Below are 70,290 nucleotides of genomic sequence, written 5' to 3' on the forward strand. Positions count from 1 at the left end.
GGAACGTATTTGTCGTCCTAAAGGTGGCACTTCCCCCAAGGCAGGGACGTGCCAGCTGCCAGACAGACCTGTTCCGGCTTCCCCATCGCAGCGGCTTGGCAGGCACTGACCTGGAAGGGTCCTGGAGCAGCCCCAGCGTGGACACGATGTGCTCCAGAGTTCCAGGGCCCCCTTAGTCTGGGCGATGGCAGGAAGCAACAGAGGCCAGGACAATAGATACACGTGAGACAGACAACGAGCATGGGACAGACAGAAGACGCGCATAGGACAGAAGATTGAGTGTACTGAGCATTCGAGGTCTGGTGGGGGACGTGGGCGTCGCGTCTGCCTGTCACGCGGTGTGGCCTGGGCTGGGTGCCAAAGCATCAGGTTCATTCCTGGGGTTTCTACAGGTTACCGTGTATTGAGCTCCGGGCGCGCCGTTAGGCACTGTGCCTGCCTGATCTCATCCGAGCCCCAGAACAGCCTGTGAGGAAGGCACTCTAGTCTCCAGCCAGTAAACTGAGGCCAGGTCACTTTCCAGAGGCACACGCAAGCACCAGAGCAGGTTTTGAAGCCGGCTCCGCCCGCCTCCAAAGCCCATTTTGCAGACGAAGAAACCAAGGTCAGGAGAGGCCAAAGCCACCCAGCTAGTAAATATCAGAGCTGTCAGGCTCTGAGTCCGGGCTCCTTGACTGAGAGTCTGTGAACTTGGGTGGGAAAGAAATACACCTTGATGTCGCCTCACCTCTCAAGGAAATGTAACACGTCCCTCCCGCGTGAACGTACGCCCCACCCCACGGTTATCCTAGCGCGCCTGTGACTCTGTCGCCAAGCCAAATCACAGATCTTTCCATGCCATGCCGCCATGGTGGCAGATATCTTGAAACATCGTCTGTGTTCATCCCTACTTTGACATTACAGGAGTCACCAGGCTGGATGTTAGGGGTTGTAATTAACGCACTAGTAAAGAAGCATCCGTTGCAATAGCCCAATTTAAAAATTTTTGATAACTTTTTTCTCAAATATAATTGGCTTGTTTTGCAACCAGACATATTTTATGCAGTTAAAAACATTGTTCTGAAAAGACTGCACGGTGTTTATCAGTCACTGAGGTCATGGTACAGGAACGATGAAGGCCCCGTGCTCCCCAGGCTGTGCCCGAACCCCGACTCGCCTTTCTCGCAGGTACTCAGCCCTAACGTGCCACCCTTCCCTCTCCCAAGCAAAGCCCAGTAGCCAGCCTGGACTAGCCTGGGGGCTCGGCACATCGCGGGGGGATGTGCCCCCCTCCTTATCTGACTCGCCCCTCCCCCAGATCCCTCGGCCCCTGAAGAGTTAAAATGCCAAGTTCTCTGGAGAAGCCACTCTTCCCTTTTACAACCAAGTCAGGTTTGTGCTGATTTCCAGGCACCAATTACGGGCCAGCTCTCTTGGACCAATTAAAATGTGCAGGTGCAATAGTGTCGACATCAACAGTCTGGGGTTATCTCGGCAGATATTTTTGCATGAAATATTTATAAGAGACTCTGGGAATTTTAACCCCTTCTGTGGCTATGCTTCCCCTTCCTGGCAGGGTCCTCGCTGGTGGTGTGGGAGCTAGCAAAGAGTGAAGGCAGAGAGGCGTGCAGAATCTTGCAGAGGAGGGGGCTGGAGGGCTGGGCAAGCTCAGGAGTGGGTCAGGGGGAGCAGGTCCGCGTTTTTCTTTCTTTCTTTTTTTTTTTTTTTAAAGAATCTATGAAATTAGACTAATTAAGAGTCTGGTGTTCTGGAAAGAGCCCGTGTGGGTTGCAGAAGTCCCATGGCCATCGTGGGGATTAAATGGCAGCGTGAGTGGGAGAGGCTTTGGAAAGGGTTGCTGCCTGTGGAGAGGGTTGGGGGTTTTGCAAGGGGGTCTGGCTGCAGAAACAGATAACTTAGGCTCTCTGGCTACCAGACGTGGGGTGTGGATCAGCCCGACAGCCCCAGCATCTGGCACCGTGCCTGGTACAAAGTGAGCACGCGTGAAGTGTTTGTGGAATGAATGTATGCACGGACATGAGCACTTTCTAGCTTTGCGACTAGCTGTTCATGTCAGCGTCAGGCTCATCACCTGTAACTGTGGCTCCTGGCCTCAGCCTCGCAGATGCCAGACAGACCTCTGGATCCCTGGGTAAGGGGCTACCCCCTTCCCTTCCAGAATCCCCGAGGTACCTCTGTGCGACGATGATTGCATTCCGTCTCTCTGGCCCTCCCCTTCGAGAATCTTGCCCTCACCCCAGGCTCACCGGGTGCGTTTGGGAGGTGGAGTTCTCGCCAGCTTATGTATTTAGTCACCCATTTGCCCAGTGCTTCGCTACTGGAAGCCAGCTCCGCCCCCCTTGCCCCCTCTTCTTTCCAGAAAGTTACTTTCAGAGTTTGCAAAGGGGGCTGGAAACGTGTTACAGCTTGAGGAAGGTCCAACACACAATTTAAAACCAACAGCAAGAACACTGCAGCGATAATATTAAAGAACACCGTGGGAAAGATCCACCCATAAAGCAGCCTTCATGTGGGTCGGTTCCCTTCCACGGGTGGGGTGGGGGTGGGTAGACTATTAAAGAGGTGTAGCCAGAATGAGCGCACCATTTTGCTGTCTGCTTTGTTCCCTCATTATCCGACCCTAAGCATTTTCCTTGTTGCCGCGCACTAAACAATGCTGCATCCACCAGCAGAATTTGAGACCGTCCCGAAAAAGCGATTGTTACAGAGACCAGATTGTTTCTTGGAATGCAGTGATGAGGCAGCATCCTTTCTCATTCTGTGGCTTGTAAAAATGGCACACGGGCTCTCAGGCTCCAGATGGTCCCTCGAGCTTCTGAGGACAGAGGAAGGTACAGATCGGCTCGAAATGGGCTGGGCCAGGTGATTTGGGTGCCGGGTGTGCCCTGCCCCCGATCCAAGCAAAGGGCCTATGCCCAGGTCTTCCTCCGGCTAATGTCGGGGTTGCTGCCGTCTCTGCTGCTGATCCCGGGGCCATCCCTCTCCTAGAACCTAAGGGCCCGGAGGCGGGAGGCGGTTCCCAGGACCCTGCCTTCTTCCTCTTGTGCTGTGGTTCGCATGAAAGGTGGAGACGGCGGTGCGTGATCTTTGCAGCAGGAAACAGCGTCAGGTGAAGCGCTTGGCGACCCTCGCACGCGAGTCAGGATCCCAGGCCCCTCACTGACCAGCTTGCTTCCGTGCTCTTGACCTTGACTTAACGCGTAACGTCATCCCATTTGATCTCCGCGACGTGCCTCGAGCCGGCGGAATCAGCCTCGTCATCCCTGCTTTTGAAGTCCAAGAAACTGAGGCCCGTGTTAAGTAGCTGCTTCGGATACAATATAGAGAAACCGGATTCGGACCCCGGCCTCGACCACCTGCTGTCTGACCTTGGGAGGTTTTGCAGCCTCTCTGAGTTTCCACGTCCTCACGGAACCAGGACCCTGCAAACGCTTCATAAATTCCAGCCATTCATCCCTCCCCGCGTGCTGCGAGCAAGTAAGTGCTTAGCCAAGGGGCTGCCCGGACTCTGGCGGGAGTAGCTCGGCCTGAGTCACTCGGGAGCAACTTGTCCGAGGTGGGCCCACCACAGGGGGGCGGTCAGGGTGAGCCTCCGAGGTTTCTTCCCTCACCCTGCATTTCTTTCTGCCTTTCTCCAAACCAGCCCCACCGTGGCTCTGAAGAACGAGCCCAGCTTCCTGCCTCGTGCCTTCTGGTTACCAGCCTCCCAGCCTCAGTAGATTCCCCACCCAAAACAAGCTCACAGCCGCAGGTCTGCCCTCAGCCCTTCGTTGCTGACAGCCAGACTAGAGGCAGGGAGGCCGCTTAGGAGCCCTTGATGGGAAGTTCTCCAGGAGAGGGTGATGAAGGCGGGAGAGGGTGATGGGACCGGGTGACCGGGCCAGGAGAGGGTGATGGCAGTGTGATGGAGCGCAGACTGAGAGCGGTAAAGGAACAGAGTCCAGAACTCTCCAGCAGATTGGAGCCGGGAAATGGGGATGAGAGAGGAGCCTCTAAGGGTCCCTTAAAGCTCAGTCTTGGCTCGTGGAGGACCAGGTTTGGGTGGAGATGTTGAATTTGATTTCTGCAGAGAAGAGCAGAAGAGACAGGTGGGGATCCAATTTCCAGAGCCTCCTCTGCCAGGTGGTGCCTGGAGGTGGAGAGGCTGGGGGTTGGGGAGGAGACAGGCTGGGTCCGGAGAACACTGCGGGGGTCCTCTGTTCTCTCCTGTAGCCGCCAGGTCGCTGCAGCTCCTCGGGCTGGCGCGGATGGGACGGCACAACCCTCAGTGACCGTGCAGTCAAGGCCTCTTGCCTCACAGCCTCCTTTGGCCAGAGATCTCCTTAGCCTCGTTACCCATCCTGACCTTCAGCTCATCAAAGGCAGACGATTTGGGTTTCGGAAACTGCTCATTCGCTTTTCTGCAAAAGCAGCAAAATGCTGCAAAGGCAGCAAAGCTTTAAGAGGCCCGTCCAGATGTGGGCTCAAGCAATCAACCCCCTAATCAGGACTGAGCATGTCAGAAGGAGGCAGCAGCTCTTGGGGCCTGAGCGCCAGGCCCACGGGCCAGGCCTGTTCCTCTTGATAGGATGTTCAAGGCAGGAATCTTGAGGACTCTTAACCCTTCTGGCTGACCTGGGGTTGGCAGCATCAGCCCTAGGGATGTGACTTTCCTTCCAGCAGGAAGACAGAGTTTGCTGTTGGGGCAGGGGGTCAGGGGATCAGGGGGAATAAAAGTGTCCTGGAAAACTACTGAGCTAGGAGCTCTGAGTTGCTGTGTTCTTCTCGAACCTCTCGCCCGCTGAACCTTCACGGCATCGTTCGCTGCTCTGCAGAATTCACACAGCAAATATTTTTTAAGTGACTCCAGGTGACAGGTGTACCTTAGGTGTTGGGCACGCGGCAGGTGAGAGAATCCTGTCCGCCTGGAAATTTATTTCAATGCAGAAAAAAAACAGGCATAACACTGCCTGCCTTTCTTACCTAGAAGCCCCCTGAGATCTTGTCCAACTGCCTCATTTTGCAGAGAAGCACATCCAGAGGGCGAAGGGACTCGCTGAGGGTCACACAGCAAGAACCCCCAGCCCCGGCATCTAGGGTGCCACCCAGCAGGGCTCCCATTACCCCCGGCTGCTCATAGGAGTTAAAGTAGGTCGCCTCTGCGTCATGGTTGTTAATCTTGTAATTGGAGGAAAGAGGTAGGTTTGGAAGCCCGGCCATGACTGCTGGCTGCCTCCTTTACCCAAGAGCCTGACAAGGGGCTGTTGGGGTCCCTGGCCCCTCCCATCACTGACAGTGGGGGCCAGGTGGGGCCTGGAGGTGATAGAAAACATGGGGATGGGGACACCGCCCTCGAACTATGCAGACTCTACCAGGAGGTAAAGACGGGGACTTAAAGGGAGACCCAGCCTTCCGGAGCCGCCTCTCTAGGCTGAGGCTGAGCCCGGGTGTCTTCCAGGCCCTGGTGGGAACATCCCAGGCCAGCTGCCGGACGGCCTCACTTACAACCCTGGGAGCTGATCTCGGAGGCTCTGCAGAGACCATTAGCAGCACTTTTTTCCTGCTATTGCATTTTTACAGCCCCCAGCTCCTCTGGATAGCATTTTCCCTGTTAAATCAGATGTTTTGGGGGGGGGGGAATAAGAAGAGAAAAAAAAGGAATCATAATCCTAACCATAAATCCTAAGTCACGTTACTGTAAGCGGAGGGCTTCATGGGATCTATGGATCAGAGGGAGTGTGTGGGAAAGCTCGGGAAAGCTCGCTATAATGAGGCAGCAAGGGAGGCCAGGTCATCCCAGGGGGTGTCCTCCACCAGCCAGATATTTCACACAGCCTGGCTTCCCGATGACTTCAACCTCAGGGACGGGCAGCACATTTATCAGGAGGCTGGGGGCGGGCGGGGGAGGGAGCCAATAGGGAAAAGGGAATCTCCAGCAGAGAATGACATAGGTGGCCCCAAACCCTGGTTGATGATTCTGGAAGAGGCGAAGTACCATCCAGGACACCCCTACCTTTCCCACCCTGCCCGGGTTTCCAGAAGGTTCAGAGTCCTTTTCCAGGATGCCACCAAGGGCCTGTTGGTACCAAGAAGGCGTGTGTTCCCTGGCCTATCACTCTTGCTTAGGAGTCAGAATCCTTTATGGATGAGAGAACTCACGTGGGCAGGTGCGGGGGGTTGCTCCCAGCACCTCTGTGATCCAACCAGCTTTCCTCTGAGCATAAACAAACCAACTGCAGGAGGACTTGGAGAAACTCAAAGAGGGGAGTTTAAAAGAAGGCTCTGGATAAACGTAAAATATAAAGCATGCTTGCACTTGGGAGAGGCTTGGCTCTGAGGGAGGGGCGAACAGGATAGTTAAAGGTTTATGAGCAAATGTTTATGTGGCGGTTCTTACTACTCAGATGTCAGGAAGAGGAAAGGAGCACAGAGAGGTTCAGAGATTTGCCCTAGGCCACACAGCAACCCCAGGTCCAAAGGCTCCTCATTCAGGCTTGGGATCATTTGTCCTAATGGCTCAGCCAACGGGAAGCATTGAGCACTGCTAGGGACCAGGCCCTGATGGCGGGGGGAGAGGGGGGGATATAGAGAATGAAGCCCTCAGAAGTTCATGAGACAGCAAGGGAGAAAGGCACAGTAACAATTATGATGCGGGTAAAGAGATCCATGGTTAATTTCAGATTTATTGCCATGGTTCATTCCCCCGAGAGATTTGAGGCAACAGCGAAGTGCTATATATCAGAAGCAGGAACAAAGACTCTGGGGGCAATAGTGGGAGAGATGGTCTCTGTGTGTGCAGGGGGGGGGGCAGGGGGAGGGGTAGTAGAGGGGGGATGAAGGAAACCCTGTCTTTAATCGTGCTTCAGCCTGATCTTGAAACACGGGGGTTCACCTGGAACAGAGAACTCGGAAGGGTGCTCCAGGTAGAGGGAAAAGTCTATGCAAAGGCCCAGAGGTAGGAAAAAGCAGGGTACATGCCTGACTGTGAATGCTCAAGTGCAGAGGAGTGAGGAGGCCAGCTGGGGGAAGTCAGCAGGGTCCAGGCTGGAAAGGGCTTCGACGCCACAGGCAGTGAGGAGGCACAGACAGATCCAAGGAGGGAGAAGTGTCAAAGTGAGGTGGGCGTTCTGGAAAGATCCCTCCCACTGTGGTGACGCTGATGAAGGCAGGAGGCCGGCCAGGGGGCTGGAAATGAGGAAGTGTTTGGCACTTCTGGGACAGAGGTCGGAGGGAGGGAAGGTTTGATACAGACGTTTTGAGGATGGAAGGGATTGACCGGGCCTTTAGGGGGTGAGGAAGGCAGGGTTCCCGACTGCTTCTGAGGTTCCAGCTTAGAGAGAACCCAGCTGAGCGGCCACAGCGTCCGTTTTTGAGCGTCCTGACTTCCGGCCTGGTCCACTCTCTCGTTAGGAAACCCAGCAGATGTAGCTTCTGATCCCAATCCCTCCTCTATCAGCCTTGCCGCCTCAGAAAAGGCCCTTCCCCTCTCTGGGCTTCTAGGCTCCAGTTTCCTTATCTGGAAATGGGATAACCAGAGGCAGGGCTGTGTGTTTCAGGTGGGTCCCAGCAGGAAACAGACTGATCGCTCACATTGGATGACTTAAAAGAGAGTTTGATAAAGGGACCGTCTACAGAGATCTGGGTGGGATGTAGGGAAATCTCAAGGGACAGTGCTATGCCCCAGGTGACAGTGGTCCCCGCTACCACCCCCAGGCCGGTGTGGGGAAGGCTGCCTGGCAGGAGCCGTGAATGCCGGCCGCCCCTTCATTGCCATCCTGAGCCCTGGGCCTGGGGCCTTGGGCAGTGTGTGCCCTGGGGACGGCGTGTGTGACAGTCCGCCTATGCAAAGGTCAGCATGGATTCACACCCCTGACCCCAGCCGTCTCGGATGGAGAGGCCAAGGCAAGCTGCTGATACAAAATCAAATTTATCCCAAGTTCACCAGCAGGGCCTCAGATGATCTTTTTCCCTTTCTGCGCCCCATCCCTCTGCACCTCTCATTTTCTTTCCGCCACCTCTTTCCCTCTCCCCCCACCTTTCTCCTCTTCCTCCTCCTTCCTCCTCTCTCCTGTCTCTGTCCTGGCCCAGACCCCCACTTTCAACCGCCCTCAACACCTAACACTTTCAAAGAACTACTCCCCAGTCAGAATGCCCTCTCTTTTGACTTAACGTTTCCGGAGAAGGAGGGAGGGGAGGGAGGTGTGGAGTTAGTTGTTTAGTTAGTTGGGGCCCCAGCCACCCTGGGAACTGAGTCTAATGAACAGGGGCTCTCAGGGGCTCCCGCGGGTGGACAGGCTTCGCATTCCGTGAATGCCCGGGGTTCCTGGCCATCGGGAGCAATTGGCCCACCTGCCCGGCAGCCGGGACCGTCCAGGGAGGTGGTGGTCAGTCCTGAGGGTGACCGGCTGCTCTGGGTGTGTGCTGAGGGACAGGGGGTCGGCCAGAGCATCGGCACTATTTCGGGTGACCGGTGAGGGACCAGGAAAGACAGGAACCAACGAGATGGGATTGGCGTGTGCTAGGCACTGGGCAAAGGGCTTTCACCTGCATGAATTCTCACCTTGGCCAGCCACGGCACTCACCATTATAGATCAGGAAAGCGATACAGGGGGGCCAGCTGAGAGCTCGTGTCTGTAGAGGGTCCTGTGAGGAGCAGGAAGCAAGTAGAGTGCAGGCCAGTAACCCTATGGGTTGGGTGCCTACCGCGCGCCAGGCACGGGGCTGTTCTCAGGAGGACTGTTGTCGTCTCGTACGATTCCAGAAGGGAGTGGATGTGGCTGGTGGTCACAAACCTGGGATGTCAGGGCTGGATGGCAGGCATCTTCTAGAAGCCCAAACGCTCCGTTGAACAGATGGGCCACTGAGTCCCGGAGGGAGGAGGTGGCTTCCCCAAGCGCATGGGGAGTCTTCACCTTCTACCTCACTGCAGTATTTCTCCAGGACGTGTGTCCTGCTTCCAGTCTCCCCTGTGTCGAAGTTGATTTTTATTCCCCTCCTCAAACAATTAAGCTTTAATATACCAAAAACCTAAGGTTGAAAAAGAAGATTCCTCTCTGTGACACAAGCCATCAGCTACCTTCTGGGGTTTCCACACTTCCTTCTTCTCGAAAGGGCTCAGGTTGGAAGTTGCAGAGGACCCAGCCATCAGGGGTGCTGGCCAAAGCCGCCACCCCGGAGCAGGCGATGGGGAGCGAGAAATGCTCCAGGAAGGGAGGGGAAGGGTGCTGAGGTTGTCTACAAGGGGTCGGGCAGGCATTGAGAGTTCTCTCTGGGGGTGTTGGTTTGGTGCTGACAGCACTGGAACATTCCTTTCCTCGCTGCTCCCTGAGGCACATCCCTGCACTGGTGGAATAAAGATTCCACGCCCGCCCCCGCCCCCCCCCCCGGGACAATGGGTGCTCGAATCAACTGTAGTGCATGTAAATTCTTCCCAGAGAAGATCTCTAAGGGGTCCAGGAGCCTCGGCAATGCAATGGAATGTTTGGATGTTTTTTAATTGTTCTGGAAGTAGGATCCATAGAGTTCATTGGATTATTTATTTATGTCGAGGTATTTATTTACATGTTTTTTAAATTTATTTTTGAGGGAGCTCACGGGGGGTGGGGAGGGGCAGAGAGAGAGAGAGGGAGACACAGAATCCGAAACAGACTCCAGGCTCCAAGCCGTCAGCTCTAGAGCCCGACGCGGGGCTCGAACCCACAGACCGCGAGATCATGACCTGAGCCGAAGTCGGACGCTTAACCGACTGAGTCACCCAGGCGCCTCTAGATTTATTTTGAAATGGCAAAAAAGAAGGTGGATTTATTTGTATGCTTATTTTGTTATGAAATGTACATAAAGAAGAGTTGGGAAGTGTATTGCGTAACGTAAAGGATGATGAAACAAACACGGACCAATCATCCAGCTCGAGAAACAGGACACATTGTCACCGTCTCAGACACCCCCGGGGGCCCCTCCCAGATCGCATCTCTCTCCTTCCCCCTCACGACGACTACTCTCTTGAGTTCTTAAAAATTTAGGGGCGCCTGGGTGGCGCAGTCGGTTAAGCGTCCGACTTCAGCCAGGTCATGATCTCGCGGTCCGTGAGTTCGAGCCCCGCGTCGGGCTCTGGGCTGACGGCTCAGAGCCTGGAGCCTGTTTCCGATTCTGTGTCTCCCTCTCTCTCTGCCCGTCCCCTGTTCATGCTCTGTCTCTCTCTGTCCCAAAAATAAAAAAAAAAATAAAATAAACGTTGAAAAAAAAAATTTATCATCCCCTTGCTTTCTTTATAGTTTTCCCACCTATGAACCCATTCCTAAATGACGTATTGTTTGGGCTATGCCCATTTTTTGAACTTTTAAACTGCAAAAGTTTATACTATACAAGGATTTATACTAGAAATATTCAGACTTGCTTTTCGAGCGCCACATTCCGTTGTTTCTGAGACCCATCCCTGTCGATGTGTGAACCTGAGGTCCGTTCCTTTTCTCTGCTCCATAGTCTGCCTTTAAGTAGCTCAACCACAGCTCGGCAGGCCCTGGACATTCGGGGTGTTTCCAGGATCTGAGACTCACAGACGGCGTTCTGTAGACATTCTCTTATACGTGTGTAAGGGTCTCTCTGGGGAAAACAACCAACAGGGTTGGGTTGGGTCGGACGGCTGGGTCACGGGTATGTGCATATCAGCTTTAGCCAAACCATCTCAAGAGTGTTCCCACCAATTTACATGCCCATCGGCCGTGAAGGAGAGTTCCAGTCTCCCTGCACCCCGCAGGTGCTGATGTTGTCAGGCATTTTTGGTTTTGTCAATCTGGCGAGTGTTTGGGGTGGGGGAGGGGTTGGTAATGTTATTTAATTTGCATTTCTTTAGCGTTTCATAAGACTGAGCACTTTTTATACATTCCTTGGCCACTGGGTTTCCTCCCTGTAGAGGACAGCTCCGATCTATCACCCACTTTTCTACTGAGTTGTAGGTTTTGTTATTGATTGATCCGTATAAGGTTTTTTGTTTGTTTCGCTTTTATATTCTAGACGTCAATCCTTTGCCGTTATATGAATTGCAAATACCTTCTCACACCATGGTTTTTCTTTTGATTTGCGTTACCGTGTTTCCAAAGGGTCTATGACCCCAGAAAAGATTGATAACCACTTACATTAAGGCTCCGTAAACAGGAGGGATGTGAGCTAGAAAACCTCATACTTTTGTTAAGCCCAGTGGCATTACAGTGAATTGAACTGGAAATCAAAAATGTTGCGTTACGGGCACCTGGGAGGCTCAGTCGGTTGGGTGTCCCACTTCGGCTCAGGTCACGATCTCGCGGTTCGTGGGTTCGAGCCCCGCATCGGGCTCTGTGCTGACAGCTCAGAGCCTGGAGCCTGCTTCGGATTCTGTGTCTCCCTCTCTCTCTGCCCCTCCCCTACTCACGTTCTGTCCCTCTCTCTCAAAAATAAATAAACGTTAAAAAAAAGTGTCATGGGGGCGCCTGGGTGGCTCAGTCGGTTAAGCGTCCGACTTCAGCTCAGGTCACGATCTCGCGGTCCGTGAGTTCGAGCCCCGCATCGGGCTCTGGGCTGATGGCTCAGAGCCTGGAGCCTGGTTCCGATTCTGTGTCTCCCTCTCTCTCTGCCCCTCCCCCATTCATGCTCTGTCTCTGTCTGTCTCAAAAATAAATAAACGTTAAAAAAAATTAAAAAAAAAAGAAAAGAAAAAAAAGTGTCACCTTAAAAGTCAAGATTCTAGCTTCTTTTGAAATACCAGACTAGCCGGGCCTGTGGCTCCTGCGTGGTGGGGGCCGCGAGTGGACACAGGGCCGGTGCTGTCCGTCACCCGAGTCCCTACGGCTTCCCAGACGCCGAGGGTCCACTGCCACTTATCACCCTCGGGCGGCTTGGAGATTCCCTTCCACTGGCCTTTTCCAGTTGCGTATGTCATTTGTGGGCCTTCTCATGTGGTCAGCTCGCTGTCCCTCTGCACCCATCACCCGACACTACTCCATCTACTCCTGTGGCTGTCATTTCTGCTGTCACGTGGATGCGTCCGGTAGGACCACGACTTAGAACTGATCTCCGTCCTGAGTCCTGAGCAAGAGGAAATTTCACCTCATCTACAGAGCTGGTTTGATCAAGGCCTTTCCATAAGGACCTGGCTCCTTAAGGAGCGCGGAGAGGGAAGAAGGGCCCCAGAATCAGGTGCCATCGTCTGTTTGGGAGGACTGGTGGTGACCAATCAGACCGAGCCCATCACCTTGATCCCCAGAAGAAGAAGAGAGGGCTATGGCACAGATACCTGGTTTCCTGTTTATCTGGGGACACCTCGATTCATATCGCATTTATATCCATTAGCGTGCTGAGCCTCGAAGGCCCAGACTCTGGGTGTCTGAGATAGAATGAAGTTATACAACCTGCTCCAGCTGGCTTTACACCCAATCTGGGAGGTTCGACAGGCCTGCAGCCAAGGGGCTCTTGAGCGCGGCTCATTTCTTGCACACTTACTCTGTACCAGCTGCTGTGCTGGGAGCTTTATGTGCAGCCTTATCGTCGCATCGACACAATTCCGCGTGGTGTAGGAACCCAGTCCTCATTTTCAGATGCAGAGATGGAAACCGTCAGGTGACCTAGCATCACGGAATACCGTAGGGGTTCCCCACTCAGGCGTTGGGAGTTCGACCTGTCTGGGTCCCAGCCCTGGCCCCGTTGTCTGGGTGTTCCCGGACAAATTACTGTTCCGGAGCCTCGACTTGCCCGCCAATCAAATGGGAATAATAACACACTTACGGCTCAAGGTTTGTGTGAGAATCCGCTGAACAGTGTCGTGGAACATTTGGCACGGGACTCCCACAGAACAGGGATGAGAAGGAGCTGGGGTGCAAAGTCTAGTTCTCGCATCCCTGCCTTTCACCGTACCTTCTGCGAAAGCCCCCGCTCTTCCGTTCGCCACAGTCACAAAATGCCCGTTTCCTGCCCTGAACTGCCGACCCCTCCTCCCCACCCTTCTTCAGAGTCCTACTGTCCTGTCTAGGACACACAGACAGCTGTGGCTCGGCGGGCCCTGTGTCCATTCTGTGGGGCTGTGGGCTGTGGGAGGTTCTTTTGGGGGAGCGGGGGGTGGATTTTTCTCCTGGGGTTAGTCCCTGCCCATCCTCACTGGGGAAAAACCGGGCGGGGCAGAAACATTCCAATTTCTCTTGGCATTTTCCGTTACTGTTTTCCTTCTCTCTCTGAGTGGCTATCCCATCAACCCCAGGCCATCAGTGAAGACGTGGATGGCCGCGTTCCCACGACCAGTCGGAGCGTATAGGACCTGAGCTACAGGCCTGCGGCATGACGTGGAACTTGCTGTGTCGTCCTGGGCAGATCTAGAAACTGGTCGTAGCAAAGCCCTTTCTGGCCTTTCCCAGTTTGCTCTGAAGTCTGACCGGCCCACTGAGGTTGGCCGCGTTGATTTCAGCCCCCTGAGCCTCCCTCTTGAGTTGCATCTTCTACAGAAGCCTTCGCCGCCTCCCCAGAACAGTGTGGGAATGAAGAGTGGGCCTTAGGGGTCAGGCCGCCTGGGCTTGAACCCTAGTTCTGCCCCTCACTGGCTGTGTGTCCTGGGGAAAGTTACTGAACTTCTCTGTGTTTACGTCCTTATCTTAGGACGTCCTTATCTCAGGACGGAGCCCTGTGCAGGGCGGGCATTCTGCCTTGGCTGTCACTCTCGTCGGAGTCAGGCTTGTGCAGAAAGCCTAGGCTTTCCCTGGGTCCTTCCGCTAGCTTGCCCTGTGACTCTAGGTGTCTCTTGTAATCTCGCCAAGCCTGGTCTGGGTTGCCTCCCGGGAGAGTGGTTGCAGGACCCGCTTCGGGGGCGTGAGATCCGTGTGTCTCACAGGCCTCGTGCTCAGAAGGGCCTCCCGCTTGGCTATTCTCCGCTATTGCCCTCCTGAAATGCTCAATAACTTTTAAGCCTTTAGCACCAGGTCCTGCAAATCATGGCTTGCGTTTCTCTCTCCTGTCTTGTGCCTCACCTTGGCTGGACTGGGCAGCGAGGCCCGTGGCTGGTCCGACAGGGGCCACCATGCTGGCTGTCGCTCCCCAGCCGTGGCTGATTCGCCAGGCTCTGGGCCTCCACGGGCACAAGGGCCACTGTCCCCCGCCAGGTGACGTGTGAGCTGTTTTCAGTGGAAACTTTTTAGCTTGGGATTCTGACCTCGGAGTGGGTTGATTTAGGCTATCTGCCGCCGTGGAACTGACCATAAATTTTCTGTGTATTAGGTGATTTCAAGGAAAAAAAATCAATTTTAATAGCAGCTATCAAAACTGTAGAAACCCACAACTGCCATCATGGTGCTGCTTTACATCTGGGTTTGCAGGACAGGAAGGCAGAGAGCCAGAGGGCCCCCAGGGCCCTGCTGGGGCAGGGGTGGGGGCGCGAGGGGGAGGGGTGGGGGGAGGGGACCCATCAGACTGGACCAAAGCCTCCTTGATAGCGGCTCTCCAGACGTAACATTTTGTGTTACCGCTGGTTAATCTTTAAGCCGGAATGTATTCTTTATTCAATGATAATTATGAATTGTTTCATAGCTAATTCATTCTCATGATTGAAACCCCAAAACCACTAAAGGATAGAGGGAGAAAAGTCTCCCTCCTGCCCTCCTTCCTGGAGGCAGCCCATGTTCTCCCGGCTCTTGTGTGCTTCCGAGAGAGTTTATTTGTATTCGAGAAAAAAAAAATTATGTATTTATACTCCTATATTTCACCCATTTTAATACAAATGGTCACATACAATGTCCACGGTCTGCACCTTGCTTTTTCGTGATGTAACTTGGAGACAGTTCTTCATTCACTCAAGCTGAGTTTCTTTGTTCTTTTATATGGCTGCACGGTGGTCTGTTTAAAGAGCCCTGCCCTTATTTAACCGGTCTCCCTGGTTATGATGGATGGCAGGCTGTTTCCATTCTTTAGAGCTGTGTGTCTTGAACAAATTCTGTTCCCCCCTCAGCTCACCGCTGACACCTGTTTAAGGGGCAAATGGCGCCGTTCCCTTCGTCGAGCCTTCCTTACACACCGCCTGTTACAACTCCAGCCGATTTCCAGATGCGCTCCCTGGAGACACAGGCCCTCCTCTGTACCCTTCCTTTCCCTCTCCCAGCAACCTCCAGGAGTCCACGCTGAACCTCCATGTTCTACCCTCACCTCTCAGACACCCCTCTTTCCCTCCCCACCGCCACCTCCCGAGACCCAGGCTTCACTGTGTTGGGCTTGGACCATTGCAGTACCTCTCCCTCCCGCTGATGGAAACCGCATCAGGTCACTCTCCCCCCCTTCCATGGGCGGATGCCCAGGAGATAAACCCCCAGCCCCCCCCACCTCCTGCCGTCGTCTCCCATGCGTTATCCCACAACCACACTCCGAGCTCTTTCCGGTCTCCGATTATATGCACGTACTGTGCCTTCTGCCTACGACACCATACCCACGTCAGTACTTTCCTTCACCTTCCCGACGCCGACTCCCTTGAAATCTCAGCTTCCAGGGCGCTCTTCCCCAGAGAGGCCTGCTCTGAGGTCCCACCGACAAGCAGTCGTCCACGCAAGGTGGCCGGCACGGCACCCTGTTCATTTCCTCACCTCATCCGTCCCTGTACGTAATGATACATTTGCGGTGTGTGCGTTTGGTTAGGGTCTGGTCCCCCCGCTATCATGTGATCTGTCTGCGGGCAGGGATGTGTGTCTTGTTCACAACTTTGTCTCTTGTCCTTAGTGTGGGACCTCAGCAGTGTTCGTCAAATGAATGCATGGTTCTGAGCCCTCTGTCTTTGCCAGCCCTGCACTCAACATTGGACCCCCCAAGTTTCCTAAACCAGAGGGGTGTGCACCTTCCTGGTAATATGACCCGATGAGGAAGGGCTAACTCTGCCACAGAGGAAGCCTGGAGGGATGAGGACCATTCCACGGGTGAGGGAGAAGGGAAAGGGCTTTCAGGCAGAGGGTATAGCCTGAGCAAAGGTGCAGAGACATTAACGCTCACAGCCCGTCCGGGGAGAGGGTGTCTCCCAGCAGGGACACAGGTATGTGGTGAGAGGGGACAAGGCAAGCTAGGAAATTTCCCTGAAGTCCTGCCGTGGTGGGTCAAGGAGTTTGAATATTTTTGTTGTTTTTTATTTCTTTGCATCCTTAGCCCTTCTCTTGTGCTGGACAATACGGTGGGCGTGTAACGAAAAATCCCGGATGTAAACTGGTAACCCACGGTGTTACCTCTGTTTTACAAAAGGGGAGACCAATGGTCCCAGATTCCAAAGCGACTCGCCTTGCACCTGCTTACTCTCCTCGGTCGTATTTATTGGAAGCTCCTTGTATTCGTGAGGGGAACCCACGTTGCCGTAACAAAGAGACTTTCATTCCCCGCCGCCCCCCCCCGCCCCCACCTCACCGCCCAAATCCGGTAACGTAAAGAACAAAGACCTTACCTTTGGGTGAGTGGTTCCTGTCACTCAGTCGTTTGGTGACTCAGGTTCTTCCCATCTCGTTTCTCCACCATTCCCTCGGGTGTTGTAAACATCTACGGGGTGAAGCTGGGTCTCAGCCATGTCCTGTTTGTAGACGGAAGGGAGGTGACAAGAGATCGAGGAGGAAACGTGCCTGCTGTCTTAGAGGCTCCGTCTCAGATGGAGCACGCACCACTTTTGCGACATAAAATGCAAGGCAAGAACTCGGCCAACTGCAAAAAAGGCCAGGAAGTGTAGTCTAGCTGGGTGGCTGGGTGCCCACCTACAATCCCACTACTCGGGAGGAAGACGACAATGTGTCTGGTGGACGATTAGCCGAGGAACCTACCATAGCAGACCCCAGGTCACCAGGAGCAGGTGGCTGGAGGCTTGGCTGGTGGGTGACGCCAGGTCCCTGTGCTCTCGTCACTCAGGGCATAGAGCCATGAGCTTTGCCCCTGCCTCCTGCCGGGGAGAGGACCTTGGGGTTCCCCTGGCTGTGTCTGCCCATTTCTCTGCACGGTGCTCTCAGTGGTCCGACCCGGCCTCAGCCCCTCTGCTATCTTTCATTCTTGGCTGGTGATGGCTCTGAGCCAGACCTAGACCTTGGCCTTGCTACACAGTAAAGAGACGTGCTCGGCAAGTTAAGCATCAGGGTCCATAGTCTAATGGTTCGTTGGGACTATGTGACAGGAGAAACACTTTTAAACACTTAGAAGCAAATTCTGAAATACAGGCCATTAATTACAAATCATTATTATCCGGTGATTAACATGGGCCCCAGCTATGGACTGGAATGTTTGCGTCCCCCCGGCCAAATTTATAAACTGCATCTTAAGGCCCACGATGGTGGGATTAGGAGGTGGGGCCTTTGGGAGATGATTCGGTCGTTAGGGGGAGCCCTTGTGAATGAGATTAGTGCCCTTGTTATAAAGGAGGCAGGAAAGATCCCTGGCCCTTCCCCCACTGGTGGCTGAAGCTAGAAAGCACCGGTCCATGAACCAGAGGCAGGCAGGCCCTCACCAGACACTGGATCTGCTGGCGCCTCGAGCTTGGACCTCCAGAACTGAGAGAAATATATTTCTGTTATTTATAAGCCATTCAGGCTACGGGATACTGTCACAACAGCCCGAATGGGCTAAGACCAGTCCCCCAAAGACTTTCTTGCTAATATTGTAGTAGCCAAATAGGGGTCACTGTACGCACCCCAAAGTGATAAACTTGCGTTCGAAAGCTCTGTAATATAAGTCCAAATGGACTTTGATCGCCAATAGTATAAAACCTCATTAATATTAAAATTAGCAATAGCTAATATTTATTGAGCACTTACCGCGTCTGGCGCTCTGTAGCACCTTGTATAGCGTCGTCTCTCATTTACTCATTACCACGCCTGAATGGAGCACTGTCATTAGCCCCGTTTTCAGACAAAGGTGTGGGGAGTTCGAGTGGTCACCTGACCAAGGCTGCGTAATCGGCACAGAGCAAAGCTAAGGTTTGATTGCAGCTCACCTCCAGAACCTTGGCTCCTAAGAAGCTGCTAGCCTAAGGATCACGGAAGTAACTTTCCCTGAAGACCTACAAGGTGCTACCCGGCTTCTTGAACCTGGTGGCGCCCCTGGTCTGTCTCTCTCCCCATTTCAGCTGAAGAGATGGAGATACGGGAGGTCAAGTACACGCAGCTAGGGAGTTCTCTTGTTGGCCTCCCTCCCCTGCAGAGAACAGATGCTATGTGTGCCCTTGGTGGGGGGGTGGGGGGGTGGCCCTCCTACATGGGCGACCCTTGGGATGCTCCACATTGCTGGGAAGGGAAACCTTGGCTCCTCTCCCCCTGAGAAAAGCCAGCAGGCCCTGAGATGGCCAGCAAATCTCCCCTCCGGCTCCTCTCCACGTCCGCAACCACGTGCCTTGTCCTTCCCGCCTCCTCTTGTGGATGCAAGGGCTGAAGATTTCCTCCTCGTCCTCTCCCTGCCACCCCTCCCCTTGCCCCTCCCACTCCAGCCTCTTCAAGCAGCCCCCATCTTTCTGAAATGTTAGCAAACCAGGTAACGTCACCTTCTGCCTAGAACCCTCTCACGTGCCCAGTACCCTCGCAGTAAAGCCGCTGCTGGGCACCGGAGACTCTGCATGACCTGGCTTTGCCTCCGTTCCAGGCTGTTCCCATCTCCTCCTCTGTCACCCCCCTCCCCAGCCCCACGGGTGCTCCGCCGGCTGCAAATAAAAAGGGGGCGGGTGGAGCAAGGGCCTGCGAACAAATCAACTTGGAAAATTCCGTGTTCTCTATGCGTTCTTGGAAATCAGCCCGGTCTTCCCCAGATTTCTTTGATCGTGGCCGAAGGAATGTCCTGCACATCAGCTCCTTTGAGTCTGCTCCTGCGGCTGGATGGGCTCCCTTCCCTGCCCTGTACTTGCCCGCCTCCACACCTTTGCTCCTGCTCCCTTCGCCCACCACACCCCTGCCCAGAACACCCTCTCTGACCCCCCTCCCCCCAGGGAAACATTTCAAGGTCCAACTCAAAAGCCGTATTTCCCACGAACCTTCCTGATTTCACTCCACTTGCTTTCCTCAACCTGTAGCGTTAGCCTGGGCCTCTCCCTGACCTTGAATTGTAAAGCCAGCCAGGATGTAGGGTCACCTGTGGTCTGACTTTGACTCCTCCCTGAACTATGAGTTTTTTAAGGCAAGGGACTGACGCTTAGCGTCCTTTCGTATCTCGTATGGGGCCTGGCACGTTACAGGTGCTCTGCAAACATTCCTTGAGCAAGAACTGAGAAAGGAGACGCAAGGTGTGAAGAGCAAAGACCCTGCCCAGCCCCAGCTCTGGTTCCCATGGCAACCACCAGGGAGGGACACCAGGGAGGCTCTGAGGCCCCCGGGGTCGCCTGGCCTGACTCTGGGCATGGCGGACAGACCGAGAGGCTTCCCTGGCAGCTCAGGAGCAGGTGACGGGGACTCCAGTGCCGTCATGACAGGCTCTACGTGTCCGGTCTGGGCGTCCTTGGAGAAACGTGTCATCTGTCATCTGCAGATTGGCAGCAACGGAAGGACCCAGGGTAAGACTGCCTCACTTATAGCAGGTTGTATCCATCCTTTCCTGAGTCCAGAAATTGCACAGATTTGGGCCAGGACCCAAAGGAACATATTCTGGGGGCCACGGGCATGTGCCAGAACCAGGTCCCAAGCCCTGGGGCTCGCGTGGCCAGGTGGGCAGTGGGAATGACAGAAGTAGGCAGGGCAGAGTTCGAGCTCCTCTGGGAGAGCCCGGCCCTGCCTGGAGGGGGCGCCCTGCTCAGTGCCAGCCTGTGAAACCAACAGAGAATAGGCACCCGGGAAAGCCAGACCTTCTGATTTGTATGTGAATCTCCTGATTTAAAAAAAAAAACTGCTTTGGGGCACCTGGGTGGCTCAGCTGGTTAGACGTCCAACATTGGCTCAGGTCATGATTTTGCGGTTCGTGAGTTCAAGCTTCACGTCCGGCTCTGTGCCGACAGCTCAGAGCCTGGAGCCTGCTTCGGATTCTGTGTCTCCCCCTCTCTCTGTCCCTCCCCTGCTCATGCTCTGACTCTCTCTCTCTCTCTCTCTCTCTCTCAAAAATAAACATTAAAAATGTTTTTAAAAACATAAACATAGTATAATTATATACTATGTAAGAGTGTCTGACTTCGGCTCAGGTCATGATCTCGCGGTCTGTGGGTTCGAGCCCCGTGTCGGGCTCTGTGCTGATGGCCCGGAGCCTGGAGCCCGCTTCCGATTCTGTGTCTCCCTCTCTCTCTGCCCCTCCCCCGCCGCTCACAAATAAATACACATTTAAAACAGTTAAAACATTGGCCCAGAAACGCTAACATAGGTGAAAGCCGCGTATCAGTCCTGGGTTCAGCAAACGGTGCCGAGTGTCAGCAGCACGTACCTGAGTTTTGTTCTAACGAGCACGTCAGAGTTGGGGCTCACGTTGGAAGTGGATGTCAGACGTGCACAGCAGCCACATATTCTACCCGAGGGGCTCTGAGCAGAGAGCCACGCGGCGGGTGCTGTGATGTGACACAAATATCTCGGTCCTGTGTCCACTCACACGTTGGTGTCAGCAGCCCGCCCTGCTGACCTGCCTGGCTCCAGCCCCTCCCCTGGCACGCTGCACCTGCCTGGCAGGGAAGGGTCGCGTTCTTTCTCTCAGAGCCCGGTGGCCCCACGGAAGCCTTTCCGCCCGCAGCCAATGGGTTGGGGACGCACGTATGTCCTAGCCCAGGCGTAGAGGTGTGCAGCTCTAAGTCAGGGGCCGTGGCACCCACTGCCCGAGTCCCCGCCCACCAAGACCCCCTCCCACACTCAGCCCCGCTCCCTGGAGAAGACACCTGTCACAGTCTTCTTCTCCAGCGGGCAGAGGCGGGGCCGAGAGAGGCCTGCTGCTATTAGGCGCATGACCCTTCACCAGGTGGTGTGGGGTGCGGGAGGGAGGCGACGTGGCTGCTGTGTGGTCTCCCTCTGTCATTTGTGTCCTCCTCTCCTGGTGGCAGGCACGGCTCCCAACCAACCTTGGAGCTGAGTGGACTGGGTGACGTGTCCCCTCCCCCTGACCACCCTGCCCTCGCCTCCATGCTTGGAGAGAGAGAGGGAGAGAGAGGGGAGAGAGACAGACAGACACAGAGACAGCGCCCGGGGTCATGGAAAATAGAGGGGCCCCGACCCGGCCACTTACTAGCTGTATGAGCATGAGCCAAGCGTACAACATCTCTGTGCCTCAGTCGCCTTCTCTGCAAAATGGGGGGGGGGCCTGGGAGGGGGAGGGGAGCTCACATCTGTGGGCGCAGCAAGGCAGGCGTAGGGCAGGCCCTGTGAGCGCCCCCTCCTGCCCTTCCTGGTCCGATGCCCTTGCAGGGAGCGGTCCACAGGTCAGCACTCCAGGGAGGGGAGAGTGGGGGGGGAGTGTGGAGAAGCCGGGTCTCCTCCCTGTCACCCCCCCGTCTTTCCCTCCCCCCTCTCATTGCTCCCCAGGGCAACGGAATGTTCCCGTTTCTCAGAAGGGACATGGGCACAAGGAGCCCCCGTTGCTGACCTGCCCCTACAGGGCACACTCGGGTGGGCGGGTCTCCGGCAGGCCACCGCTCTCCCGTGTCATCAGCCGCCTCCTCCCCCCCCCCATCCCTCCGTCTTCCCCACCTTTAGGCTCAGACTAGCTGTGTCCTCACCTGGTCGCCTTTACCCCGAACCTACCAAGGTCCAAGCTTCCACCTGCGACAATAAATACTCCCAGACGAATCGGCCCCGCTTCTGCCGGCGGGGTGTGCCGGACCCGTTCCGTGGCCTGTCTGAACCTCATTCATCTTTAAGCTGAGAATCATACCCCTCGCGGGGCTGGTACAGGTTGAAGCGAAATGCTTGTTCTTCACCCCCATACATGTTTCCTCTCCGTGCAAAGCCACTTCAGAGCCTCCAGACCTCACCGGGACATCAGACCTGCTTCCTCCTGCGGGGACGGTGGCCTCACTGGTGGTCCAGCCCTGCAGACTGTCCGGCCCTTAGGGAATAGTCTCGCCCTTCCCGCAGCTCTAGCCACTGTTACCAGGCCCAGGAGGGACAGGATTTCATTGATTTTCTCACCCACACCCTACACCCTCCCTGCCCTTTCTCTCCACGGGGAACCCACTGTGTCGCAGAGAGAGAGAGCGCGAGAGCGAGAGCGAGAGCGAGAGAGAGAGAGAGCACGCGCGTACCAGATGTTCAAGTCGTGTTCCCTTCTTACACATTCAGCCCGTTGGGGTGTTTGATCTCTGGCTTAACAAGTTCGGCCATCTTTCTTAAGAGAATAAAAGAGATTCAGACAGAGAAAGAGGGAAGGAGACAAAGAATGAGCGAGACAATGAGATACAATGAGCCAGACTCAAAGGAAGGTAGAGGAAGACAAAGCCAAAGCCGGAGCAGAGAGGGAGAGACAGACAGGCAAGACGGAACAGGGAACACCTTCTCTTGGAACCCCCCCTCTCGCCTCCCCTGGGGTTCTCGCCCCTGCTCAACCCTGCCTCCCCGGCCCCAGCCCCAGCCTCAGCCTCAAAGCCACCATATCAACTCTGAGTGATCACGCCCTCCCGTGGAGGTGACAGCCTCTCGCTCTGCGTGACAGGGCATCTGCTTAAGACTCAAGAGCCTCTGACAGGAGATGGGATGAGGAGCCCCCCGGGGTGCAGAGGGCCTGCTGGCAGGGGACAAATGGGCTGCCGGTGGGAAGCCCAGCACCCCTGCCTCCCGCACTCCTGGGTCTGAGCGGCCTTGCAGAGGCGCCCAGGGAGCCTCCGCTGAGGCCCTCGCTGAGCATTAACTCTGCATTTATTTCCTGCTCTGCCTCTCCCTTCCCCCCTTCCCCCCTTCCCCCCTTCCCGCTCCCCTCCTTTGTCTCTGGGTCTTCGATTTCCTATTTGAGAACAGTTCCAGCCCGTGCCCCTGCTGAAATCCCAGCCTCTGTAACCAGCGAAGGCTGTTTGGAGCCTGTGAGTCAGAGACCAGCGCTGGTTTTTATTAAAGGCAGAAAGAAAATAATCTGATTTTACAAAAGCAAAGCACCTCCTTATAAGCCAAGGCGGCCGTGAGACATCTAACCGCCTGTGATATTTTAAACCATGCATGCGTGCACAATAGCCCCCAACCCCTTCCCGGCGTCTGGTGGGAGCGTCAAACCTGCGTGGGTTTTATTATTATTATTATTATTTTTTTTTCTGGCTAAATGTTTTTAGGTCACTTCCATCCACCCCCACTGCGTGCTCCTATGCAGGAAACGCCATGAATTCCATTCCAGCCCCGGAACCTCCACAATTAATGGGATCACTGGAAATGCACCAGGAAGGATGCTGGGGGCGAGGGGTCTTTGTCTCCTTGGTCTCCGGGCGGAGAAGCTTCTCGCCAGATGAGAAGCGGAGCCCCTCCAGGCCCTGCGGCCCTTGGGCTGCAGACGCTGATCCCGGGTCCCCGGGAAGCCCACCTGGGGCGGGCAGCCCGGACCCTCTTTCTGCTCTGCCCCACCACCCTCTGGAGCTGTCTCTTTCTATAATTCTCTTCTCGGCCAGTCTATTAGCGTTCTCCGGCAGGCTCTGCCCAGTTCAGCCGCATCTCCTTGTCTAGTTTATATTAGAAGAGAAAGCTCTGGCGTGGTTTCCCCTCACCTGAGGAAAGAGATGCTTCTCTGTTTCAAGACACTCAGAGCCTTTGATGAAGCCCAAGAAAGACTTAAATTATAATGAAATTCAGTCTTTTAGAGATGAGATTGCCCAAGAGCGCTTCTAACTGCCTCGTGAAAAGGGCTTGGCTCTCCAGCAGTCAGCAGCTGGGCACCGGGGCCTGCCCTGCGTGCCCGCAGGCGGGTCTGCAGCTCGGCTCCTGCCTGTTTCTCCCCCCACCCCTGCACGGGCTATTACAGTAGCCGGCCCAGCAGCAGCCTCCCGCCTGGTCTCCCTGACGCCCCTTCTCCTCCCTCCCCTGCTCCGACCACATCCCTCCTCCTCCGAGGCCTTCAGTGGATCCAAACCCCCCTCCCGTCCTTCCCCAGCCTTCCCAAACCTTCCGGTGGGGGGGGGGTGGTGGACTGTACCATCTATCGGACCTCCGCACAACCGTGTCTGTAGCCCGGTAAAAAAAAAAACCCACTTCTGGGGGGCGCCTGGGTGGCTCGGTGGGTTCAGAGTCCGACTTCGGTTCAGGTCACGATCTCACGGTTCGTGATATCGAGCCCCCGGGTCGGGCTCTGTACTGACAGCACGGAGCCTGCTTGGGATTCTCTCTCTCTCCCTCTCTCTGCCCCTCCCCGTGCACTCTCTCTCTCTCTCTCTCTCAAAAACAAACCAACAAATAAACATTAAAGAATGGGTACTAAGTGCCAGGCTCCACACCAGGGGATAGACACGTAGCATAGGGACCAGAAGAAAAGGTCCCCCAGCACCGGGGAGCTCAAACTCATTCATTCGTTCCTCTTTACCGCCAAACACCCGGAAAAGTTGTCTCTGCGGGTGTCCCCAGGTTCCCTGCCCCCACTTTGTTTAATCGCAAGCCAGCCACTTCCATCCCGTCCCTCCACTGAACCTCCCTCACCTAAGACGCCGACACCTCCAAGACCCCACGGGTCCCTCTGCGTGCATCCCACCTGACCCAGCTGCGGCATGGCCCGTAACTGGCCACGGCCTCCCTTTTAAATCACTCTTTGGTTTCTGCAGGCGCCACTTTCTGCTGACTTTCTTGCCACCTCACCGGTCACTCCTGTCCCTCTCCTCTGTGGGTTCCCTCTTCGATCTTGTAATGTTGGCATATCCTTGGTAAAGTCATTCTCGGGGCCTCTTCTCTGCAATCACTCCCATCAGGACCTCGTCTGCCCTTTGGATTTTAAACAGTGTCTCTAGGCTCACAACCCCCACCTTTGTATCTCCAGCTCAGACCTTGCTCCAAACCCCAGACTCAAATATCCAACTGCCCAGCCAGCATTTCCTCCTCCTCTTCCTCCTCCTCCCCACCCTTCTCTTCCTCCTCCCCCTCCCCCTCCTCCTCCTCCTCCTCCTCCTCCTTCTTAAGATTTTATTTTTAGGTAATCTCTATACCCGGCCTGGGGCTCGAACTCACAACTCCGAGACCAAGAGCTGCAGGCTCTACCGACTGAGCCAGCCAGGCACCCCCTGCCCCGAGTCAGCATTGCTTCTTAATTGACGTCTGATGCCCAACTTGTCCAAAATGTGATTCCTAAGCTTTCCCATAATTCTGTCCGCCATGCAGCCTCCATCAACGCGGTCAGAAGCAAGTCCGCGCTTTGGGTTCCTCAGGCCAAAACACCCAGCTGTTGTACGGGGTTCCTCCCTTTTGCTCACATTTCACACCCATCAGAAATCTTGCTGACCCTGCCTTCAAAGCGCACCCAGAATTCCCACCAATGCTCCATTTCCACTGGCGCCGTGGCGGTCCAAGCCAGCATCCCCCGTCTGGATCTGGTAGCTTCCTCCTCGCTGGTCTGCGCCCAACAGGTGACGCGCCCCTGTTGTATTCACCTCTGCTGAAACCTTCCCATGGCTCCCATCTTGCTCAGAGCAAGAGCCTGCAGGAACCTTGCGGACCGGGGGGCCCCACCCCTGCCCGGACTCCCCTCCTCCCTCTCTTCCCCATGCTTGATTCTTTCCAGGCATGCTTCTTCTTCGGCCTCTTTAACTTGCTGGTCTTTCTCCCTGGGACACTTTTCGCGCTGATACCTACATGGCTTTTTCCGTCACCGCCTTCACGTCTGTGCTCAGATGTTACCTTCCCAGTGACGCCTCCCCTGAGCGTCCCGCTCAGAACCGCCCTGCCCGCTCCGCGGGCTCTGTCCTCTTCCCTCCCTTCTTCTGCCTTCGGCACAGCACTCGTCACCGTCTAACGTGCTACCTAGTTATTTGCTCTCGTCACCGTCTAACGTCTTCATTTGCCTTCACTAGAATGTGGGTCAGGGGAGTGGGTTGAATTGCGTCCCCCCAAAAAGACACGTCCGAGTCCTGAGCCGCGGTGGCTGTGTTTTCGCCTTACCTGGACTTAGTCTTTGCAGATAAAATTAAATCAGGGATCTGGAGATAAGAGCATCCTGGATTTAGGGTAGACCCCCCCAAATCCAATGGCTGTTGCCTTATAAGAGAAGACAGGGAGAGACTTGAGACACAGAGACACGGGGAAGATGGCACGTGAAGATGCGGACAGACAGCGGATGATGCGGACACGAACCAAGGATCGCCAGGAGCTGCGAGAAGCAAGCAAGAGTCTCCTCCAGAGCCTCCCGAGGTAGCGAAGCCCTATCCACACCTTGAATTTGGACTGCTGGCCTCCGATCTGGGAGATAACACCTTTCTCTTGCTCTAAGCTGCCAAGGTGGTGGTGTTGCCTCAGTCCTAGGAAACCAAGGCAGGAGGATCTTGGTTCTGTTTTCCCCTGCGGCCCAAGCTCCAGCATGCCGCCAGGCAGTGTGGTCACGCAGCACGCGACTGGACGAGTGTCCTTCCCCACAACACGGTGCCCGTGCTGTCAGGGAACAAAGGGGGACAGGCATGGTCTGCCCCCACCCTCAGCTCTGGGAGCAGCACAGAGCCAAGAGCCCTGGGGACCCTGAGCAGCTGGCACGTGTACACCCCAGCCCCACTCCCTCATTTGCAAAATGAAAGGAAAAGTTCTGCATCCTGTGGAGGTCCTGGTCGAGGGGATCAGATGGTACGCTGAGTCCGTGCCCCCCCCCCCCCCCCACCGCACACTGTCCTCCTCTCCGAACACCGGGAAGTCCCCATGCTTGTCTGCCTCGGAGAGCCACTCTTCATGGTTTTTTATTCAACAGCCCTTAACGATATGGGAAGTATCCGTGCTGCTGTATCGTTAAGTGGGAAAAGGCTGGTTACAAAATTGCATGTGCATTAGCTCTGCTTGCAAAAAGTGGGCATGAAAGCACCGCCCGTGACCAGAGGGAAACTCTAACTCAAGTGCCCAGAGCCCAGAATCCGAATCGTTCTTTGCGTTCCCATTGGGTGTTGCTCAGAGCCCATCCAGCGTGGGCAGCGGGGAGGCCCCTCTTGCCTGCCTTCGCCCCCTCCTTCTCATCTCCCATCCTGCCCTCAGTTTCCGGAGTTTTCTTGTATTTCCTTCTGTAATGCTTTGTGAGTTTCTCCATAAAAGCCAAGCACCTCTTTTGCTCGGTTTATTACGAGGTACCTTTCAGGGTTGTCTTGCGGTTTTGAAAGGAGTCTTTTTTCCCCTGTACAGTTTTTATTTGTTTGAGTGGCGCCTCGTTCCGGACACACCTTCTATGTTGGCGCCTCCTTGGAGCAGTCCCTGACTCCCCTTCCCGGCACCCTGAGTGTCCCCTTTACCCCTCTCCCAGGTTTTTATTTTTCTTTGCTTAATTTCTTTATTTGTGTGCATTTCGCTAATGCAAATTATCCATTCATGGCTGTCTTCTCTCCAGGACTGTGAGGTTTAAGAGAGGAGGGTAAGGGTCTGTCTTTTTTTTTTGTTTTTTAAGTTTATTTATTTATTTTGAGAGAGAGAGAGAGAGAGCCGCATGAGTGGGGGAGGGACAGAGAGACAAAGGGAGAAAGAGAGAATCCCAAGCAGGCTTTGCGCTGTGCTGCTGTCAGCACAGAGCTCAACATGGGGCTCGATCTCATGAACTGTGAGATCATGACCTGAGCCGAAATCACAAGTCAGATGCTTAACTGACTAAGCCACCCAGGCGCCCCAGGGTCTGTCTCAATCCCAAGTACAATGCCAGGATTTAGTGTAGAGCCTGGCACCCAGTGGGTGTGCAGGAGGGTGTGGAATGAGTCTCAGGCACACACCCAGGGGTGTAGGTAGGTGTGTGTGTGTAAATCCAGGCTCGGCTGCTCCTGCTCGTAGGGATCTGGGTTCATCACTTCACTGTTTTGTGCTTTAGCTTCTCCAGTGACAAAGGGCGTGGCTTCTGGGTGCCCTTACAATGCTAACACCCTTTGGTTCCATGAAGAGAGGGCGAGAAAGGGTCAGAAGCAAGTTGCTTCCCGCAAGGCAGGCTCCCACATGTAAGCAAAAACTGACAGAGGGTTTCCAAGTCGACAGCTGGCAGCTAAGCCATGATAAAGAACACGTGGAACCTGTCTGTCTATCCATTTATCTATATAATGGAATATTCCTCAGCCATAAAAAAGAATGAGTTCTGGCCATTGGCAACAACACGGGCGGACCTAGAAGGTATAATTTTTTTTTAATTTTTTTTAATGTTTATTTATTTTTGAAGGAGAGAGACAGCGTGTAAGTGGGGGAGGGGCAGAGAGAGAGGGAGACACAGAATCTGAAACAGGCTCCAGGCTCCGAGCTGTCAGCACAGAGCCCGACGCGGGGCTCGAACCCACGAACTGTGAGATCATGACCTGAGCCGAAGTCGGACGCTCAACCGACTGAGCCACCCAGACGCCCCTAGAAGGCATAATCTCAAGTGAAATAAGTCAGACAGACAAAGACAAATACCATATGATTTCACTCGTATGGGGAATTTAAGAAACAAAACGAACACACAAAGAAAAAAAAAGAAACAAAACAACAGACTCTTAACAGAGAACAAACTGGTAGTTGCCAAAGGAGAGGTGGATGGGGACATGGGTGAAATAGATGAAGGGGATCAATGACCTTGATGAGCCCTGAGAAGTGTATACAATTGTTGACTCCTACTGTGCATCTGAAACTAATGCAACACGATGTTAAATATACTTCCAAAAAAAAAGATTTACCACGTCTTTTTCTCTGACTGACCGACTTCAGATGCCCTCACACCTTCTGGGGTAGAGCCCTCCACTGGGAATGGAGATTCCTGGCCAACACCCAAGGGGAGGTTCAGCATTCCACAACAGCTGAGCAGCTATTCCCCAGGAAGGGTACCAGGGAAAAATAATGGCGACTGCATCATCGACGCTGGACTTGGTCTTTGGCCGAACCGTCTTCTCATCTTTTCTATCTGGGGCTCTACCCTCCAGCCTCCAAGTCCCCCACCCCATTAAGAGGAGTTTTGAACTGATTACTAAGAATGAATAGCAACACAACTGAGACCTAGATACTGAGCTTTTATTACAGCGAATGCTCTTACTCATTCTAGAAGACTGTAGATTCTTGGGCAATTTCTATATAGCAATGCAAATGAAGTCAGTTTTACTTCTTTTGAATTCTTACATGATTTACTCATTTCTTCTTTCCTCATTGTGTTGATTAGGTCTTCAGTTCAATGTGGAGCAGTGTCAACGATAGAGGGTATCCGACCTCACTCCTGACTTAAAGGAACTAGGCCTAACGCCTCATCCTTGAGTGAAATATTTGCTTAAATTTCTTCATAGATACACTTCATCAGATTAGGGATGTTCCCTTTCCCCTTATTTCACCAAGAGTTTCTGTTTTAATCACGAATATGTGTTCCATGATATTAAGTCTCTTTTCTGCATGTTTTGAGATGACGCTCTGATCTTTCTCCGTTCGTCTGTTCGTGTGCCGTGTCGTAGAATAAATTTTCCAATATCGAGCTAACCCTACATTCCTGGGTTAAACTTTACTTGATCATGATGTACTTTAAAATATGAATTGCTGAATTCCATTAGCTAATATTTTATTCAGAATTTCCTGTCCCATTTCATAAGTGAGCTTGGTCTATAATTTCTTTTTCTTGTACTGGAGCTATTTTGGGGATCCTATGACAAGGTACTTTGAACATCAGGTAGCACTGGAAAATTTTAGATATTTAACAATCCGCACAGAAGGCCTCTCGTCTGGCTCAGGGAGGAGATACACCTGTGCAAGTGGGTCGGCCTGCCCACACAGGACAGTAGGAGAGGCTCCTGGGGGGCGTGATTCAGGATTTATCCATGATTTTGAAGGCTCTTGGTTCTCAAGAGTTCCATTTAAGACACAAGGAGCCCTGAGAGTGGATCACAAGCTGATTTCAGGATTAGCTGCCAACCCATGAGACGGGCAGAGAAGGGCTGTTCCACCTGTCTGACCAGTACCGGGACCATTCCTGCTGGGGAGATATCACATTAGATTGCGGTATCCTTGGCGACCAAAGGAGTACATGTCTATGTTCTTCACCAGCATATGGAGTAAGGTTGGGGGCAGGGGGGCAATGGTTGAACTCTTTGAACCAACAGGTCTTCTTCTAGCCAAGTTGTTCTAACATAAGGTCAATAAGAAATATCATTTTATCCCTAGAAGGCGTTTTGGGGGAGTCCAGAATCCTGGCATAGTCCCAGCTTTGTCCCCAAGCAACAGTTTGCGTGCCCCCTGGAAATGGGATGGGATCCTCTTCTGAGGCCCCCAAGAATGTTGAGGTTGTAGAAAGAGCCTTGGTGTCTGGAGTGGGAGACTGGGATCAAGTCCTGATTCCACTTGCTCTCCGTGACTCTGAGTTCTCGACCCCATGTGTGAGACACGGATGATTACACGCCACCTTCTAGGATTGTAATACCGATTAAATATGACAAAAAGCGCCGAGGGTCGGTCTGGTACGCAGTCGCTGCTCAGTCCATTCCCTCAGTTTCCTGGGAGGCTGAGGGCAATTACACAGCGTAAAAGGAGTCACAGGGGCAGAGCTGTGTCCTGCTGCCTCAGGTGGAGCACTGAGCTCCCCAGCGCAGACTTGAAGTCCCAGCAGATTCAGACCAGGGCCATCTGGGAGGAGAGCCCGCCTGGCCCTGGGCATGGCTCTGTGACGGGGAGGACAGGGACTGCGTGACCAGCTGCTGAGTGCCACGAGCGCCTCAGAGAACAGCTTGGCTTGTAAACTGTCAGGAGCCAGAGCAGGAGCAGACCTAGGTGTTGGGGAGGGACGACTCCGATAGGATTTCCCATCGGGAGTGCGGCGGGTAGCAGACTCTGACGCCTTGGGGGTGAGTTCAGAGCAGGGTTCCCTGCGATCGCTCCACCTGCTGCCCTTCCCACGGAGCATCCATTCTGGTGTCCAACCCCCCCCCCATCCTCTCCCTTCCTCTCCTCCCCCCACCCTCCACTCATCTGTGTGTGCATTAGATTGTCCCCCCACTCATTCCCTCGTCACGCCGCCATCCGTCTGCCCATCCAGCCAGCTGTCTGCACGTCCAGCCATCCTTCCACACATCTGTTGACTTGTCTCTCAATAGGTACGGTGATAATAATAAAAATTACAGTGGCTGATGTTTCTTCAGGCCTCCTTCGTGTCAGCCACGGTTTTAAGTGTTTCCCAGGTATACCTTAGCCCTGGCAACAAGCTAAAAGGGGATTTCTAGTATTATTTCCATTTTAAAGGTAATAAAACTGGGGCGCCTGGGTGGCGCAGTCGGTTAAGCGTCCGACTTCAGCCAGGTCACGATCTCGCGGTCCGTGAGTTCGAGCCCCGCGTCAGGCTCTGGGCGGATGGCTCGGAGCCTGGAGCCTGTTTCCGATTCTGTGTCTCCCTCTCTCTCTGCCCCTCCCCCGTTCATGCTCTGTCTCTCTCTGTCCCAAAAATAAATAAAAACGTTGAAAAAAAAATTAAAAAAAAATAAATAAAGGTAATAAAACTAAGGCTCGAAGAGAATGATTCGTTTGCCCACCGTCACACAGCCAGAAGACAAGGGGATACTAGAGCTTAGGTGGGACCCAAGGCATCTGGCCCCAGAGCCCTCGCTGCTAACCACAGTGCTAAATGGCCTTCCAGATAGCACCCAACACCATCCAGCCAGCCTCCCATCTGTCTTTTTAGCCATCCTTCCACCCATTGACCTCCCAGCCCCAACCTCTTTATATGCCCCCACTTATCCTCTCCGCTCTTACCCACCTTCATTCACAACCAGTCTTTCCATTTCCTCATCTGCTCTGCCGTATACCCACAAATCCACCCGTCCACTCACCAACTTTTTTTTTTTGCACTACCTACCCGCCCGTCCACCCAACAGCCCTTTACTAAGTCCCTTCTCTGCTAGCGATGATGTCTAGAGATGCTTAGTCTCCGACATCAAAGGGCTCAGTTACTCTTTGGGGAGGCACACTGAGATAAAACAGTGGGGTAACCCAATGGGATACGTGCTAAGGGAGAAGGAAGCCCAGGAAGCTAAGGTGCACAGGGAAAAGGGCCCTGCCTGGAAAAATCCAGGAAGAATCCCCGAGGATCTGGAGACTGATTTGGATGGGTCACAATGATCCGGGTGGGAGAGATGAGAAATGGCCTTCCAGGCAGAAGGCTCCTTCTTTGCAAAGGACGATAGTCACCTGGTAGACGGTTCCAGTAGATCGCAGGAGGCAGCGCTTGCCCAGCCCTGGGCAGCCCCCTCTGAGTTCGTCAGTGGGATGAGGACAGGTCTAGTCAGGGGCCGGCCACAGTAGGGCTGTGGGCTAACATCCGAGCTGAGACTCGGGGCAGCTCTCTGGAAGAGAAATCCCAAGTCCAGGGTTCCTTTAAGACCCACTTGCTGTCCGGCTTCCCCCAGAGCCATCCCGCGTTTGCTATTCTGCGCACTTTCTGTGTATTTGCAAGTTCTGATTGAACAAACACTAGCTGGGGCACAGTGAACCCAAATAATTGTGTGCCTGTCAACGGTACATGTTAATTGGAGAGTTGTAGAGTCCGCGGGACGGGTCACAAGGGAGCAGCCAATTACTCCGTGTACCTATTTGAAAGGCTCCCACTCCGGGAATCCTGACTGGCATTAGAACACTCGTATTGGTCCGTGCTATTGATTTTCCTCCCGCCTCAGTTGATGGGCTCGTTAATTGACAATTACCTTTTTCCCTGTGTTGGGAGAATTGACCACAGGGACCTGAAGTGTTCAGTTTCATTGGAGCTGATCTGAGCCTGTACCTGTTTAACCTGTAACGAGTCCCAACAGCCAACTCTGGGGAGCTGGGGCCTCCCAGGAGGAAACAAGGATGTTGGGCGGGGGTGAACCTGGGTCCTAATGGGAGCAGACTCTGACGTCGAGCCTGCTGGGGACTGGACAACAAGGGCTCACGGAGCGAGGGTGGACCTGGGTGAGACTGGGCCGAGCCTGGGGCTAATATGCAAAGCTCCCAATGGGACCGATTCACATCTGGCTCCAGTGGGCAGTGAAGGAAGGAACGACTGTTTGCTGAGCAACTACTATGTTCCAGGCACTTTTTTTCTAATCCGAGCCCTCCACCCCGCATCAACTTTTAATACTACAGATATGCTATACATCTGTTTATATGTTGTATGAGTGCTTTATACATTAAAAAGTAAGATTTTTTTGTAACCCCCCCCCGGAAGCAATTGTTGCGCCCTGAGTGCGGGGGACATTGTCTCCCTGAAAATGTATGGTATAGAGAAACTAAGGCAGGAGCCCTTGGTAGGGGTGGGGTCCCACTACTCCAGATACTTTGGGTCTGGATAATGAACCATGATCAAGGGTGAAGTCTTAGGCACTAAACTTGGGTTCACATCTCTGCTCTGCCACTTACCGTTTGACTTAACTTCTCTGAATCTCAGTCTTTTTATCTGTTAAATGGAGCAATAGGACTTCTCTGACATCGGGTGGTTCAATGAGGCAATGAATGCACATGAAGCACTTAGCACATAGTAAGTTCTCAACAAATTGTAGCGTCTGTTGTAGCCATTACTTCCAGAACCCCGCTGGCTAGGGGGACAGAAGTTCCCGGCGTGTCCTTTGCTCGTCAGGGGCACGGACCATGTCTTACTGGTCACAGTGACCCCAGCCCTGGCCCTTCCTCCCGTGTGGACTGTCAAACAGGTTCACTCTGGCTCTGAGCAGGCCGAGCCGCAGGAACCGGGTCAGGGACACAACAGCCGCGGCCGATCAGCACCTGGGGGCCACGTGTTCCTCTGGGAACACCATGTCCCGCCACCAAGAGGAAATTGCTGTTTTAGCCTCTGCAGATGTCTGAGCGACTTCAGAGACTTCCTTAAACTCCTGCCTCTCTTAAGTGGCCCTGCCAGCCCCTGCCCGAGGCTGACCCGAGGTGCCCAGGTCTGACGTGTTTTGCTTGGATGAGGGAAAACCTCCCAGACCGGCCTGGAGGTCAGAGTCGCTGGCGGGGCATCAGGAGCTGACCTTCCTAGCGGGCCACGCCCCTCAGGCCAGGCCAGGCCCACATCTTACAAAACCTTCCCCTTGCAAAACCTTCCCCGGGGTTTTGCCTCTGGTAGGTAGCACGGTGGGTCTTGCCCGTTTTTTTTTTTTTTTTTTTTTTTTTTTTTTTTTTTTTTTTTTTAAGGGCTAAGGATTTTAAATTCAACTTCAGCGAAGAGGCACCGCCCCCCACCACTCGGCGCTGGCGGCTCCCAGGCTCTCCAGTCTCTTCTAGGTTTGTGAGTTTCGTGTTTCCCCACGGCCTGCACGGAAACCCACCTTATCACACGCCGATCCGCCAGGCACGAGCCCCGGACTTCGCTTGGTCTGGTGCGCTGGTTTCCAATTATTTTTGAGCTGTCTATCCCTTTCTCCAAAGGAAAACTATGCGGAAGCCCAAGTGATATGGCAGAGGAACAAGTACCTGCAACAGGGAACAGGAACAGAAGTTAGCCCACGAGTGAATGTCCCCGATCTCTTCCCCTCCCACGCTCCTTGCCTTCTAGACAGCCCTGCAGGTGCTCTGCTCTGGGCCGGCCTTCCCTGTAGCTGGTGAGAGAGAGAGACAGAAAAGCAGAAAAAGCCCGAAACCTGGTCGCTCTCCTCCCTCCCCGCCCCCCCCAATCCGGAAGCCCCAGGGCACAAAGGGGAATTTACCAGTTGGTGGTGAGAGGGGTTCAGACCCCAGCCCAGCACTCGCTAGCTGGGTGACCAGGGACAACTGTCTTCACCTCTCTGAGCCTCCTCCGCTTAGTCATCTAGAAAACAAGGAAGAGAACCACGGCCGCCCGCCTCTCGGCTTTGCCAGGAGAACAGGATGAATTTGTGAACATAAAAACAAACCCTGAAGGGCTGTCCCAAGAATTGGAAAAACACCTCGAGGAGTTTTGTGTCTTTTTTTTTTTTTTAAGGTTACAAATAGCAGAAGCAGCCCCTCCATGAACTGCTTACGTTTTACTTGGCGGTGGGGCGGGAGGTGGGGGGGGGGGGAAGCACTAGTGTCCGCCCCCACCCCCAGCCCCCCCTCCATGGAGCAGACCTTGCTCTGTGCTCTCCTCTGAACATTTAGTTCTCTGGGCCTAAAATCACTGAGTTTTCAAACTGTTCCTGTTCTGGTTTGCTCTGTGAAAGCTGTTTCTGCAGAAGAGCGGTTTCAGCCCCTGGGTCTGCAGCGCGGAAGCCCCTCAGAAGCTTTGGTGGGGGTCGGGACGGGATGGGGGGAGGGCACACGACTACCACCAGCACCAGGTTTCGGTATTGCCCGAGGGCATCCTCCCCTGGAGGCCCTTCCGTGACACCAGCCTTCCCGGGGGAGGTGACAGTGGGGAGGCAAAGGGCCCTCATTGTGCTGAGGGGGAGGGATTGACGTCCCCCTGGCAAGGGTCCTGGGAGACCCGTATGAGGCCTGGCTTTGTTCTCATGCCATCACCGTGAAGGAGGCTGGGAGAAGGGCCCTGCGGGGTAACCCTGGAGCCCCCGCACTGCCTAGGAACCAGCAGAAGGATGCCAGCGGGGCCAGACGGAAGCACTTTGTTTTTGCGATTTGGAAGGGAGGATCCCAACAGGAAACCAGTGACTGTAGGAGTCTCCTGTTGCCAGGGCCTGTGCGAGGCTCCTTCAATGGCAGCTCACTGTATCCTCGAATGACTCTGTAAGGCCGTTACAACGGCCCCCTTCTCCAGATGGGGCGGCTGAGGCTCAGAGGAGTTAAATGAGCCACCTAAGACCTTCCCCCACCCAGTTAACGACCGCGGTGGAGGCAGGATGGTCAGCAGCATAGAGTGAGCTGGTGGGGAGAGGGCAGAGGGAAGGAGACTTCCCAGGAGCTGTGCAGGCCTCAGAATTCATGTGGCCCCCCGGGTCAAGGTGATGTGCGCCAGTTGGCTGATCTGTCTGGCGGGGGGCACCATCCAGCCAGCCGACCCTGGCTTACCGGGCACATGCTGGGGGGATGGCTTGGCGAAGACCGAGATGAATAAGACTGGACCTGATCTTCAAGCCCAGCACGGTCTGCACGACCAAGCAGGCCACGGGCATAAGCGTAAGGCAGAGTGACCACTGTCATTATAGAGGGGTGCGTGGGAAGGGCTGTGGGCCGGAGGACGGTCACCAGCGGGATCAGAGGAGGCCGCTGGAGCCCGGCCATGAGAAAGAAGGGGAGAAGGAGTGCTGCTTTGCTCTAGCAGAGCTCCAGCCCACGGGATCGTGGGCCACATGGTATGTTACTGCTTGCGTTTCACACGGGCCCTGCTAGATGGGAGGTTTCCAGCTGGTTCTTCTTTCAGTCTGCTCTCGGCCACGGTGTGGTCTTTTCCTTCATGCCGCCACCATCACTCTAGACGCCTAGGGCCCCCCACCTTCTGGTTGGGGGAAAGTTGGGACTCGGAGTTACCCACCCATCCAGGTAGGTTGGAGGAGGGCTGAGCAGTGTCTGGGCACAAGGGCATCACTCCGGACCAGATGCTTGGTCAGTGACCTCTGAGCCCGTCCTCGGTGGTTCACACAGACAGTGATGGGAAAGGAAACTCGGGGCTCATGTGACCTCCCCGAGGCCCCCTGATGCTGATGAGAGCCTCCCTGCTCCCGCTGGGGCTCAGGGTGTCTCCATAACCCAGTCTCCTTGGTCGTTCCTTTCTCCCTCCTGTCTCTTCTCACCTCACTCTGCAAGGATGCATCCCAAAGCGGTAGAGAGCCAGGACTCTGGAGCCCAGCCTACTGGGCTCGAGCCCCGGCTCTGAACTAGAGCTGTTTGCCTTGAGGCAAGTGACTTAACCTCCGCCTCGATTTCCTCATCTGCAAAGTGGGGATAAGAATAGGGCTTACCTCTTTGGCTCGCTGGGAGGATTCGTGCCAAGCACATGCTTTTTCTGAGACTCCACGCTGGCCTCCAGGAGATGAAATGCCACACCGGTTATCCTCAGGGAATCCTCAGCGGGGGTGGGGGGGGGGAGTGACGGTGTGATTCAGGCAGACGATGGTCATTGCAAAGTAGGGGTCCAGGACGCAGGTGAGGTGAACGGTCAGAGGAGAGAGCAGTCCTGTTGGAGAGTTTAAAACCTAAATTCTGGAATGGAGAAGAAGCAAAGAGAAAAAAGCGAGGGCTAAGTGTAGCATCTAACCCGGCATCAGGGCAAATAATGTGGGATCGGACAGGGAGCGATGGACGATGAGGGAAGGCACTCCAGGTGGAGGGTCCTGGCTGGGCAAAAGCACGGCGGCAGGGAGGCACGAGGTGATACACGGTGGATGTCGAGAGCGGGTCTGTGAAGGGACATCCGTGAAGCCAGACGCCTCGCCGGGGGCCCGCAGGGCTGATCTCAGGCGGTCCTTACACTAACCCCGTGAGTCCTGTTATTATCTGTGTTTTATAGATGAGGAAACTGAGGAAGCTCGAGGTGGGGAGCTCTTTGCCCAAGATCACTCGTTAAATGGTGTCTCTGCACCCTGAGTTCATCCATCTGTCTGCAGAGCTGGGAACTTGCCCAGTGCCCCACGCTGTTACCCAGGCAATGGGAGAAGAGTCACGGAGAAATGACGGGGAAGCTGGTTCAAGGCCAGGAGGAGGTCCTGGACAGCTCTACATGGGGGTTTCAGCTTCACCCTCCTTAGGAAGGCCGGTCACCCACAGGGGCCTCACACGTGTAGGGGTGTCCCCAGACACCTAGAGTCTCAGCCGTGGGCTTTTTATATTTCTGGTTTTATGCTCCAAGACTTTGTCAGAGGCTGAATTCTGTGTTCTACTCAGCTCCCAGTTCCTACCTGCCAGGAGGAAATTTTTCCATGGGCCCGCATCCTGGTGACTCCAGCATAAATCAAGGCTTCCCTGTGTTCCAGATGTCCGCTTTCTCTTCTTCGGTGGGTCCACAGTATTTCAGAGGAGCAGTTTTCAACCCCGGGTGCCAGTGAGAATTAACCGAGAGCTTTAAAAAATTCCAATGCCCTGGGCTTGCGGTCTATATGAAGGCCCAGGGGTGAGGCATTTTCAAAGCTCCTCAAGGTTGAAAAGCCCTGCTTTGGAGAAATCTGCCGGAAAAGTCTGCGGCCCCTCTCAGCGCGGCTGGGGGTTTCCTCTCCGCTCACATCAGCATAAATCCACCTTATTAAAGCCTGCGAAACACAAATCAAAAGGTTCCTGCTGGCCAGAGAATGGGTCTTTGGAAAACGGAGCTGAGGTGTCCTGGGGCGAGTTCTAACTGTGCCCGGGGCCAGTCCAGCCATTGTGACTTCAGAGCCACCCTGTACCCGCGTAGTTCAACGCCCGTTCGGCCGGGATAGCCAAGGCCCCGCGGAGATTTTTATTGTCCGTTTTATATTGTCGAACGGCAGCCTTAGATGCTTGTGGTCATAATTTTGAAATATTAAATCACACTGAGCATTAAGGGCTGTGTTTTCTGTTAGAAGACAAGTTAATTGGCGCTCTTAATCTTTAATTTTGAGATTTAAGCCGGTTTCCCATTTAGCTCTAATTGGTAGTGTTCCGACAGCCCTCGCTGACCCCAGAAGCCTTTGATATGCTTTAGAAATCCTTTTATGGAAGCCCCTTTTTCTTCTGCCCTGCACATTTAATAGATTTGTATTTCCTCCGTCATCTTTCCTTCTGTGGAGATATTTTAAAATCGCACCGTGTGTCTGCAGGGAATAAATGCCTCCTCTCCAGCAAATGTTTTTTTATAGTGATCGGCAAAAGAGGATTAATTGCCCCCATTCACACACACCTCTTACTCGCTGCGTTCCATTTTCATACGGAGATGTTTAATCCTTTCTTCCGCAGCCAGGCTGGATTTGTCGGTAAATGCTTGTGCTCTCCAAGTGACGTTTCTGGAATAGACCTTAAGAGAGCATCTACTCCAATCACTCTATTTTACAGATAATAATCTCACCATAATAATGCTTTATGTGTCAGGGGAGAGCACTCATTGTGAGGATAGGGATGAGGGTGGTAATGAGCCCTTCGTCCCTGGAGGTGTTCAAGCACAGTTTGGAAGCAGCTTGTCAGGCGTATTTTAGAGGCGAATACAGCATAAGAACTGAGAGGTTTTAGCGTCTTCTGACTTGGGTTTAAATCCCTGCTGCTTACTGGTCCCGTGGCCTTGGGCGGCTTATCAGCCATTCTGAGCCTCTCTTTCCTACTCTATAAAATGGAGTTAATAACAATACTTAGCACATAAAGTTACAGTAGAACCGAGTGAAATAATACCTGGCCCTTAGTGAGCACTTAATAAGTGTGGGTTACTGTTATTAAGTGTTATAGATGGCAGCCGGACTTCAGGAGTGGGAGAGCAGCGAGAACAGGGAAGCAATTGTCATAAAGACCTTTCCATCATCCTCAATCCCCAGAACTCAGTCACCCACTAGCCTTTCCAAAGTGCCGTCACATCTGGAACCTCGGTGTACCCTCACGGCGGTCCTTTATCCAGACTACATAACAGTGTCGCGAACGGGAGGCTCAGAAAGGTGTAGTGAGTTGCCTAAGGTCACGCAGCATAAGGATAGAGCCCCTGGAATCCCAACTGGTCCGTACCCCTCTCTACCCCCTGCTTCCACGGAGACAATGCTCTTGTCTATCGGTTCCGTTATCCCTCTGGTTTATCACGAGGATGTATCTTAATATCGCAGGACGTTCCTGAGCGGGGTGGGCATGCTTCTGGCCTGCCCAGGTTCTCACCGTGAGGGTGCCGCTCGCCAATTCAAATGCAAGACTTGGAGCTGTTTCTTTTACTCCCAAGTATGTAGGGCAATCAAGCAGTCCGGTAATAATCATACATAATGTCGGATACTCCTAATGTACTTGTTTCGTGTGGCACTCTTAGAATGTTAATTTGATACAAGGAACATTATTACTCCATATTCATTAAGTCGCGTGTTAACCTCTTTTAAAAACCCCTTTTCCAGCAATAATAGAAGACAATTTTACATGAGGAAAGTCATTTGGGAAAGAAGATCCGCTCGATAGGCTTTCCCCGAGCCTCGCCACAGCCTGGCCTGACCCCGCTGCGTTCTTCCACACGGTTCCCGTCTCCCCGCGCCGCGGTTTAACAATATGAAGTAACAAAGGCCGTTTACACCGCGGGCCCATGGACCCATCTCGTAGGAGGGGGTTCCACCGGCCCAGCTCACTGCTCAGCTCCCGAGAGCGTCCCCTGGCAGAGGCCCTGTGTAGTCAGCCTTTTGCATCAATGTTATGTTCCCAGGAAGCCTCAAGGCTCCCAATCAGGACAGTGAGAATCAGAGGAAAGAAGGGAACAGGTTGGGGTGGGGAGATCCCGACTCTCCTTAAAGACGTACACACTCTAAGAGTTGGGCTGGAGAAGTTGGAACATGGATGAAAGCGGGCCACCTTACCTTATGAGGTAGCCCGTCTAGAGACGCCGAAATCCACCAACATCCCCCAAGCCGGGGGCGGGGAGGGGGGTCCCACCCTGTCTCTACACTGGGCGGCCCCGGTTTTGTTCTCCAAGCTGACTCTGCACAGAACTTTCATGTGAAGAAGGCACTTGGAGCCCAGGCATCCTGAACCTGTCTTACCCCCCCGTGTTTTGCAGATCAGGACACCAACGTCCAGGGAAGGACGGGGTTTTATTCCAGCCGTGTGGCTGAGTTGGCATGAGAATTGAATTCTAACTCGGCTGCGGCACACGCTCTCGATTGCATTTGCCCTGCGGTAACACCAACACCGTAACATCCTTCCCCTGATCTTGGGGGGCCGATACTATTTACTGCGTCCTGACGCCATGCCAGAAACTTGTTCTGGACAGCACGCACCCTCCCTTGTAAGGCTGACGGCAATTCCACATGGCAGCTATAGCTGTCCCCGTCCTGCGGGTGAGGTCACTGGGCTCTGGGAGGCGAAGCTCTCGTGCGTGGTCAGCCAGGGCGTGGCTGAGCTGCGCTTGAATCCAGGCCACTGCTGGGATCCCAGCCTCTGCCCTTCATCCCTGTGCTTTACTGCCTGGAACCAATCGCCTGGAGCCTCCATTTACTACTCTGTGAAAGCAAGTGCCTCATTCCCGTCCAGCCCAATTTACACTCGAGGTTCAAGTCGAAGGGATATAAAAATTCTTGGCCACATCAAAAGTGCTGTAAAAATGCACAACTCGATACTGATGCCATTATAAAATGTGGACAAATTATTTGGTTTGGGGCCTTTTTGTTAATGCACTAAAGTTTCTGGCAGGAAAAAGGGGTCTTTGCTCAACAGTGTATGATGCATTATGGGTTTATTCATTCAAAAACTTTTATTTAGAACCCTTTCTGGGTTCAACATTGGCTCAGGCACCAGGGATTCAGAGACCAATAAAACCAGTCCCAAGCATCTTGAGGGTTGGGTAGATGCCCAACCAAGATGCCCAAGCATCTTGAGGGTTGGGCATCTTGAGGGTCCTTGGAGTTTGCCAAGAGATAAAGCAGTGATTCCATTCCAGGGAGGAATGATCTGGAAGCTTACAAGGGCACCGAGGGGGCCTAGACCAAGTGTGCTGGCCAAGAACGCAGGCTCTGCTCTAGATTGCCTTGAATCCACATCCTTGTTCTTCACTTACTAACTGTGTACCCTTGGGCCGTATCCTTGGCCTCCCTGTGCCCGAGCTTTATCTTCTGTAAAATGGGAATTATGAGAGGCGATAACAGAGTCCTACCTCAAAGGATTGCTATAAATATTTCATGAGCCAGGGACTCTTTGGAAGTCTGATAAAGACTAGAGACTCCTGGGAATATTGTTTTTCAATGCATCCAATAAAAATATATTGGATTAGAAGGTGCACTAATTACATTAAAAATAGTATCAAAATATTAAAACCACAAATTTATAATTTAGCACGATATGTGCTTCTTTATTAAAGCATTCAATAATTAGATCCAGAGGCAGGTCTAATAAGCACCATAATTTCGAGGCAGTGATAGGCGTAAGTGGTATCTCAAGGCATCTGCACCTATACAACGTGAGAGGAATTTATATGTGATTTCTAGAGGTGACGCACAACTAAAGGAAATACTCAACTCAGTCGACATCAGTGAACGCAGAGCTGTGATTTTTTCTTACTCCCTTCCAAGTTCTCTGACCCCCTGAATTCTATCCAGATGACCCTCTGGAGGCCCGTGGACCCGGGTGGCTAAGTCCTGCCCCTAGGGAGACCCTCTGGTGAAGGGAAGGACGGGGCATGAGGCTGACGGGCTGGGCAGGAGCAGCCGCGGTGGGCTCAGGAAGGAGACCTGCCCTCGCGAAGCCGCCGTGTAGGTGGGGAGCCCTGAGGTCAAAGCGGTTGCCCCGTGCGGTGTCTTGGAATTGAGTTGCGCCGGTTGAGTAATGACGTGCCAAGACTAAGCTTGGGCGTTTCCAGAAACTGATGCACCTGCGTCATCCTCCGCTTGTAAGAACTACGTGCTGGTTAAAGGCGGGCTCTGCCAGGGGCGCCTGCGTGGGTCAGCCTGCTGAGCTTCCGACTCTCGATTTCGGCTCAGGCCACGATCTCACGGTTTGTGGGTTCGAGCACCCAAGCCTCAGCCAGGTGCACTCACGGGGTAAGTGCTCTGCGAGCATCAGGTACTCTTGTCCTTGTCATTTGCGACAGCGCAGTTAGCACTGTAAAATGCCATCAGGTTGGGAAGCCAGAATGAGCCCCTCGTAGACGGTATAGCCCCGAGGTTCAGACACAGGCTGGGGCTCGAGACCACCGGCTTGAAACCAGGCTCTGCCTCTAACTGGCTGTGTAACTGTGAACGGTGTTCAGCCTCTCTGGGCCTCAGTGTCTGTCCTCCATAGAACCAGAAAAATAATATCATCAACTTCACAGTGTGGTTGCCAAGACTGAATGATGTATGTAAAAGGCTTAGAGGGGCGCCTGGCTGGCTCCGTCGGTTAAGCGTCCGACTGCGGCTCAGGTCACGATCTGACAGTCCGTGAGTTCGAGCCCCGCATCGGGCTCTGTGCTGACAGCTCGGAGCCTGGAGCCTGCTTCGGATTCTGTGTCTCCTTCTCTCTCTGCCCCTCCCCTGCTCGTGCTCTGTCTCTCTCTTTCTCCCTCAAGATAAATAAGCATTTAAAAATGGGCTTTTTTACTTAAAAAATAAAAATAAAAAATAAAATGCTTAGAATGATCGCAGGCTCATGTTAGATGCTCATCTGTTAGCCCCATTATTAGCATTGATACTTATTGCCCAGTGAGTGACCCTAGCAGCCCCTAACACCTATACTTTGCTATTTCCTAAAATCCGATAAACTTCGTTAAAAGTCTAGGAAGGCACTTAACAAGCTCAGTTACTTCTTCTATGGAATAATTTATCGGCCAGAGCCACGGTCACAGATCAGAGAAACTGAGAAGGTTTTTGGAGCAGTGAAAAACCCACGTATACTATGCCCATCATATACCACTTACGTTCCCGTATTCGATCCTCACCGGGGCCTCTCCGAAGAGTTCCCATAATCCCCATGTTACCGATGAACAAATTGGAGGTTCAGAGAGGAGAGGAGAGGAGCCCAGGTTTGAATCGCTGAGTGACAGAGCTAGAATTGGAACCCAGTTCCGTCCTACCCCCCGACCCCCCCCCCCCGGAAGTCTCAGCGGCAAGGACTATTTCCTGCTGAGCTGGAAGGGTGAGGCCCGTCCGCCTGAAGCCAGCCTCCTTGATCCCCACGCTGTGGTCCCTGTGGGTCCAACAAAGCTGACAGCAGCCAGCATGTTTGCTCTGTGCAAACGAGCTGTGTGCGTTTATCTCATGGGCACTGAGCTGTAGCCTTCCTGCTTGATGCCTGAATTTGTAATGCATCACGGCCCTGCGGGAAGAGCGCGGCTCCCCTTCTTCTCGAGCTGTGCAGCCCTCAGGAGTTAGGGATGGCGGACGGAGCTTCGGCAGCTGCCAGGCATTGTACCCAGAGCCGCCATCGTGACCCTGGATCACGTGTCCACAGGCCCCATGGCTGGAACAAAGACCCGATGCCTGTTTCTCTTCCACTCCTCTTCCGTGGCAGTCGGGCGTGAGAGAAATGGGTGCTAGGCGCACAAGAGCGTCCCTGAGTTCTGGAAACCCAGACATCCACCTGTTCATTCCCTGAATGCACGTGCAGAGCACCTGCCGTGTTCTGGGCCCTGCAGATAAAGGGATGATAAGCAGTTCCTGGATACAAGAGCTGCCACTCGGGGAGACATACGTGTACACGTCACCGTGGCCCTGGGACATAAGTGGGGGTGTTGCAGAGGGCCACGGGAGCCAAAAGAAGGGAGTGGCTACTTCTCCCTGGGGTGAGGCTTGGACGGAACCAGGGAAAACCTTCAAAGGATATGCCATAGAAAACCACGTAGGTGTGCACCAGGCAGAGACGTGGAGGCGGCCGAGGATGGAGTGGACCAGGACTGCCACTTAGCGGTCACCTCCCAGTGCCGGGCGGGCTCTCCATCAGGCCCCTGACCTGCTGTCTCTCACCTCATCGCCACAGCCATCTGATGGGGGCAGGCCTCAGCGCCCTCATCAACCGTGGAGGGAATGAGGCTCGGAGATGTGGAGGTACTTGCCCAAGGTCACGGCGCTGGGAGTGAGGGGTGGAGCCGGGGTGCCCCACTCCAGGCTGACCCCAGGGCTTGTGTCGTTGTTCACACTGAGCCCTGCCAAAGGTGACCCACGGGCAAAGGCCCAAAGGCGGGAAAGGGTCTGAGACACTCAGAGAAGGAAGCCGGAGCGTAGAAGCTCACCAGGATGGTGAAAGGGTATTGGAACCAGAGGACAGGGCCTTGAGTGTCGAATCCTAGAGAATGTCCTGTGTTGCTGGGGTCAGTCGTAACGAATGGTCGCTGATGAATCCCTTCTCCCCGTACCCATATCCTTGATGTGGATTCTTCGAAGCGATGAAGTCTATTTCCCCACCCCTTGAATGCGGGTTGACCGGTGACCGCTTTGGCTAATAGAATATGGCGGCAGTGATCTGTGGGAGTCCCAGAGCCTCCAAGAGGTACGCGGCTTCCCATTACGGCCTCTGCTGCCCACAGACTCTGCTCGAGGAAGCCGGGGTCGGGCTCCTTGAGGACTAGAGGCCACGTGGAGAGAGACGCCCTCCCCCTGCCACCTCAGCCATCTCAACCGAAGCACCTCGAGTCACCGGACACGTCCAAGAGCCCATCCTGGATCTTGGTCCCAAACCATCGTGTGAATGCAGCCACGCAAGAATGACTCCAGATGACCTTTGATAGAGCCACTGCGCCCCGCCCAGACTGCAGGATCACGAGCAAATATATGGCTGGCTACCCCTGAATTCAGCACAACGACCTGAACTCCTCCCAGCCCAGCGATCTTGGAAACATCCCTCTATGTGGAGGGCAAGCACGCGAAGGCCGGATCTGAACCTAGGGACCCATCACATCTCAACCGCAGGGACAGCTGGGTTCTCCTTCGGAAGCTGGAACCAAATGGCCTCCCCTCCTTGGTTGATCGTTTGTTTTACTGCCATTTCTGCCTCCATACTGATGGCGGAGGCAGCTGCCAAAATAAACTAGGGCAGGCCTCACAGCCAGAAAACACCAACTGCCTGGATGTCTTTGCTTGTCTGTTTGCATACCTTTCTTTTTATTCGTGTAGACTCTCCCCTTGGGGACTCGGGGTCACTGGGGAGTGGAGTCTGTCTCAGAGACAGGCGCCGAGCCCTTAATATACACCAGGCACTTTGATGGACACCATGATGATTGTGCAGCTACTACTATTTATGGATTCCGACCGTGCGCCTGAGACGTTTACCTACTGTACCTTTAATCCTCGTAGTGATGCTGAAGGACTGGTGCTGTTGCCTCGTTTCACTCGGGAGCTGTGAAATCCGGGGGGGGGAGCTAAGTGATTTGCCGGTAGGTGGCAAAGCTGGACTTTGGACCCACATCGTCCAGCCCCAGAGCAAGAGCTATTCCATGCCACACGCCGTTTCCTTTCCAAGAAAGGAAAAATCTGGCAACCGAGAGACCAAGCGACAGGAATATCAGGCTTGACTGAGCGTGACTGAGCAGGAAAAGGACACAGAGTAAGTAGTCTGTGTATTGCAAAAGATGACTCTCTTTTCGGAGCACCTGGGTGGCTCAGTCGGTTAAGCGTCCGACTTCAGCTCAGTAGGCTTCGTGATCTCGCAGTTTGCGAGTTCGAGCCCTGCATCGGGCTCTGTGCTGACAGCTCGGAGCCTGGAGCCTGCTTTGGATTCTGTGTCTCCCTCTCTCGCTGCCCCTCCCCTGACTCACACTCTGTCTCTCTCCCTCTCAAAAATAAATAAACATTAAGAAATAAAATAAAAAAAAATTTTTTTTTAATTTTTTTTAATGTTTATTTTTGAGACAGCATGAACAGGGGAGGGTCAGAGAGAGAGGGAGACACAGAATCCGAAGCAGGCTCCAGGCTCTGAGCTGTCAGCACAGAGCCCGACGTGGGGCTTGAACTCACGGACTGTGAGATCATGACCTGAGCCGAAGTCGGACGCTCAACCGACTGAGCCACCCAGGTGCCCCTAAAAAATTTTTTTTAAAAAGATGACTCTCGTTTCACTCGACTGGTAACCAAAGGGTCCCAACGTTTACCCTATGGTGTCCTGCAGTGACAGAGGATTCATGGGGTCCGGGTCCCTCCACTTTCTCCCTACCAGCCCCTATTTCCACACAAGTGTTCCAGGAGGAGCTCCTCACCCTGCACTATCCTTGGGCACTACCTGTGTCAGGAAGGACCTAGAAGGAGTGTGCCAGAGGGACATCCCATGCCTTGGGCAGGCCCGAGCAGAAACCCCGCTTCCCAGGTTGGGGAGAGGAACCCAGAGCTCTCTAAACAGCTGTGGTTTCAGGTACCACCTGTCATGGCAAGGTCCTGGGGTCCGGGCCGTCCACCTGGGCACTGCCTGAGAATGAACCATCCAGGAGAGAGACCAAGTCTGGGCCATGAGCACCAGCAAAGGAGGAGGACACCTACAAAATGCTTTTTATATTAAAAAAAGGTCAATAAAATAGACTCCACGAGGGAACATCGGAATGTTGTTTAACTTTCTTACACCTGCTTTACAGCCCATTTTGTACTGTCATTTGGAATCATTATGAGGAAGGAGGCCCTTTAAAGGTATCGATTTCACCCAAGTGCCCCTCTCTGGACCTCAGTTTCCCCATCCGCATAACACAACAATTGTTCCCATTTGTGTTCCCAAAACTGACTGGATGTCGAGCCGCCTGTGGAGTTGGTGGGGGGGGGGTGTCCCAATTTGGGGCTGTGGCCCTAGTGATTCTGAAGGAGGAGGCGGGTCCAGGGATCTGTATCTTAACAAATGTCCCGTGGCGATTCTTCTCACAAGGGAAGGTCTGTGAAACCTGGACGTGAGGACCTTCACCCCTGGAGTACCGATCGTCCTAGGTGGTTTGGGACTGAGGGGTTTCCTGGAATGTGGGACTCTCGGTGCTACAACCAGGAATACTCCAGATCCACTGGGACAACTCGGTTATCTCCACTGTACAAGATGACTACCCAGGGGCCCTCTGGCTCGAACTTGCTGGGACTGTGCCATGGCAATCGTCTGCAATTTTCCCTGAGAGCGGCTGAAGTTCAATGTCTTGTTTCGAAGGCCTCTAGAGAGGAGAAGCCGTCCCAAGTCGAGGCGGTGTGGGGCCTCTGGAGTAGCGTCCAGCTGAAAGCCACAGAGTAGAATCCCCAGGGATGGAAATCTTCACTTCCGGCACACCCCCCTCCAGCCGGACTCTGTCTCCCTGGGGAGCTCTGCCTCAAGAGTTTTCACTGATCGCTCCGTGTGCACGGGGCACAGGGACAGGAGGCAAAATGAGTGGGCCCCCTTCACCTCTGTTTGGGTTTTAATTTTATCTTTTCAGAAAACGGGTCACTAGGCTATCCCACTTAGTCCTCACGACAACCCTGCCGGTAGGATTTGTTGTGTGTTTTTTTATCTTATAAATAAATCGAAGATCCACTTGCAGCGGATATTTGGTTCCTCTGCATCAGCGCCATCCGGGAGGAAAACAGTGCAGGCCCCATATGTAATTTGGCATTTTCTATTGGCCGTACCAAAAAAGTTCAAACTGACACATATGACCTCGATTTGCTGATATTTTATTTAACCCGATACACCCAAAATGCGATCGTTTCCGCAAACGGTCCACATGAAAAGCGCTCATGAGATATTTCACATTCTTTCTTTCTGTCTTTCTTTTTTTTGTTTGTTTTAACCAGTCTTTGGGATCTGGTATTTATATCTCCTTCTTTCGGCACATCTCAACTCGCCGCATTTCAAGTGCTCAAAAGCCACATACGGTGAGTGGCTACCAAAACCGACGGCTTTTTGATGGACTGGATCTGTCCAGTGCTGAAAAGGGCGGGCTCAAGATCTCCCACTTCAATTGTATCTTAGGGGCAATTCTCCGTCCGTCTCAAGTGCGTGTGGCCCTTGTATTCGCTGCTGTGTTGTCTGTGACCATAACGTCTTCTCTGCAAACTATGCCCTGCGTCGCCTGACGTGCCTCTTTGCACGGATGTGTGCTTTTAATCTTGCATTTTACTTTGCCTGCTGATAACCATTACGCCACCTTCTTTCTGGTTGGCACACTTGTTTTCGCTCCCTCTTGCACAGGCTAACGTCGCGTGCTTTCCTTCCAAGGCTTCTCTCCACTCGACTGAGTCAGCTACGCTCTTTATGGGTCCGTTTCTCCCTTCACGACCTGGCGTCTTCACCTTCAACTGTTTTTCCTACCTCGAGGTATCTGGTGATTTCTGGGCTCTGTTGCCTTATGACTTTGGCTCCTCCTGACCTCTCAGAACCCAGGCAACCTCCCCACTTTGCCTACGCATCATTTATATCATACACCGAACCCCCCCCCCCCCTGCACCTGCTGGGAGTAAATGTTAAAGATACTGATTCTCCAGCGCCCTTCCCTGGAGATTCTACTCTTAAGGGCAGAGCGTAACACTCTGTATTTTAGCAATCAACCCCAGTGGTTCTTGTGACCCAGCGACTGCGGGGGGGGGGGGGGGGGCAGGAGGGGGTGGTGCCAGTTCCCGAGTCACTTCCTTTCCACCAAATGGAATAGTCTTCCTGGCACCAAACCAGACTGGCAGACGATCTGAGGAGCACCAAGGAGCAAAGAAGGGTGATCCCACTGTGTTAGATGGTTTCGATTAGTTCCACTGCTCAGTGACTTATAGCAGAAGGTGACAGATGTGTTTTTCCTGATAAAATCCCTATACGTACAAATGTCCTTTCCCCCCACAGCCCGCCCATCTCTGCTTAAGAGTTATTTTATTTTTGTTTTTAGATCGTAATATTGGCTTCTTTGCTTTTTTGGGTGGGAAGGCAATAAGGCTCTGTTTGCTAAAGAAATGGAGGGAAATGTTTCCAGTTCTCTTTAATTGAAATGATCTCATATGCAAACAGCAAAAAATTACGCCTCGGATGCGCCTCTGCAGAATTGAGGGGTAATGACCCCAGCTTAAGATAGAAGGCGATGATCCGTTTCATTGTCTAAAGCCGTAAGCATCTGTCATGTGTGGAAGGTTCGCTGCGGGAGCTGCCAGGGCGGGGAGAGGGGCTCCCTTCCTCCTTCCTTCCTTCTGCCTGTGCTCCATTGCCTCTCTTTTGTCAGAGAGGGAAAAGGCCAAAGGTGGGCGGGGTGGGAAGAGGCGGGGGGCGTGTCCTGAGGATGCCCTGGCCCCACTGCAAGGGGTGCCTGGGTGGCTCAGGCGGTTGAGCATCTGACAGCTCAGGTCATGATCTCATGGTTGACGAGTTCGAGCCCCGCATCGGGCTCTGTGCTGACAGCTCGGAGCCTGGAGCCCGCTTCGGATTCTGTGTCTCCCTCTCTTTCTGCCCCTCCCCCGCTCATGCTCTGTCTCTCTCTGTCTCAGAAATAAATATAAACATAAAAAACAAAAAAAAAGAAGGAAGGAAATCCCTGCCGACCCCAGGCCCTTGCCTCCTGCCCCTGTGGGCATGGCCCACTCAGCAGCTCTGCCTCCAGGGGGGTTGAGTGTGTGTGGCATGAAGTCACCTGTGTCCCCAAGTGGAGGGCACTGTGGTTCCTCGTGTCCGGTGGGGATGCTTAGACGGGAGAGAGCTTGGCCCAGAGGGGGAGCGCAGAAGGAGACGGCATGGGCTGAAGGGACAGGTGGTCACCTTCTCAAGGGTTTGCTCCTACAGGTACCCCCTTGCCCGTCAGCACCAGCAACCCTTCTCTCGCCTCGTGTGAATAAAGTTTGCTGAGAACCCAGCTTGCCCACTTGTTGGTGCGCTGCCTAACGGCCACCCTCATGCCAGTCCGCAGGGTTTGGGCGCCTACCTCTTAAGTTCTCGTGTACTTCGGAGAGCAGACAGAGAGCCCTGTAGGGGAGTCTTTCTCTTAAGGCGGGATTCTGCCTCCAGAGTGTGGGCACAAGCTTAGAGGAGGCGTGGCCACCAGGGACCATATGGCTCTCCACCCCCCAAATCTTTACTATCTGGGCCCTTCACAGTTGGCCAGCCTCCGTCTTAGACTAAACAGCCCGAGTTGGGGATGAAGACAGAGGAGCATCCGAACGAGGACAGGCTTCCGTCACATAGAGGGGGGTGGGCGGGAGAAATGACCGCCGGCACCAAGAACATCTGAAGCAACAGCCCTGTGCAACCAGGCCTCTCGGACTTCTCACTCGCCCCGTCTCGGAGCCTTCTCATTTCTCACCAGGCTCCTCCACCCGGGCCACGACTCTGCCCATCAAACACAACAGCTTGTTCCTACCCCGGGGCCCTTGCCCTTGCTTTTGCTCTTACCTGGAATATTCTTTTTCCCAGCTACCCCTGTTCTTGGGTCTTCCTTGTCACTCAGAGAGCTTCGCCCAGAAAGGTTCCACCCCAAACAGGACTTTCCCTTGTCCTCAGGCCTCCTTCAATTGCTTTGTTCTCACCCTTCCGCTCTCTGAAGGCTTTTGTCTGCTCGTTGGTGGTCGTCATCCCCCACTGGGAGACCAACAGGTTCAAATCTAGAGAGTTCAAGGCTGAGCGTATAGGTCTACCCCTTATCTACTTCCATATGGTGGGGAAAGAAAAGGTAAACAGAAGGAGAAAGCGTATCACCTCGGCAGCAAGACCGCGTAGATTATTGAAGGAACGAGTGAATGAACGCGTCCCAGGACACTGGGTGAGGCTCTGGGCTTTGGCGTCAGGCTTCCTGCATTAAAACCCCAGCCGTATACTTGGTAGCTGTGTGACCTTGGGCAAGTTACTTGACTTCTGAGGGCCTCAGTTTCTTCGTCTGTAAAATGGGAGTCATACCCTTGCCTACCTCATGGCCTTGTAGGGAGGATTAAGTGAAATGACACTGCAAAATGCTGAATCCTTGAATCCTCGGGGCGCCTGGGTGGCTCAGTCGGTGAAGTATCCGACTTCGGCTCGGGTCCTGATCCCACGGTTCGTGGGTTCGAGCCCCGCATCAGGCTCTGTGCTGACAGCTCAGAGCCTGGAGCCTGCTTCGGATTCTGCGTCTCGGTCCGTCTGGCCCTCCCCCGCTCGACGCTGTCTCTCTCTCAAAAATATATAACCATGAAAAAAATTTTTTTCTTTTAGAAAAGAAAAATGCTGAATCCGTGTCAACTCTTACATTTACGTCGTGGAAAGGGTTAACTAAGATGCTGCATACGCCACAGGGCGCCTGAGCATCTCAGTCACTTAATAAACCAACTTCGGCCCAGGTCGCCATCTCAAGGTTCATGAGTTCAAGCCCCACATCAGGCGCTCTGCAGTCAGCCCACTTTGGATCCTCTGTCCCACCCCCCCCCCCCGCCCCCACCACCTCTCTCTCTCTCTCGGTCTCAAAAATAAATACTTAAAATAAATTTAAGAAAATAAGACGACATGTATATTTCAAACACAGTAGACACCCAGCTCATGGTGGAGCTGTGATTTCTTACCCCCAACATCAGGTCTGCTGCCAAGCTCCGCTCTGGGCAAGACACTGGTGAGGTATGGGAGGCTGGACAAGTCAGTTAACCTCCCCACGCCTGGGGTCCTGCTCTGAAAGATGGAACCCGTTCCTCTTCCCCCACAGGGCTGCTCTGAGAACCAGACGAAGCCACATGCCCAGCCGTGCTCTGGAAGACACAGTTCACTGCCCAAAGCACGGGCTTAGGACGTGTAGCCTCAGTCTCCTCGTCGAGAGAATGGGGGCAACGATAGTCACTTCAGAGCGTCACTGAGATGATTTACTGTCACCACTGTGGTTGCTGGCACAAAACAATGTTCATTCCACGGTGGCCTCTGTTTTTCCTGCCTTGCGGGATTTCATAAAAGCAAAATGTACCACACGAATGCGGATCCCGAGGGGATATGTTTATCCTTGTTCATTGCATCTGTGCAGGAACGCCACAAAGATTTAAAGCTCTGGCCCAGAGGGGATGTGAATTGCATCCATTTTTTTTCATTGTCAGCCCAACCTCCTGTTTATAACTCCTAATCACGGCTAATTTGCTTTGTGACCTTGGGTAAATCACTCGCCCTCTCTGGGTCTTAGTTTTCCTTTCTCTAGAAGGCAGATCATAACACTTGCCCACTGTGATGGCTAATTTTATGTGCCCACTTGGCTGGGCCAAAGTGCTCAGCTATTTGGTAAAACAACATTCTGGATGTTTCTGTGAGGGTGTTTTTGGGTGAGGTGAACATTTAAATCAGTGGACTTCGATGAAAGCAGAATGCTCCCCATAAGATGGGTGGGCCTCATCCAATCAGTTGAAGGTCTGAATAGAACAGAGGACTGACCTCCCCTGAGCAAGAGGGAATCCTAGCGGGTGATCTTCAGACTTGAATCACAATATCAGCTCTTTCCTGGGTCTCCTGTCTGTCAGCCCATCCTGCAGCTTTTGAACTTGTCAGCCTCCCTAATCAAATGAGCCAATTCCTTAAAATAAATCTCCTCTCTCTCTCCCTATATCTATATAGTATAGGTATACATATGTACATATATACGTATATACATGCACATTCTATTGGTTCTGCTTCCTTGGAAAACCCTGACTCACACGCCCAGCCTACCCCCAGGGTCTCAGGAGATCCAGTTAGAAACTAGAGTCTTCCGGGGAGCCTGGGTGGCTCAGTCGGTTAAGCGTCCGACTTCGGCTCAGGTCATGATCTCACGGTCTGTGGGTTCGAGCCCCGCGTCGGGCTCTGTGCTGGCAGCTCGGAGCCTGGAGCCTGCTTCGGACTCTGTGTCTCCCTCTCTCTCTGCCCTTCCCCCGCTCACGCTGTCTCTCTCTGTCTCTCAAAAATCAATAAATGTAAAAAAGAAAAGAAAAAGAAACTAGACTCTTCCATGCACTGGCAGATCCAAACGAGTCCCTGTGTCTCAGGGTCTGGGGCGGGGTGGGGGGGCGGAATCTAAAGGGTATAAAGTTCTCTCCGGCCTCGGGCAAAGGGGTACCGCAGCCAGGGAGAGGGGCCCGGGTGAGGTGAGCTTTTCCTCGGGCCTCCTGGAGCCTGGAGGCGTGAGTCTCCTGGGGGGCTGAGTGCTGACACCCCTCCCCGCCCCTCCTATTCCTCTTACCCTCCTTTCCTCCGGCTGCCTAGACAAATAACATCGACTGGATGGCCTCAAACAACAGGAACTTTTTCTTTCACGGTCCTGGAGGTTAGAAGTCCAAAATGCAGGTGCTGTCGGGATGGGTTCCTTCTGGAGCCTGGGGCAGAATGTGTCCCACCACCGCCCTCTCCCAGCTTCTGGGGTGCGCTGGCGATCCACGACGCACCCTGGCTTGTAGACACATCACCCCAGTCTGCCTGCGCCCTCGCTTGGCTTCTCCCTGCGTGTGCCTCTGTCGTTTCTTACGGGGACACCAGAGTGATACTGGATGTAGAGCCCACCTTACACCAGTACGACGTCCTCCTAACCACCTGCGTTGGCAAAGAGCCTGTTTTCAAAAAAGGTCACGTTCTGAGGTGCTGGGTTGACATCGGTTCGGAGGGGAGGGGATCCGTTCAACCCAATACACCTGTGTTGGGAGTTTGGGGGCAGTTTAGTCCCAGGGCAAACGGAGAGCAATCCTTCACCCTGTTAAAAAGAAAACTGAAGGCCCCAAGTGGCGTCACATAGGTTAAGACCCCAAGTCGGTAAACCGAGACTTAATACCTAAACTAACTGCAGTTTCAACCCCCCAGGAATGTAACCTTTAACCAGTCAACGTGGGAATTCCCTGGCCAGCACCAGGAAATTTATTTTAGACCCGTTCTGTGCCCTCTAGGAGGGCAACCTGCCTGGCCTCAAACCGTGGATTCTTTGCTAACAATTTCCTTTCCTCCGCTCCTTCTCTACCTCCGAAAACCTTTCATCTTCTGTTCCCTCTACTTGCTAGATGGGCCGCTGCCGGATTCGTGAATCGATTAATAAAGCCAATTAGATCTTTAAAACGTACTCGGTTGAGTTTTTGTTATTTAACCAACTTCAGCAGCTCCATTTATCCTGCTCTTTTCCAGGCTGGCCTGGGAACTGGTGTGAAGACCGCAGCCCTCGCTGCAGGGGGGCCCAAGGAGCCGGAAAATCGGTTGCAGCACGCGTGTCTGTGATGCTCCCCTTTTCTGAGGTGTGTGAGTTTTTTTTTTTTTAATTACATTAGTAATCCAGCTCTACTCGATAACATTTGCAAACAATAATCATTCCAAAAAGAGACAGAGAGAGAGAGAGAGAGCAGCAGCTAGAGAGCCATGGTAGCCTAGGACCTGGATGCTTAAGGTAGAGCCACCCAGCATCGAGGCCCTCAGGGTGAACCCACCTGTCCATCTGCCCGTGATCTTGGGATTTCAACAAGGAGAGAGTGGGACACAGAGCATGTTTCCTAGAGCACGGGGAGAGTGGAAAATTGGACCTGGAATATTAGAAAACTTTTCATTCCTGGAGCGAACACTCCTCCTCCACGGGGGCTGGGGTGGGGGGCATTTAAGATTCCACCCCCCCCCCTGCCCCATCCATCAGACACCAGATACTGTAGGCGCCCAGCGCTGATCCTGTTACCTTTTACCCCCTTTATGGGGGCAAGGGGATCCGGAAGTGGGTGCTGGGCTTCAGTGTGTGCTCTCCCTTCCAGCAGCCAGTGCCCGTGTCTCTTTTCTTGAGGACTGTCCTGCCCTCCAGCTCTGCCCCTTTGCTGCGAGGCCAGAAACCGGAAATCCCGGGGATTTACATCCTGCAGCCCCTCCCTGGGCTGCACTTCGCTAGTGACTAATGGGTTCGGCAGCTGAAAGTTCCAGCCGCCTTACCTCGGGGCATCACTTACACCCCCAGACGTCCCTGCCAGCTGAAGCTGCCCCTGCCCCCACTGTGATGGCACCTGAGATCACATCCTTGCCGGCCTTCTTCAGCTTCCCTTCCTGTTGTCCCAACTGCCCGGCGGCTTCCTCGGGGGAGCACTTGCTTGATAAATCACTCCCATGGGAAACCTCGGGTCAGGTCGGCGCCTGGGGGCTCTGGCCTAAGACGCGCCACCTCTGCAGTGTCATTTGAAGCCCACCTGCAAGACAGACCTTCTGTACCCATGATGCTGACAGCCACCTCTGGGGTGTGATTTGAAGGACCCGGGGCCCCATAATCTCCTCCCCAAGGCCTCTCTCCCTTGTCTGAAATCTCACCATTGCAGATTCAGTCCCGTGGAATGTGTCCCTCACTCCCCTTAAAGTGGAGCTGCTTCTGGGACTACAGCTTCATCACTGGCGTTAATACTGCTCCTTGGAGCGGGGCTCCCTGTAAATCAGAGCCTTTGCTGCCGTGGCTGTTGGTGGGGCCCCAGTTGGCCTGTTCCTCCTGCTGGAGTCGGGCTTAAACAAAATGGGGAAGGCAGAAGTCTGGGCCTCTGCCGTGGCCTGCCTCACACCTCAGCTCCCTGCTCCCCACTCCCCACTCCTTCTGGCTCCTTCCGCTGCCCCATCCGGAGGGCTTTTCCTGCCTCCGGCTGCAGGGAGGCCCCTCCACTCAAGGTTTGAAATAATGGTGACCAGGATAATGAAAATGATGATAAGGCATCATTATTTTTAGGGTGTTAGTGTTCCGGAGGATGTTTCACTTTAAGTGGGATTTTTGGAACATCAAGAATGACCATGGGGCCCAAGGGGAAGCTTAAATGGTGGAATTCAGGCACTGCGGCCTCCAGATGAAAGTAGTTTGGAGTCCTGCCCTGTACGTTTCCAATTACAGCCAGGGCATACCGGGCTGCTGGGTAGGTGAATTAGAATGGCAACTCCTGGGGACAGACAAGAGTTCCAAGGGTCCACAGCTTGGGGGGGGGGGTGAATACAGGCTGCATTTCAGCCCCACTTATTCCTGCTGAGTACCTTTGTGCAGTGTGCAAACCGCCCAGCCGTATAAGGAAGCCCCAAAAACCCTGACTAGTGTTAAAAAGAAAACCACCAGCATAAGATAGAGTCACTTATGGGAGGCCCGGTCATCAAACCCAGGCTTAATACCTAACCTAACTGTAGTTTCAACCTCCCCCCGAAATGTAGTTCTTAACCAGTCAGTCGGGAAATTTCTGGGCATTGCCAATGAGGTAATCTGTCACAGGGCCCTCGCTATCTCCCCCACCTCCTCCGGCCCAGATGAGGTAATCTGCATGATAAGATCCTCTCTGCTTTTCCCCCTAACAGAAAGCGACCTTGCCTGAAACAATGTCTCCTTTCCTTTTGCTAGTAACTTCTTGCCCCGCTGACCTTCCTCTAAAAAGCATCCATTTTATACAACTCCTTGGAGCTCCCCTCTCCTTGCTAGGTGGGACGCTGCCTGATGCATGAATCGCCTAATAAAGCCGATTAGATCTTCACATTCAAGCACTGGATGTTTTGTCCATTGAGACCAGGAACAGTAACGGCCAGCATCGAGTTTACCCTGTGCCCCCACTCTGCTCAATACACGGCGCTGTCGTATGTCCCACATCTATCTCGCGAGGTCAGTTACAATTTGCAGCGTCCCCATTTCATAGATGGGGAAGCCGAGGCTCGAGGAAGTTGCAAATCACCCCAAGTCACATGGAAAATAAATAAAAGCTCCAGGGGGTGAGCTCCCATGACTGGGCGTCACGGGAAATGCTTCCCAGAAGCATTTCAGAAGGGAAAAGGTTGGCAGAGGGCAATTCAACCTTGTCGGCAAGTCCAGTTCGCACAGAGGAGGAAGCACCTTGGCTGGGGGGCTGTGGAATGAGGCAGAGTGGGCCAGTGGGGAGGCAGAAGGTCTAAATTTGAGTTTCAAGCCTGCCTTTTATCAGCTGTGTGTCCCCGGACAAGTTACTTAACCATTCTGGGCCTCACCGTCCTCATTTGTGAAAATAAGAGTCGGGAGGAGGGGGGGGGGGCAGTTCTCCAAGGATCCTTGTAGGCTCTCTCAGATTGCCACTCCTACTAACTCCCCAAGAGCGGCTGCAGAGGGGTGATGAGCGGGCTGCCCCGTCCCCAGCGCCCTGGGTTGGAGGGGGCAGGGGCCCTGCATCCTTAGCCCATTCCTGGACTCTGTGCTCCTAACCTTCCTCGTGGGCTTTTCCATCCTGACTCAGGTCTGCAGCTGCCGCCCGGGGGAGGAGATCTAGCAGAGCCATTTATCAAACACACACAATTAAGGCCAGCGTTGGCCACCGAGATCTATTCCAGGAGCGGAGCGGAGCAGAGCCTGGGGGTGAGGAGGGGAGGGGAGGGCAGGGGAGGAGAAGGGGGAGGGCGTGAGCTCTGCGCTGTGTGGTTAAGGAAGGGCTGGAGGAGCCCTGCAGCAGGAAGCTTGGGAAGCCCTGACCCTGCCAGGGGGTCTACGCGGCGTCTTACCAGGGCACTCCAGTGCGTGTTACTCCCTTTTGCAGGTGGGGCAAGTGACGCAAGTGACGCAAGACGGATCGTCCAATCGGACCAAGGTCCTCCAGTGAGGGCGGAGCGAGCGTTGGATCCTGGGTGGTCAAATTTAGGCCCTGTGCTTCAGACCGCGCCTGGACAACCAGATACGAAAACAGAGATTTTTGGCTGAGCGTTGGCCTGGGAGACACCGAGAGTAGATATTAGCAGAGAGAAGGAGGCCAGTTATCATGGGAAGAGTTTACCAAAGACAATTTCGAGAGCTGGTTCCGCGATTCCCCGGCTCCACGGCCAGATCAAAGGTATAAAAAATGGAGCGGAGGGAGATCGGTTCGTGGAAATTTCTCCGGGGAGGGTATGAAACTGGTGAAGCAGGCCTTTCGCACTCATCCCGGGGGCTCCAGGCCTCTCCTTAGTCCCGCCCAGAGCTGCGCCCACCCCTGCCATCCCTGGGCAGGGAGGCAGCCTTCCTGGCAGGGCCCCTCTGCCTCCTCCCCTCCTGGGAGGGCTAGGCCCCGGGAGAGGCTGAGAAACCCAGCCAGGCTTGTGGGTGCAGGTGCGTGTTCGCCGGAGGGGAGTAGATGCCGTGATGCTGCCCAAATCTGGGATCACCACTCATCCAGCGACCAGCCAGTCCATCTCTAGGGACCACCCTGGGCTGGAGACGGCCACCTCTGGCACACAGGTGCCCAGAGACCGGTCCACGCGGGGATACGAAGGCCCAGCCCCTTCACCTCAGTTCTGGACTTCTCTGAAGGGCCGTCCCAGCGTCAGAGCTCCCCGGGGATGGCGCGGCCGCGGTCGTGACGCCCTCCGGCCCAATTCCTCCTTCTGCTTGGTCCTGCTTCGCTCACCCCCTTGCGGGGGGTTGAGCCCGTGCGCAGGCAGATGAGTGAAGTGGGAACACACGTGACTGTGTATGTGAGCCTTCGTGTGAAGGCAGACGTGTGAACGCGTGTGAGCGGGATCGCGTGTGCGTCCACGCGTATGTGCGCACACGTACGGAGGTCGTGTTCCCTGCAGCCCTGCAGAGCCGGGGGGGGGGGGGGGGGGGGAGGGAGCGGGGCGGGGATGACACGTGGGCCCGCCCGGTTCCCCAGTTTCTCCCTCCCTCTCACTCGCTGGCCCGTGTGATGCACGCCTGCAGGAGTTGACGTCCGCTCTGTGAGTGTGGTGTCCACGAAGCCCCGTAGCATGGCCCGGGCAGATTCTGCCTGTCTCTCTGCCCTTGTCCCTTCTGCCCGTCCTCCCCCCGGCCTGACCAAAGAGCATCTCTTACCATGGGGAAGGCCCCCGTGGAAACCAAGGCTGAGTCTGGACAGAGGAGGGGAGGGACTCTGGGCTCCTGTGGTCCAGTCTCCCACTCGGACCAGACTGAGGGCCACCTGGCTTCTACTCGCTCCCCCCGTGATGGAAGCCGCCCAAGCACCCACAGAGGAACTCCCCTCCCCTCAGCAACCCCAAACCCGCCACCCCATCCCTTCTACCCACTGGACTGGGCTCCTCCCTCCTCCCAGGTCCGGCCCCAGATGGCCCACGACAGCCCCGTTGTCCCTGCCCGGCTTCCTGTCCTGTCCCACGCTGCTTCCCCGATAGTTCCCCTGTAGTCCCCACACAAGGACAGTAGGTCCTGCTGCCCCCTCCTGGACCTCCCCTCTGGACACTGTGCCCATAAAGTGCGGGGTCCAGATTTGAACCCACAGCGCCACAGAAGGGAACTCGCCCCACTCCCAGGGCCCCCATTAAGCTAGGAACGGTCCACGGTTTTAGCAGCCACATCACATTGTCTGTGCTCACACTGACTTGAAGGGCCAGATACAAATGACCGGATCATTTCCAGTGGAATTTTGCCAAGCCGGCCCCATCCACCCACCCTGGGCTTGTTCCTTGAGACCATTGATTTTTTTTTTTTTTTCCTCTGAAAGTACCAGATTTTACATTGATTACTGTTAAATTTCTTCTTGTTGATTTTGGCCCAGCATCCCGCCTGGGAAGAGAGCTTTGGATCATAAATCAGCTGTATCAGAATAACTTGTGCTTTCGAGGTTTGGATGAACACATCTTTTGCGTCTTCGTCCAAGTCTTTGGCAAAATTACTAGACAGGTTTGAGCTGGGCAGTGTGCTCTGTATCCTACGGTCTGCCTTCCAGTCATCCTGTGAAAGGGGGGCAATGTTTAACTAGGGGACACCTGACTTTGATGAGGCCCGTCTGGCCCTTGGATCACGCCATGTTCTTTTCCAGATGCTCTGGACTTTCTGTCTAGTCAACCAGTCTAAACCTTTTTTGTGGTGATCAGAATCCACCCTTCTACCTTCCCTGCTTTTTGGTAAACCAAGGAACTTCGCCCCTCTGCAGTCTCCTTGCGATTTTTCTCTTCTGCCTGATCCTTGGACCCTCCACAGGATCTTGGAAGTCTTTGCTATATGGAGTGACCATATGATTTTCAGCCAAAAGAGATAACTTCGAGAGTGTATCAGTTATCAAGCGCTGGGTAACAAATTACCCTAAAACGTAAGACCACAAGTAATTGGCTCTCACAGTTTCTGCAGGTGAGACGTTGGGGAGTGGCTTAGCCGGGAGGGTCTGGGTTAGGGTCTCTCCGGAAGTTGCAGCCAAGATGTTGGCCAGGCTGCTGTCATCTGAAGGCTTGGCTGGGCTCGAGGACGCATTTCCAAGATGGCTGACGTGGCTGTCGGTAGGAAGCCTCAGTTTCTTACCACGTGGGCCTCTGTGGGAGTGTTTGACTTCCCTTACGATGTGGCAGCAGGCTTTCGCCAGTATGAGTGATCCAAGAAAGTGCAAGGAAGAGGCCACAATATCTTTGTGACATAGTCCTAAAAGTGACATCTTGCCACTTCCGCCATATTTTATTCGCTAGAAACCAGTCGCTAAGTCTTACCCACACTCAAAGAGAGGAGAATTAGGCCTCGCATTTTGAAGGAAAGAGTATCCAAAAAAGGCGTGCTGACATATTTTTAAATCACCACATGGGTGAAGGGAGGTGTTTTATAATTATGCCAGAATGATGGATTTGAACCAGGACTGTCCTGCACAAAGCATATTTGGTCACCCGACTCCTTCACAGTCTCTCAAATGTTTGGACCATGAGCTCCAGTTAAGAATCAATTATGACCTGGGGTGCCTGGGTGACTCAGTCGGTTGAGCGTCCGGCTTTGGCTCAGGTCGTGATCTCACGGTTGACGAGTTCGAGCCCCGCGTCGGGCTCTGTGCTGACCGCTCGGAGCCTGGAGCCTGCTTCGGATTCTGCGTCTCCCTCTCTCTCTGCCCCTCCCTCGCTCATGCTCTGTCTCTCTCTGTCTCAGAAATAAATAAACATTAAAAAAAATTTTTTTTAATCAATTATGACCTTCTTCACATATACATATGTAACTGAAACAAAAGTTCACGAAACGGCATTTAACCTTACCATCTACATTTGTAGGGGAGGAAACAGTTCTCCTTGACCCTCTTAGGGTCCCTGCCTGGATCTGAAAATTAAATTGACAAAGATAGATGAACAGGAGAAGACCACGCAAACTTATTTAATGTACGTTTTCTGTGACACAGGAGCCTCCACAAGGAAGCGAAGTCCCAGAGGAACGGACCCGTGTGTGTTTGCGTGACGTTTGATGAGGAACGGACAGCTGTGGAGGAATGTGATACCGTGAGTACGTGTTGTAAACCGCGGGCATCCAGAGAAGGCTGTTTGTTAGCGTTCTTCTGGGTGATTCCCTGGTCTTCAGAGATAAGGACGTTCCTCTCCTCCAGGTCTAAAGAGGGCGCCACTCACATGATCTGCTTCACGAAAGAAGGGTGGAGGGGCCGGTGCTCCGATTTAGCCTTCTGACCTGCCACCCTCTCAAACTCCTTCAGTGTAAAATACTCAGTATGCCAAGGTGCCATACTCTGGGGGGAGTGGGTCTTAGACCCCGTCTCAGGAAACAAACCAGTATCCTGGGGTGTGCTTTCTGTGGGCACCAAAGCTGCTAAGCCTCTCCATTTGTTTTGGAGCTCTCCATGGGTCTGACCCAAGCTTCGGAACCTACTTTTCTTATCTTTCCTACCCCCTCCTTCCTCGACACACACACACTCTCAACCTTTAGCTCTTTGGAGTCATAGAATTATGAAATGTCAGACTATGAAAGAGGCTCTGGGCCCGAAACGACACACACCTTCCTGACGATGCGCAAGACAGATGTTACCAATGCATCATGGTAATGTCCCACGAAGCTCACTGTCTACCTCAGAATCCTTCCCAACCCAGCAGCATTCCAGGTATCCAGTTTTCTGTGAGACAAAGTCTAGTTTACAGATGCTTTCTTTGAAGCTTTAAAAGTCAACTCTGAATCCCAGAGAAATGAAGTCGCTCTTCCAAGGTCACACGGCCGGTTGGTGACTAGGGGAAGATGGGCAACAGGCTCTCCTACCCGGGCCTTTGCTCTCTCTCTCTCTCCTGAGCCAGGGTTTCCAAGACTTTGCCCATTTATTCACTGTCTTCTCGGACCTCGTTCTCTTGACCGGCCATCTCTCGCCGTCTCATTCTTCATCCACCACCCACGGACTACCAGGTGATTTACAAGACCCCAGACCCTTCTCAGACAGAATCTTAGCGAGTGGCTCATCCACACGGAGCCACGGCCAAGAGAAGCAGCTTTGTTTGGGAGGCGATCCACATCGGGAAAGAATGCACTCATCCTGTGGTCCAGATCTCTCCCCAACGGCTGGAATCGAGGGCCCGGAGTCCCCGCGGCCATCCATTACCACTGAGACGGCCCAGGCTGGGGGCCCGTGTTGTTTTATATGACGGCTTATCCTGCCGTGAGCCGTTCTGTGCCCCTCGCTGACCGCTCACCTTCTGGTGCAGGCATCAGCTCAGCAATGAAGAAATGCACAAGCCCGTGGGCAATCACCGGCAAATGTCCGGTTTTCATGCTGCCTGGAGGGTGCCGTTTCTGGGGCAGTCCAAGGTACCCCAGGTGCACCAAGGGATGACGGGGAACCCACAGGAAGGGACACCCGATAAGCCAGGAGAAGGTTCAGAAGGATGGAAAGGTTGCTTTGTAGCAAGGGAACGGCAGCAGCGAACGCACAGAGGCGTAAGGGAGCGGTGGGTTTAGGGGCAATACAGACATTTCCGATTGTTGGAGGTATGCTGTGAGGCCGGGGCAAGTGGCAGGTGACGGAGTGGAGAGAGAGAAAAAGGAAACAAGCAAGCGAGCAAAAAGTATCCGTAACATGCCACACGGTAATAGGAGCAAAGGCAAAAGTCAAGCAGAGGTGGGGACAGAGCTGGGGATGCTGTAGGTAGGTGGGTGGTCAGGGAGGGCTTCTCTGAGGAAGGGACGTTTGAGCCGCCGCGTGAGCTGTGCAAGGGTCCCCTCCCACCTGATCTCATCTGGTCCTCATGACCGCGTGAAAGGAAGGCCGCAGACAAGGACCCTACCGCCGCCCCAGGGCTGGTCCTGGGCTGGGGAGTGAGTTTGAGGCAGAGCGGGGCCCAGGATCCGGCGCTCCAGACACCCAAGGCAGGGGTCCTTCGAGCTCAGAGTGGCCTCCTCCACCAAATGTGGCCTTCGGCCCAGCCCAGGACCTCTCCTCGGTCTCTGCAGCCTTGTCACCCACGACTCTACCCAGCAGCAAGACAAGGTTAAGACGGGCTCTGACATCAGACAGGTGCAGCTCTAATTCCAGTCTCTCCTATAAGCTGCTTCATCTGGAGCAAGGAAGCCTCAGTGTTTTCCCCCGTGAAAGGGGGTAATCGAGCATCTTTCTCGTGGAACACCGGACGGTGCAAGCAAAGCCCTTAGCACCGCACCCGGCACACATAGACGGGGCTTATGGAACGCGAGTTACCGGCCATCTTGGCGCGCAGGGCCCCCCCGCCTCCTCGAGCCATCTGAGTGATGACCGCATGGCCGCTGCCCTCCGCTGGGCCCTGGCGGGCTTGGCTCGGTGCGACAGGTCGGGCTGTTGTAGAGCGACCCCGGCCCCCTTGTCTCGAGGTGGGACCCGCTGTGTCCCTTCTATGCCCTGTCACATCTGATGCACCCTCCTCGCCTTCCCTTCTGTTTGCCCGGTGCTTCCTGCTTTCAGACCTGCTCACTTTGCTCCCTAATATGCATCGCTGACAGACATTATGTTTATTTCCTTGTTCCCTTACGGCCGTCTCCCCTGACAGAAGTTGGACACCCCGATGACGGAGATTCGGGGCGCTCTGTGCGCGGCTGCAGGTCTGGCGCCCAGAACGTGACCGACTCCCAGTAGGTCCTGGAAACATGTTGGTTGAACGGGTGGATGAAGAAATGGAACAAATGCGCCGTGGATGTCCGTGGCCACGGGCCATCTCCCCAGACAGCCTGTGTTATTTTCTTTCAGGCCACGGCTGCAGAAGGCCAAGGGTCTGGTCCATTTCCTTAGCCATCCTGACCTTGGCCCGAAGGCACTCGGCCCTGGGCATGGGAGGGCCTCCTTCCATGCACCCGTGTTCCCTCCAGGCCGGCGCAAGGGGGACCCTGTCTTTCTTCCTAGCTCTCAGGTCAGGTCCATGAGGAGACAACAGGAGGGGAAGACAGATAAGCCTATGAGGCCTCTGGGGACCCAGAAGGGCCCACGTCTGCACCTGTCACCCCTACTGCACAGCCCTGCTCCTTACTCCATCACCACTTCAGTCTCCGTTAGGAAGCTGGCGGTGGAGTCCGAATCCCCAGGGGTTTGGACTCGTGGGCGCCACATGTAGCGATGATCCCGCCAGCCTCGAAATCAGGCCCATGGAGCCCCACCCGCGGGTGCAGGAGGTGGGGAGAGTGGGACAGGGGGCAATATGGGCCGGTGCGACTCAGTCGAGAGGCCGCAGCCCAAACAGCAGCTGTTTCTGTGATTCAGCAAAGAGCGGGTGGGGGTGCTGATGGCTGGGGCGGGCCGGGACTGGAGCTGAGTGAGAGGAGTCAGGGAAGGGGGGGGGGGAGACACGGGTCACCCTGCACGCAGGCCCGCAGCCACTACTTTTGGGTCCTGCCCCCGCATCACCTTGGCCCCGTGGGCCTGCCTTCACCCCCGTGGCCTGTTGCCACATGTAGGTTTCACTGTTATCCGGGTATGGTGAGGCCAGCAGATCGGGGCATAGTCTGCCGCCCGCAGATCCCAAGAGGAGGGGACCGTCACATCATGGGGAGCCACGCAGGGAAGCAGCAGGCGGGTCAGGACGCAGCGCGAGTGGGAGGGAAGCGTAGGGGCAAGACCCTGTATCGTGGTTTCCGCAGGGAAGAGTGGGTGGGCAGGTAAGCAGGCGAGTTTGAGTAATTTCATTGGGCTCTGGGGCCCAGGAACTGTCGCTAGTTGTCTGGTATCTGGCCCCGGGGTGATTAGGACAGGTGGGTAGCGGCCCAGATATAGGGGATAGATGAGGTGGTTGTAATATGTCTCTGTTTGGGTTGCCCTTAACAGGCACACTCACAGGCCAGTGGTTTACGCTCTCAAGGAACTGGCCAGCCCGGGGCGGGGTCGTCCCTCCAGGGTCACCAAGGCCCCAGATGTCAGAGCATCAGAAACGCATGGGTAATCCACACCCCCTACCCCATTCGCCAGACTCCCCTGGGGGCGGCACTCGGGCCACGGTTGAGCCCCAGCACCGGTCTGACGACTTGGGGGGGGTGCTCTTGGCAAATGGTGGGTGGATGAGGGGCCACCACGGACCAGGCACGGTGCCGGGCACTGGGGGACAGAACAGTGAACAAGAAGGCAAGATCTCTCCTCTCAAGGATTTTATGCCCTGGAGGCACAGCGGACCCCGAACCAGTAAACAAACGGATAAACGAGGGGGCCTCGGTTACTGGGAAGTGCGGTGGCGAAATAAAACGCCAAGATGTTACGGCCTCCGGGCAGGATGGAAGGAGAGGGGCTCCATCGGGAAGGGCGGTCAGCGTAGCCTCTCGGAGGAGGTGACCGTTGGGCTGAGACCTGAATCTTGACAAGGAGCCACGCAAAGATTTCGGGGCAGAATATTTTAGCGGGGGGAAGACGCGAAGGAACGAATAAATGAAAGACCAAATCCGTTTCTCGGTCTGGATTGCCCACCTCCTTACAGCTGGCGGCAGGGTATTTTGAGGCCTGAATGACATCCGGGTCAGAATCTCACATATTCACATGGCTTCCATCACGGTCTCCGTCACGAAGGGAGACATTCCACAGGGTGACCTGGGCCCTGTGAGCAGGCGCTTTGGGGCCTCGGGGCAAGACACCCTTTTAACCATCCACGTTCTCTGACCCCCTGCTTCCAGGCAGACAGGCTGTAAGTAGTTATAACGGGCGTCTCTCCCGCGCTGGGGGCTGGAGCAGACACCTTGAGACGCTCGTCTCGCTGGCTCGCAAGGCTGTCACGGCAGCCGTGTGCACCCCCCTGCAGGCTGGGGGCCCCCCACACCGCATCTGTCCCAGCCCCGTGGGTCCCTGCTCCCCCCTGGGGAGGCCCCTGCCGCCAGGCTGGGTTCCAGAGGGGATTCACCACCGGCCCAGGAAAGCGGATCATGTCCAAAGATCGGGCGTGAGAGGAGGTCGGGAAAGGCAGGAAAGCAACCTTCCCTGAGCGCCTACTTTCTGCTCGGGGAAAGGGAGTGACTGACTTCCCCAAGGTCCGGCCATCTCTGTTTCATTCATTCATCCATTGGTCCAGGTTCCAAATATTTCTTGGATCCCCTAGGGGGTGGGCAAAACACGGATTTCAGAGCCCAGACACCCCCGGTCCAGAGCTTTTCTTCCACTGCCTAGGAAGGGGGCCTAAGGCAAACTTGTCTGCCTCAGTTTCCTTATTAGTAAACCAAAGGATAATGGCACCGGCGAAGCATCAGCAGGAATGCCTATGGGTCACCCCGGCCCACAGGTGGTCCTCACTCACGTCCGGCACTGGCTTAGGGATTGCGGACAGACGGACAGGACGCCATAGGCCTGGCCTTCAAAATGCTCAAAGACTGGGGCGCCTGCGTGGCTCAGTCAGTGAAGCGTCCATCTCTTGATTTCGGCTCCGGTCATGATCTCGCTGTTCGTGAGATCGAGCCCCACGTGGGGCTCCGGGCTGACGGTGTGGAGCCTGCTCGGGATTCTCCTGTCGCCCTCGCTCTCTGCGCCTCCCCCTCTTGGGTGCTCACCATGCACGCACGTGCTTACACGCCCTCTGTCTCTCAAAGTAAAGAAATAAACATGAAAAAAAGAATGTTTTAATGCTCAGAGACTAATGAGGGACAGACATGTCACAGCGGCTCATGCCAGTAGGCAAGGTCGGAGTGGGTGCTACATAAAAGCGTGAGGGACGTGTTACGGGTGGTTACGTTTGGGTGCAGTGAGGGGGAGTTTTCAAGGAACATATGGCACCTGAGTCTCATGAGAGGGAGAGGAGAGGGTACATCCAGGTGGAGGGGATAGCCTCAGCAAGGCTTGGAGACCTAAAGGCTGTTTGGGGACAGTGGGGACAGAGTAGATCCATGTCGCTTGGGCAAGGGGACAAGGGAGGGATTGGCAAGGTGTGGTTGGCGGATTAAGCTGAATGGCTTTGACTGTGACAGTAACGAACTTGAACTTCATCCTCTGGGCAGAACTTGAACTTCCCTCTGGGGAAGGCCATAACATAGCCTGGCGGGGTCTTAGGGAGAGATTTTCTGGGACCTTGTGGAGAACGAATTAGCAGGGCTGAGACCGGGGGCAGAGAGCAGCTCTGAGGTCCTGCAAGTCCAGCCGCGAGATGGAGAACAGACAGATCTGGATGAAAAGGAGACCGATCTATCCAGCACTTACCATGTCCCGGACACGCCCCGTACATTTGTTCACTCGCCTCTCAACAGTGCTCTGAGTGGGTGCTCTCGTTCCCATTTTACAGATGAGAACACTGAGGTACAAGGAGGTTAAGTAACTTGCTCAGGGGTCACGCAGCCAGCGACGTAGAGCCCTGGGATTCTGATTCTGGTCCATCTGAATCCAAAGCCCTGATGCTTCCCAGACCCAGATGCCCACGGGGAGAGAAGGCCCAAAGGTGAAGAGATGCACGCAGTGGAAACTTAGCAGATCCCGACAGCTTCTTCCTTCGTCAGCCTCCCTGAGCTGGGCATCTTCCACTGGCTCCTCCAGACCCTCAACCCACGCCCCTCTTTCTCCCCCTACTCCGTGTCCTGGGAGGCTGGTGGCATGGGAGGCGTCCACAGGCTCCCTGGTCCTCACCCATTAGCTTCTGGCTGGGTTCCATCAACGGGGCAGGAGAGCCGAGGAAAGGAGGAGAGTGAGTGGGCTTGCTGCTTCCCCCTCCGATGGGCTCTGTCCCCCCACTGACGCCCCAGCTCCTCCAGGTGGCCCTCTCCACACAGCGCGCTGCCCCATCGGGCAGCTCCTCTCTCTCCTGCCCTTTCAAGCCTGGGGGTGGTGACAGTCACTCCTGCTTTTCGTATGGGTCTGTCTGTGACGCTGGCCCTCAGGAGAGAGGGCAGCAGACAGCAGCTTCTAATGCTGGTCCCTGACGTCATGGGGGTGGCTGAGCTTGCCAGGGAGTGTGCAGAGGATGACGCTCAGGGACCAGGCTGGGAAGGAGGGGGGGACGCTGACATTTAGTCCCCAGAGGGTGGGAGCCAATCAGACAGCTGGGGCTGGGTGGGGCTGGAGCCTCCCTTGCTGGTAATTGTTACTGCGATCCCCACTCCCTTTGGCAGAGGGAGAGGGGCTGTGCCAGGAGGTCTGTCATCTGGGAGACCGCCCTTGGCCCCTCTGGAGGGGAAGCCCACCAGTTCTGCCCTGCCCCCCCGCCCCCTGCCCCCTGGGACTTTTCAGCCCAGCTTTTGGCGGCTGGCTCGGGGTTCTCAGAGGGCTTATGAGGGCACGTGGGGCTACCTTCAGGGTTACCGGGGGTAGTCTCTGTCTGGGAACGGGGTGACCTTTTTTTGAAAAGGCTGTTCATCCCCAGGGCCCTGGTTGGCTGAGCCCTCTGGAGCCAGCCTCAGTGAGGGGGGCCTTTCCAAGAATCAGGATCCCCTCTGCCCCCTTTCCCCCGCCCTCCCTCCACCTACCCGCCTGCCCTCTGGCCTGTGTCAAGCTCCAGAAAGGCACTGCCGTCCCCAGCAGCCAGCTAGCTGGGGGGGTGGGGGGGGACATGCTTAGTGGCAGGGGAAGAGGAGCGATGGAACCAATCACATATGTCTAAGGCCAGAGGAGGAAGAAAGATAGTTACAAAAATCCACCTGTGAACAAAGGTAGGTCCGTTTAGAGCCACAAGGCGTGAGAGCTAGGAAGGGTCTTCCAGAACCCCACCTTGCTGCACAGACGAGGACACTGGGGTCTAGAGAGGGGACGCTGCTCAAAGGCCTTGAAGACTGGCCTGGCTCAGCCTGGCAGTCGTAGCCATCACCCATGTCCCTGCGGCTCTCACCTGTCAGACCCCACACCCCAGGACCAAGAATACTTTTCCATGCGTCGGCATCCATGTGCCTGCAAAGGGTCCCGATCCAGATTTCTACCCCACCTTTGTGCCCCTCCTCCACGGTGGAAGCAGCCGGCTGCCCCCACGGCGGGGGCTGCCTGGGTGCGAGACGACCGTGTTTTCACAGGGCGGAAATTAGATCTGCTTCTCGGGGAGAAGTGTTGGGAGCTGAAATGCCAGCCAGTTGGGTGTGGCGGGGCCTCCTCGTTCTGTGCTCCGCAGAAGCCAGCCACATGGAGGGAGGGACGGGGAGGACGGGCCGCCACCGGGCAGGGCCCTAGGAAGGGGTCAGGGACAATGTGCAGGTGGAGAATGGAGGTTTTAAGAACAGAGGGCGCGCCCAGGGGCAGGCAGCGAAAACAACACCCCGTACTTAGACCTCACCTCCTCTACAGCCTCCTTTCCCAGCCCGGGCTTACCCCTTGACTCCACACTCGAACCCTGGAGGGCAAAAGGACCCGAGCCAGCAGTGGCCAAGATGGGCCTCTCCCTACTTGAACATTCTAGTTGGGGGTCTTCCAGCCACGACAGATTGGATTATGACTCAGCAAGTACTTATCACCCTCCTCGGCCGCCGCGCACCGTGTATACCCCCCTGCACGCCGAAGTTGGGCTTGTCCGTGTCACTGGCTTTGACGAGAAGTATCAGAAGACGTGGCAGAGCAGAGGCTTGACATGTGCTTATGTGGACTGAGCTGCTCCCTTGCGTGCCGGTGCTGTCTGTACAAAGAGGTTCCCCTGGGCAGCTGTCGCCCGTCAGCTGGGGTCGTAGAATGAACGTGTGTGGAGGGACCCGAGCCCGCCTCGCAGTCTGAAAGAGAGCGCCCGGCTGAGCCCAGCCTGGATCGGGAGAACCGTGGTCAACCTGCAGGCCCACGCGTGTGAGAATTACTGCTCACTGCTGTCACTCACTGACTTTGGGGATGGTTTGTTTCGTAGCATTATTACGGTAATCGCTGACCGATACACAGGCCCAAAGCTGGAGCCAGAGAAGAGGCCAACGGCTGGGACGTGGAAGATCCGGGCTCTCCACGTCCCTCCCCTGCCACAGCCCTGCGTTCTGAGTCAACTCAACGAGGAGTTGCATACCCATGCAGGGAGGGCC

At 54.4% G+C, this 70,290-nt stretch overlaps 1 long non-coding RNA gene across 6 annotated transcripts; it reads right to left on the reverse strand.

The window, feature by feature from the left end:
* Positions 1–15,310: 15,310 nt before the first annotated feature.
* Positions 15,311–43,428, reverse strand: LOC124505268 (uncharacterized). Of its 6 annotated transcripts, XR_006960599.1 has the most exons (7): positions 43,330–43,428; positions 38,674–38,787; positions 37,718–38,065; positions 34,616–37,022; positions 34,238–34,382; positions 32,124–32,278; positions 28,963–30,604 (listed from the first exon to the last, which is right to left on the reverse strand). It is a non-coding gene; the product is annotated as an uncharacterized LOC124505268 (long non-coding RNA). The 6 variants fall into 6 exon arrangements; XR_006960602.1 differs by lacking the exons at positions 28,963–30,604; positions 37,718–38,065; positions 38,674–38,787 and adding exons at positions 15,311–15,571; positions 16,400–16,522; XR_006960598.1 differs by lacking the exons at positions 37,718–38,065; positions 38,674–38,787 and having other exon boundaries at positions 34,616–34,716; positions 36,782–37,022.
* Between the last annotated feature and the right edge of the window lie 26,862 nt (positions 43,429–70,290).

Source organism: Lynx rufus, unplaced genomic scaffold (assembly GCF_022079265.1).
Source record: "Lynx rufus isolate CCGP_SWC_20201006 ecotype Redwood Valley unplaced genomic scaffold, mLynRuf1.p SCAF_9, whole genome shotgun sequence".
Taxonomy (NCBI): Eukaryota; Metazoa; Chordata; class Mammalia; order Carnivora; family Felidae; genus Lynx; species Lynx rufus.